This window comes from Camellia sinensis, chromosome 11 (genome assembly GCF_055761805.1).
Source record: "Camellia sinensis isolate YWXY chromosome 11, ASM5576180v1, whole genome shotgun sequence".
NCBI classification, from domain to species: Eukaryota; Viridiplantae; Streptophyta; class Magnoliopsida; order Ericales; family Theaceae; genus Camellia; species Camellia sinensis.
Genome location: NC_138971.1, coordinates 49,827,717 through 49,899,805, shown reverse-complemented (window position 1 = coordinate 49,899,805; position 72,089 = coordinate 49,827,717). Strand labels below are relative to the sequence as shown.

At 38.0% G+C, this 72,089-nt stretch overlaps 2 protein-coding genes, 1 long non-coding RNA gene and 1 pseudogene across 4 annotated transcripts; 1 reads left to right on the top strand and 3 right to left on the bottom strand.

The window, feature by feature from the left end:
- Positions 1–8,098: 8,098 nt before the first annotated feature.
- On the bottom strand, positions 8,099–8,485 carry LOC114264225 (receptor-like protein EIX2). The gene has a single exon (XM_028204820.2). The coding sequence runs from the start codon at positions 8,483–8,485 to the stop codon at positions 8,099–8,101; it is 387 nt and encodes a 128-aa protein (XP_028060621.2).
- Positions 8,486–9,361: 876 nt separating this feature from the next.
- Positions 9,362–10,954, bottom strand: LOC114264226 (uncharacterized). Its single transcript, XM_028204821.1, has one exon. The coding sequence runs from the start codon at positions 10,952–10,954 to the stop codon at positions 9,362–9,364; it is 1,593 nt and encodes a 530-aa protein (XP_028060622.1).
- Positions 10,955–50,869: 39,915 nt separating this feature from the next.
- On the bottom strand, positions 50,870–52,514 carry LOC145803121 (uncharacterized). Its single transcript, XR_014345230.1, has 4 exons — positions 52,162–52,514; positions 51,720–51,836; positions 51,165–51,259; positions 50,870–51,061 (listed from the first exon to the last, which is right to left on the bottom strand). It is a non-coding gene; the product is annotated as an uncharacterized LOC145803121 (long non-coding RNA).
- Positions 52,515–53,194: 680 nt separating this feature from the next.
- Positions 53,195–57,574, top strand: LOC145802318 (uncharacterized; annotated as a pseudogene). Its single transcript, XR_014344564.1, has 9 exons — positions 53,195–53,259; positions 55,270–55,323; positions 55,422–55,541; positions 55,649–55,768; positions 55,877–56,012; positions 56,251–56,421; positions 56,907–57,062; positions 57,144–57,250; positions 57,342–57,574. The product of XR_014344564.1 is annotated as an uncharacterized LOC145802318 (transcript).
- The last annotated feature ends 14,515 nt before the right edge of the window (positions 57,575–72,089 follow it).

Genomic DNA, 72,089 nt, shown 5'->3' with positions numbered 1-72,089 from the left:
TGGGATGGGGAAATCCACGCTCGAACGGATTGGTTTTCACGCTCGAGCGAATGTACTTTATTCTTGTGTCTTTGCGCTCGAGCGGGCCTTATTGCGCTCGAGCGTGTCCAGATTTTTGTGTTTTACGCTCGAGCGTTCTATTATCCGCTCGAGCAAGAGTGTCGTATATCTGAAGGCAGTTAGGCATTTTTGAATCACTTTTTACATTCTCTCTCTCTCTTACTTTCCCAAAACCGATTTTGAGAGCCTCTCTCTCTAGAAACTCCCTTCTCTCTAGGGTTTGATCTAGTTAGAGTGCTTCCCTTTCCTTCGGCCTTTGTAAAAGTTGTGTTGATCGCCGAGGGCTTCGTTTTGATCCGAAAAGATTGGAGTTTGGAACACTTTGGTTTTGGTCTCTTCTCCATTTGAGCTCTAACTTCGAGGTAGGGATATCTTACTCCATCTTATGAGCTTTGTCTTTAAATTTTAGTATTTCGATACGTTGGGAGTTGTTAGGTAATTTTGAAAAAGTTTGGGGTCATTGTGTAATTTTCAAAAGAGGGGTTTTCAAATTTGTAAACCCAAATGTGTGTAATACATTGAGAAAAGGAATTAATGTTAGATCATTGATGAAAATGGAACCTTAGGGTTGTTGTGAGAATTATGGGAAAATGCCCTAATTTGTTGGTAAATTAATTTGTATAATTAATTTCGGGATATGAGAAATTGAATTGAGAATGTTGGAATTGGGAAGGTATGGGATGAAAGGGTGTAGTTGGATTAATTTATCGCTCACCTAGACATAATGTTGATATTTTATCCATTTGATGCATTTATTTCCTGTTTAGAAATAACTGCTTTGGGCTATCAGTGGAGGATAGTCGTGATTGTTGTAGACAATGCATGATGATTAGGCAAACTAAAACTAATCAATGGAATGTGTCATCAAATACGACGGTTGAAAGAATACATTAACTTTATGTATTGATTGATGATGTATATGATAATTGTTTATATGCATTGTGTTGTGTGAGAGGAGATAGGGGACGTACTCCACGGTTTAGGGGAAGATAGGGAATGGGCCTCTAAACTGGTTAATGTTTGGGAGAAGATAGGGGATGGACTCCGGTGATACAGCTCATATACTTATCCGTTGAAATTTTGATACAGCTCATATGCTTATCTATGGAAGTGTTGATATAGCTCATATGCTTATCTATCGAAGTGTTGATATAGCTAGTATGCTTATCTATTGTGAAATGGAAAATGTTTAATATGAGTTACTATCTCATGTAAGTGTTTGGCCAGGTTCTGAGCCATAGTTATGAATTGAGAATTGGATAAGAAATGGAAAGTGAAATGTAATATGGACATGGATGTCATTAAACTGTAACACAGTATAAGTTGGAATATAAGTGTGGACCATCGATTGAATGCTATTATTTTAGTCATTGTTTATGGTTGGTTTAGTGTATTTCTACTGGGTTGTGGTTCACCCTATATGGGACATCATTTTCAGGTACAGGTAGCATGCCACCTACAAGGACATAGCTTGGGAGGCTTGAGACTGTTGAGCTGTTTTGTGTTTTTGGTTGTATTACATGTATATCAAGCCAAGGGCTTTCTTTGTGTAGCGCTAGCACTCTCTTTTTGTAACCAAGTGTTACTTGGAAAGTTGTAAGCCTTTAGGGCATTTACTTTTGATGTCAACATGTAATACACTTTTGTAAAGATTACTCTGATGGAATATATTTATGCTTTATTCTCTTATGTCTAAGCATGCTATTGTTGGATGAATTATGGGTTTATTTTGAGGGTGTTACATTAGTGATAATTTTCTTTAAAAAACACTAACAATATTATCAATTGGACTAAATTGACATAAAATTTAAAATGAATGGTCAAAATTGAGCCAATTGAAAGTATAGGGATCAAAATGATACAAGAAATAAAATATAGGGATTACTGGTGTAATTTGCCCTAAACAATAAACCAACCAACCAAGCATTACAACAAAACCAATAAATTAGTCTATGTAGGCCTATTGTAAAATAATTTAAGCTTATTTCAACTTAATTCAGGCCAGATTTTAAAAAGTTTGTTAGGCCATTTTCGGCCCTCAAATTTTTACTCAAATTTAAGAAAAATAATTCATTCACATAATTCCCTCCCCCCCCCCCCCCCCAAACCCTCCCAAATGATATGACAAGCAAAATTTGAAAAGTTGATCTACATTCAAATATTCCTTCAAAACTCTCTTTATATGCATTTTGTTTTGTCACCTCATTATGGGGATGATTGTGAGGGGAAGAAATTGTATGGATGTAGTACTGCTGATGTGACATTCCAATGGATAGACTTAGGTTTGAATGTAAATTTGGGTAAAACTTCAATAGTGACAGAGTGATAAATTTGAAAATTACAAAATGATCTTGAAAAATATTCAAAGTAAACATATTTAAGTCTTCTTTAAATTGGGTTAAAAAATGGGTAAAACTCAATTTCATATAAATTTGAGTCAATGAGTAGAGAGCTGTTTTGCAAGATTTATATCCAAATTTAAATTTGATAAACCTTGTTTGACATTAGACTAATATAGTTAAAAAGTTATTATAAATTATTATATTACTCTCTCTATTTTTCGTAAAAAATTAAAAAATTAATTAAAATAACACTTCTCAAACCATAGGGGTTGGAAATGTCCCTAGATGGTGGTTTTCAACTTTTGCTTGTGTGGGAAGATTTTTTAATTGGAAATTTACGTAATTATGGTTCCCATATGAACAGTTCCCCCCACATATTTCTCTCATGCTCTCGAATCTCTATGGCTAATAAGGACAAAAAAGGTAATTACAGAATGGGGGTGATGGAACAAACTTAACCAATGCAATCATGAAAGCTACATTGGACAGTAAATTTCGAATTTTAAAAAGAAAAATATTTAGGATTTCTAGAGGAAGAGTTTTAGAGAGAGCTCTAATAGTAGATTCCACTATATGATGTGAATTTTTTTTTTTTTTTTTTGCTTTGTCACATCATTAAAGCTCATATTAGAGCTCTAATTTTAGAGCTCTTAATCACTTTCCTTCTAAAAATTGCTTACAAATCACACGTATCAGCTAAGTCTGAGAAACAGTAGTAAGAGTCGAACTCGATATATTTGGTTTTACAGTTCATTCTTAGGGTTTATCCTTTTGCCACTAGGCAAAGTCATTCATTTGCATGATCACATTTTTACCATATCATTTATCACAATTGCCTTGAAATTGTCCCTAGTGATGGAACCAATTTAACCAATGCAATCATGACCATGAGATGGTAAATGTCATTAAAAAAATAAAAATAAATGTAGTATTATTGGCCATTCATTAATCATATAGATAAAAAAAATAATTATTGTATCTTTATATTGAAATGTATGTTCTATTATTAATTATTTTTATATTTACGTATTACACCCCTCCCCCCCCCCCAAAAAAAAAAAAAAACTAGATCATAATATTTGTGCCAAACGGAACTTGCCTTTTTTATTGGACAAATTACATCATTGGTCTCTAAAATTTTCACATTGAATCAATTCCATAATATTTTAGCAAAACACCATTAACAAAAAGACTTTTTTCAAAGTAATATAAGAAAATTTACAAACAATTCCATAAAGGACTTGGTTAAGTTTCTATATATTTTAAGGAGGAAAAACTTGGATCTGTTCTATTGCCCAAAATGGTAAATAGCATGCAATAGAGATGAGGAGGTGATGATGACAAAGATGAAATCTCACAATCTGCAGCGGTTGCAGCCGCAACAAAAAGTTATGGTCTCTGGTTGTGACCTTTTTAGCAACGGACACCAGTCGAATCTCACAGCCTTACCCCAACTGAGCCCCACCGTCGAACGAACCCCCTTTCTTTTTTCCCGTCGAACCATCTGTTAAACAAAAACCATCTCTTTCTACAATTGAGATCTACGTGTGTTTATTTGAGCGAGTTAACTCACTGAGTTGGTTGAATAATATGCAAAATATTAAATTTATAATTTTACCCTTTAAAATAAGCCATGTGACATGCACATGGCCAATTTCCGTCAAAAAACTTAACTACCATTTTCAATTGGGACAAAAAGAGACAAAATATAAAATTCAGGATTGAAATCGAGTGATTTGAAAATATAGAGACTAAAATAACACAAAAGTATACCATATGCATTATTTTAAGGGTGACCATCGTGGCATCTTCCCTTTCTCTATGCTGATTGTTGGTATGGTGTGTAGGATTGGCTGATGCCTGTTGAAATTGTGATAATTGATTTAGATCCCTTTTGGGTCATTATCTGGACTGCTGAAATCAATATGTAGTTAGGAGCTAATCATCGGCATTTGCATCTGCATATATGGAAACTTATGATATTTTGGTTACATTGACAGTTTTATTGCTTTGGCCTTTGTTAGTGTGTAGCATTCACCCAAAAAAGATATATATTTTAAATTTTTAGTGATTTTTTTCTTTCTGAATTATGTCCTTTTTTTTTTACGTTTTAGGTTTGTCTTGTGTAGACAAATCTAAAAAAAAAAATTTAAAAAAATCCTAAAGACAAAAAAAAGTTACAAAAAAAATAAAAAGTCAACTATTTTTGATTTTTTTTTTATAATCCTTTTCAGACTTTTTTTTCAAAATTTTCAAATTTTTTGATCTTTTCTAATTTCTCTAGTCGAGTAGAATTCAAGAGTGTAACACTTTTTAATTTAAAAAAAAAATCATTAAAGATGAAAAAAATCAACAAAAAATTATTAAAAAAGCCAACCACAAACACTTGTAAATTGGTTAAAACTCAATAGACACAAGTAGATAGAGAATAAAAAAAACACACACAAACACACACACACACACACGCAAAAATCTTTGGCAAGGATTAATCATTAACAAATTAAACAAAAAGTAGTGCAAGTTGAGAAACATACTTGTATATTACTGATGTTACGTACTTTTCCTAAATCATTAAAAGCTTTGACACAAGTAAAGATTACTACAATGTGAAGAAAAACATGAATAGTTGAACTTATATGTGAATTTGACTGTGACACATTAGCTCTCTGTTTTGATAAGGTTTTTGTTGGTGATACCATTACTATATGTATATCATTGTTGGAGCATTTTGCTCAATTCTCAAAATTAAAACTAGAATCCATGGCCTCAATTGGCAAAAATCATAGAATTCACCAATAAAAGGAGAATACATATATATGCAAAACACAGTCTATAACATATTCTGGACAATATGATAGTTCACAGGTCATTTATTTAAGGAAAAACTTACTTTAGAATATTTTACAAAAGACAAAATCATCAAACCCCATCAACATATATACTAGAACTATAGAATTATTCAAACTTATTTCTTTCCAACAACTCAAGAAAATCCATAACATGATCTCAATGCTGCTTCCTCTGAGAGTCCTTTCTCCAGCTGAATATAAGACCCTTCAATGACAGCAAAGCATATAACAAGCATATTAGTGGATGTTAACATGGTTTCTCTGAAATAATGCAACAATTGACTTTTGAAAAATTATTTGAGAAATGTATTTGCACTATTTGAACTATAAAACAACAAACCTGCATTTGTTCAATGTTTTTAAGCATGTGACAAAGAATTTTGGCGCTTTTGGTAAAGAAATTAGGTGGAAATTAATCTGTATACTTTACTATATGATCTTGAATGTAAGACATGTTTTGATGATAATCCGGAAATATCACTACTATAGCGATCCCGGGTTTACCCTTGTTGTACAGTGATCCGGACTTGTGTCCGTGGATGTTGGTAGTTGTTTATTATCTTGTTTGCATCCTCTTTACTTTGTATATTGAGTTATAGGATGTGTTGGGTAGGTTTGTTTCAGGTTGGTTGTGTTTGGGAGCCTAGTGTTGCTGCCCAGGTTTTTTTTTTGGACCTTCGCTCGAGCGAGGAGTTGGTCGCTCGATCGAGAGTTGAGTTCATGTCTGGTGGGTCGAGCCAGAGTGGCTTCGCTCGAGCGAGCGCTTGCACCTGGTTCTGGACCTGAGAGTTGCATTTCTTGGCTCGAGCGAGCTTTTCTTGGCTCGAGCGGTCTGGTTTGTTCTTCGCTCGAGCGAGAGGTCTGTCGCTCGAGCGTGCTTCTGGTTGCAGACCTAAAGGTTTGAGTTGTTGGCTCGAGTGAGCATTCTTTCGCTTGAGCGCACTTCTGAGTTTTAGGCTCGAGCGAGAGTTTTTTGTGTCTGGTCGCTCGAGCGACCAAGGCTTCGCTCGAGCGAGCGTGTTTTATATCAACGGACAGTAGCATTTTTGAACATCACTTTTTCACTCCCTTTTTCTTTCAAACCCTAGATCCGAGACTCTCTCTCTCTCTACACTTATATTCTCTCTAAGAATTGATCTCCCTAGAGTGTGAATCTAGCCTAGAGCCTTTGTTAAAAAGATAGAGGGCGTTGAGGGCTTTGATTTAATCTGAAAAAGTTGGGATTTGGAGCACGTTGATCTTCGAGTCTTCATCTCCTTTTTGGCTCAAACTTCGAGGTAGGGATATCCTACTCCTCTCTATGGATTTTGTCTTTAAATTTTAGTATTTTGAGATGTTGGGGTTGGTTTGGTAATTTTGTGAAAGTTGGGGCTTTTGTGTAATTTAACAAAAGTTAGGGTTTTATTCATAATAAACCTAGATGCATGTTTGGCACAGAGAAATGGAATAAATGTTGAATCATTGATGAAAATGGGACCTAAGGGTTGAAATGGTAATTATGGATAATGACCTAATTACATTGTTTGATTAATTGGGATAATTAATTGTGAGAAATGAGGGAATGAAATGTTGATTGAATATCCATTGTGCATTTATTTTCTGTTTAGAAATAACTGCTTTGGGCTATCGGAGGAGGATAGTCGTGATTGTTGTAGACAATGCATGATGATTAGGCAAACGGAAACTAATCAATGGAATGTGTCATGGAATTTGACGGTTGATAGAATACATTAACTGTATGTATTGAGTGATTGTATATAGAACCAATGGGTTTGTATACGTTATGTGTAGAGGAGGAGATGGGGGATGTACTCCGCGGTTTAGGGGAAGATAGGGGATGTACCTCTAAACCGGATAGTGTTGGGAGAAGATAGGGGATGAACTCCGTAGATACAGCTCATATGCTTGTCTAGAGAAGTGAAGATAGAACTCATATGCTTATCTTTGTGAAATGTGGATATAGCTTATATGCTTATCTGTGGATATTGTTGTTATACATATCTGTTGTAGAATGTGGATATAGCTTATATGCTTATCTGTGGATATTGTTGTTATATATATCTGTTGAGAATGTGGGTAGTGCTTATATGCCTATCTGTTGAAAAGGGGGAAAATGAAAAGTAATTTGGACTCATAAGTCGTATGACATAAATATGTGATTTATGTGATTGTATCAGTGTTGGCCATCTATCAATTGCTAATCTTTTAGTCATTGTTCATGGCTGGTTTAGTATATTTCTACTGGGCTGTGGCTCACCCTATATGGGAATATCATTTTCAGGTACAGGAAGCATGCCACCTCCAAGGACATAGCTTGGGAGGCTAGAGGCGGACATACTTTTGTCGTATTACTTTTGATGTATTACATGTAAATTCAAGCCAAGGGCTTAATGTGTATGAGTTAGTACTCTTTTTGTTGTAACCAAGTGTTAACTTGGAAAGCTGTAAGCCCGTAGGGCATTTTGCTTTTGGTGTTAACATGCAATACTTATGTAATGAAACTCTCATGAATGAAAGAATGTGGAACTTTTGTATATCAATGCATGTCTTATTTATTGGGTTTAACGTTATTATTTTGAGGGCGTTACAACTACCTCCACTTCAAAATATGAATGGTTATTCTACAAGTTATGATGATGTTCCAAAAATCATTTACATGATTAGCATTGTTATGTTAATGACGGTAAGGAATTGAAAAAAATTTGAAAGATTCATGCAAGATAAATCATGAGTTATGAAGATGTTGATTTGATGCACACATCGCAATCATGACAAGATACAGAGGTAATATAAGTACATGATGAGAGAGAGAGAGAGAGAGAGAGACGAACCAATTGGGTGATAAATTCATCCTCCAAATTTGCCATTGTTGAATTTCTGCCTTAGCTGAGCGAACTTGATGGCTATGTTTATTGATATCCAATTGTAGTTGTTTTCGATGAACTGGAAGTATGCATACCTCCAAGACTTCTTGAAATTCAAAGTGCCACAGACCCCCAACAACCCAACCAAGAAACCAGGTCCAATGCAAGTGTAGAACCACAAAAAATCTGTTTCATCTGCAACTTTACTCTCATCAGCATGTTTGTGATAACCATCAGATGATTTATCATCGAGGCAGCTGTTTAGTGGTGCACCACAAAGGCCATCGTTGCCTATATAAATGGAAGGATCGTTGAGAGTTCGAAGTTGATTTCCCGTTGGTATTCGCCCTGATAAATTATTGAATGACATGTTCAAATGGCTTAGGTAGCTTAAACTAGACAGACTTGGAGGAATGGAGCCAGAAAGTTTGTTTCGAGACAAATCAAGAGATTCCAATTGTGTCAAATTTCCAATATTATTAGGGATCCTTCCTTTTAGATGATTTCCAGATAAAATTCAAGTTCAACAACCCAAAAAGATCCATTAACTCTTCTGGAATCTCTCCAACAATACCATTGTTCGAAAGGTCCATGGAGACGAGAAATTCGAGTGTTTTCTGGGTGTATTCCAGTTCTCTTCCTTTCATTGAATCCAAAATGTTATCTTCATAACTTTGTCCATAATAATCATAGGAAGTTGGACTGAAAAAGAACCCACGCTCTGGTGCAACCATGGCAGTGAAGTTGCCAAAACAACGAGGTATATTTCCCGTTATGTTATTTTGTGCGAAGTTCAACAATTGCAAATTTTGGAGATGACAGAGTTGTGGAGGAATATCACCATAGAAATTATTTGATTGAAGATTGAGAAATTTAAGACCAGTTAGGTTATATCCAATCCATGGAGGGATATTATCAGTGAACACATTTTCACCTAGATCAATGGTGAAAAGATGTGTCAAATTCTGTAAGGACAAAGGAAGCTTCCCAAAAAACTTATTGTTACGCAAGTGCAAGGAATTGAGAGATTGTAGGGAACCCAAAGAACTTGGAATTTCACCATATAGACTATTATTCGTCAAATCTAGCACCGACAACTGATTCAACTGCCCCAAGCAAGGAGGAATTTTTCCTAATAACTGATTGTTTGAGAAATCAATAACAGCTATATTCTTTGCCTTGCACAAAGACACTGGAATGACACCGGTCAAATGGTTATTTGAGAGAACAAGAAATGTGAGGCTTGTCATCGGATGATAATAGGTCCTGAAAGCAAGTTGTTGGAGAGATCTAAGACATAAAAATCTGAAGTAAGGGTTAGTGGACCCTCAAATCTGTTAGAACTCAATAGTACCTCTTCATCACCAGCACTATATCTATATTTACATTTTTGAGATATTGGCACCTTTCCTTTTATCTGGTTGTTGGAAAGATCCAAGTATATAGTGCCACAATAAATACTCTCAAACCAATCAGGAATGACATCTGAGATGCTTGCATAAGACATGTCTAACTCTACAACATTTTTTTGTGTTTCGAGCCATTGAGGAAATTGGGGTCCTACTTTGATGAATGACAATTTTATGACTTGGAGCTGAAAGGGAGGAACCCATTGGGAGGTCACATTCAAAACTAATGAATTTGAATGCAAGCACAATTCATATAAACTTTTGAGTTTGGCAAAGTGAAGTTCACATACGGTGCCAACAAATGAATTATTTGACAAATCTAGATATTCTAGTTTTGAAAGTTGTCCAAGACTAATTGCAATGCTCCCATTCAATTGATTATATCCAGCATCTAACACTCTCAAATATGATAGTGTTCTGAGTGATGATGGCAGCGGACCATAAAATGAATTCCATCCAATAACAAGCCTCTCTAGATTCTTAAACTCTCCCAAATGATTTGGCAGACCACCACTCAACTCATTTGAAGAAAGAGACAAATCTTCCAAACTATTATGGATGCAACCAAATGGACTTCCAACAGAAGTTGAAAGCTTTCTAGTGAATTTGTTATCGGGCAAATCCAATACACACAAGTTACAGAGGTTCCTCATGGAGTTTGGTATTTCACCTTCAAACGCATTCAAAGAGAGGTCAAGCTCTGTAAGTTGTGTCATATTTCCCATCTCACTTAGAATTGGACCTTGAAGATAATTTGCACTCAACCTGAGGATGGAAAGAGAAGCAAGATTCCCAAGGCAATGGGGGATTGCACCTCTCAGGCTAGTATCACTAAGATCTATATGGACAAGACTGCTCAGGTTACACAAAGAATACAACATTGAATCATTGAAGTAGTTACTTGAAAGGTCAAGGACTGTGAGAGAGGTCAACCTTCCAAGTGTCACAGGAATTGGACTACTTAAACCACTATTGCTAAGGTTGAGATACTGCAACCTTGAAAGATTTCCCAGATTATGAGGAATCGTTGCATCGAAAATTGACCAAGAGAGGTCAAGGTATCTCAAGCTTTTCAAATATCCTAAGGAAATAGAAATTTGCATATTGTTCATGCTCAAGTCTAGGTAATGCAAATGATTTAAATTGAGTAAGGAAGGACTTAGCTGACCACTCAATAGTGTTCCAACCGCTGTAGGAATTGGATTACGCAGATCAAGCTTCACAATATGGTCTGTTTTGTGGCTACAACCAACTCCCTTCCATGTGCAACAGTTCTTTCCAACCCACGAGGATAAACGGTTTGCGTCATCTATGAGATTTCCTTTGATTTTCATAAGAGCTTCTCGCTCAGTCGCAATGCAAGTCACATTTGAATTTGTACTACTACAAATGAACTCAAGTCTTTCAATGAAAAAAAGAGCAAATAACATATAGCGATCCCGGGTTTACCCTTGTTGTATAGTGATCCGGGCATGTGTCCGTGGATGTTGGTAGTTGTTTATTATCTTGTTTGCATCCTTTTTACTTTGTATATTGAGTTATAGGATGTGTTGGGCAGGTTTGTTACATGTTGGTTGTGTTTGGGAGCCTAGTGTTGCTGCCCAGATTTTTGGTCCTTCGCTCGAGCGAGGAGTTGGTCGCTCGAGCGAGAGTTGAGTTCGTGTCTGGTGGGTCGAGCCAGAGTGGCTTCGCTCGAGCGAGCGCTTGCGTCTGGTTCTGGACCTGAGAGTTGTGTTTCTTGGCTCGAGCGAGCTTTTCTTGGCTCGAGCGGTCTGGTTTGTTCTTCGCTCGAGCGAGAGGTCTGTCGCTCGAGTGTGCTTCAGGTTGCGGACCTGAAGGTTTGAGTTGTTGGCTCGAGCGAGCATTCTTTTGCTCGAGCGCATTTTTGAGTTTTTGGCTCGAGCGAGGGCTTCTTGGCTCGAGCGAGAGTTTCCTGTGTCTGGTCGCTCGAGCGACCAAGTCTTCGCTCGAGCGAGAGTGTTTTATATCAGCGGACAGTAGCGATTTTAAACATCACTTTTTCACTCTTCTTTTTGATCAAACCTTAGATCCGAGACTCTCTCTCTCTACACTTATATTCTCTCTAAGAATTGATCTCCTTAGGATGTGAATCTAGCCTAGGGCCTTTGTTAAAAAGATAGAGGGCATTGAGAGCTTCGATTTAATCTGAAAAAGGTTGGTTTTGGAGCACGTTGATCTTCGAGCCTTCATCTCCTTTTTGGCTCAAACTTCGAGGTAGGGATATCCTACTCCTCTCTATGGATTTTGTCTTTAAATTTTGGTATTTTGAGAAGTTGGGGTTGGTTTGGTAATTTTGTGAAAGTTGGGGGCTTTTGTGTAATTTTACAAAAGTTAGGGTTTTATTCATAATAAACCTAGATGCATGTTTGGCATGGAGAAATGGCGTAAATGTTGAATCATTGATGAAAATGGGACCTAAGGGTTGAAATGTTAATTATGGGAATTGACCTAATTACACTGTTTAATTAATTGAGATAATTAATTGTGAGAAATGAGAAAATGAAATGTTGATTGAATATCCATTGTGCATTTATTTTCTGTATAGAAATAACTGCTTTGGGCTATCGGTGGAGGATAGTCGTGATTGTTGTAGACAATGCATGATGATTAGGCAAACTAAAACTAATCAATGGAATGTGTCATGGAACTTGACGGTTGTTAGAATACATTAACTGTATGTATTGTGTGATTGTATATAGAACCAATGTGTTTGTATACGTTATGTGTAGAGGAGGAGATGGGGGATGTACTCCGCGGTTTAGGGGAAGATGGGGGATGTACCTCTAAACCGGATAGTGTTGGGAGAAGATAGGGGATGAACTCCGTAGATACAGCTCATATGCTTGTCTAGAAAAGTGAAGATAGAGCTTATATGCTTATCTTTGTGAAGTGTGGATACAGCTTATATGCTTATCTGTGAATGTGGGATATAGTTGTTATACTTATCTGTTGGGAGTGTGGATATAGCTAATATGCTTATCTATTGAAAAAGAGAAAATGAAAGGTAACTTGGACTCTTAAGTCGTTGGGCATAAAAATGTGATTTATGCGAATGTGTTAGTGTTGGCCATCTATCAATTGCTAATCTTTTAGTCATTGTTCATGGTTGGTTTAGTATATTTCTACTGGGCTGTGGCTCACCCTATATGGGAACATCATTTTCAGGTACAGGAAGCATGCCACCTCCAAGGACATAGCTTGGGAGGCTAGAGGCGGACTTATTTTGTCGTATTACTTTTGATGTATTACATGTAACCTCAAGCCAAGGGCTTAACGTGTACGAGTTAGTACTCTTTTTGTTGTAACCAAGTGTTAACATGGAAAGCTATAAGCCCGTAGGGCATTTTGCTTTTGTTGTTAACATGTAATACTTATGTAATGAAACTCTCATGAAATGAAAGAATGTGGAACTTTTGTATAACAATGCATGTCTTATTTAATGGGTTTAACGTTATTATTTTGAGGGCGTTACAACTTGGTATCAGAGCGTACCGGGTTCGAATACTTTGGGTACGTGGGAAGTGATTAGGATCACAATGGGTTTGTCTCGCTTGATAGAGACTTTGATGTAGTATCATGCTATGTGCTTGCTTGATAACATGCTTATGTGATTATGTGGGTATGGGATTTAGTTTCTAGGATGTTGATTGGATCCTTGGATTCCTGGGAGTCCTGTTGGAAAAGCACTTGATCAATGCTGTTTCTAACTGGAACTCTAGTAATGCCTCGGGACTATCATTATCCGGAAATGAAATTTGTAAATGCTTATGTGTTTATGTGCTTACGTGGAGTGAATTACAGTTGTCCATGCATTAGGACGTGAGTGTTTAGTTTCGGCACATTTGTGAATGTGCTAATGTTCTGTGTTACCTTTATTAGGATGTCAGGACGAGGAAGAGGTGCTAGGCGTGGTAGACCTGCGAGGCAGGAAGTACCGTTACAGGGTGAGATTCCGGCAGTGCAGGAGGGAGTTGGCCAGGCCAATATGGCCGAGCCGGTGGGTCAGCAGGCCATGGGTGCTTTGGCCAGAGAGATAGCAGGGGCTTTGGGTATTCTCAGAGTAGGGAATCAGGTAGCTGAGGCAGGGCCTTCTTTCTTGAAGAGGGAGTTTTTCCGGTCTAATCCGGATGAGTTTGTCGGGGATCCGAAGGAGCCACTGAAGGCTGATGAGTGGCTAGAACAAATGAGTAAGACGTTCGAGATGCTTGGCATCGAGGACGGAGCACTGAAAGTGATCTTGGCATCTTTCCAACTGAAGGGAGACGCGGGTCAATGGTGGAAGTACGAGAAGGCTCGTGTTGGTGGTACTTGGGAGGCATTTGTGAATGCTTTTCAGGAGAGGTTTTTGTCCGCTGCAGCTAGGGAGAAGCTGAGGGATCAGTTCAGCCGGCTTAAACAGCAAGGCTTGTCAGTGACCGAGTTTGAGGCTACCTTTACCAGTCTGTCCAGCTTTGCACCGGAACTGGTGGCGTCCGAGGAACGCCGTTGCCATGAGTTTGAGCGGAAGTTGAAGCGAGGCCTCAAGTTGAGAGTTGGTGGGTCTTTTATCCGAGAGTATAGACACCTGGTAGATGCAGCTGCTCATATGGAAATTATGATGCAGGAAGAGGAGGAAGAGCAGAAAGGCTCCAAGAGGAGCCAAGATGGTCAGGGTGATGGCAGGAGGCAGAGGGGTTATAACCCTCAGCAGTCGCAGGGTGGTGTTGCTAGATCGACCTTCCCAGTGCCGAGTGCAGGCTCGGGGAGAGGCAATCAGGGAGAGTTTACTTGTTACAAGTGTGGCCAGCCGGGTCACAAGGCTTCAGTTTGCCCGCAGAAGGGTAGGGGTCAGAGAGCTGCTTCTTCTGCAGCTAGACCGCAGAGTCAGAGTTTGGGCAGGGGGCAGCCCTTGTCTTGTTATCAGTGTGGACAGCCCGGGCACCTGAAGAGGTTTTGCCCGCAGTTGAGTGCCACTTCGAGAGCGTCTGGTTCTAGGCAGACGCAGGGTTTTCAGCCAGCTCAGTCTGTGCAGGGCTCGAGGGCCAATCCGGGAGCTTCGTCATCCCAGTCTGTGCAGCAGTCTTTTGCTCAGAGAGGTGAGCAGGTAGACTAGGGGCCTACGGGGCGCGTGTATGCTGTTACCGCGCCGGATTTAGTACCGGCTCCATCGGTAGTGAGAGGTACTTTTCTGTTTTGCAACTTGGTTGCTAATGTGTTGATAGACACGGGTGCATCTCATTCTTTTGTATCTGCTGCATTTGCATCTGTTTTGGAATTGGAGTTAGCACAGTTGGCATCTCCTATTTGTGTGGTATCGCCTTTGGGTGGTGAGTTGATCCTGAAACAGGGTGTTAGAGGTTGTGATATTGAAGTCGCCGATTATAGGCTTGTTTTTCCGTTTGTTGTCATACCCATGAAGGGCTTTGACGTTATTTTGGGTATGGACTGGCTATCGTCATACCGAGCTGTTATTGATTGCTACCGCCAGAGGGTCACGTTATGTACCTTGAGCGGGGAGTGGTTCCATTTCTTGGGAGACCGGGTTGGTAGTGTTTTGGCACCGGGGTATGATTCGCGAAAGCGAAGTGAGCTTAGTAGTCTACTTGCCAGCTTTGAGAGTGGTGAGAGTGGTGAGACCCAGCTTGTGTTGTCGAGGGTGGTTTGTGAGTATTCGGATGTCTTTCCCGAAGATCTTGTTAGTTTGCCACCTCACCGAGAGATAGAGTTCTCGATTGATTTAGTGCCCGGCACGGCGCCGATTTCCATGGCACCTTACCGTTTTGCTCCAGCAGAGTTGGTTGAGTTGAAAGTTCAGCTCCAGGAATTGCTCGATAAGGGCTTTGTTCGCCCTAGTGTTTCGCCGTGGGGAGCACCGGCCCTCTTTGTTAAAAATAAAGATGGTGCCTTGAGATTGTGTATTGACTACCAGAAGTTGAATCGGGCTACGGTTAAGAATAAGTATCCTATGCCCCGTATTGATGATTTGTTTGACCAGTTGAAGGGTTCCCGTTGTTTCTCTAAGATAGACTTGAGATCGGGTTACCACCAGTTGAGGGTCAGAGAAGAGGATATTCCGAAAACGGCATTCCGTGCGCGGTATGGCCATTATGAGTTTCTGGTGATGCCATTTGGGCTTACCAATGCACCGGCAGTCTTTATGGACTTGATGAACCGGATTTTCCGGGAGTTCTTAGACCGATTTGTGGTCGTCTTCGTGGACGACATCCTTATCTATTCGCCTTCAGAGGAGGAGCACGAGGAACACTTGAGAGTGGTGCTTGAGTTACTTAGAGCCCATAGGCTGTATGCCAAGTTTGGGAAGTGTGAGTTATGGCTGAGGGAAGTCAAATTTTTAGGCCACGTGGTATCCGGGGAAGGGGTGTCTGTTCATACGTCCATGGTTGAGGCAGTGCAAGATTGGGCACAGCCTAAGAGTGTGTTTGAGATCCGCAGTTTTCTGGGATTAGCTGGGTATTACCGTCGGTTTGTGAAGGATTTCTCTAGGTTAGCGTCACCGTTGACTAGACTGACTCGGAAGGGAGTCAAGTTTGTGTGGAGTGAGACTTGTGAAAAGTCGTTCCAAGAGCTGAAAGTTAGATTGACCACCGCTCCGGTGTTGATTATTCCGGAGAGAGGGTTGGGTTATGCGGTTTACTGTTATGCCTCACGAGAGGGTTTGGGTTGTGTGTTGATGCAAGAAGGGAAAGTGGTAGCTTATGACTCACGTCAGTTGAAAATGCACGAGAAGAATTACCCCACACACGACCTAGAGTTAGCGGCTGTGATCTTTGCCTTGAAAATCTGGAGGCACTACCTTTATGGTGAGAAGTTCGAGGTGTTCTCGGACCACAAGAGTTTGAAGTATCTGTTTACACAGAGAGACCTGAATTTGAGGCAGAGGAGGTGGATGGAGTTCATCGAGGATTATGATTTTGAGTTGCACTATCACCCGGGAAAGGCCAATGTTATGGCCAATGCCCTTAGTAGGAAATCCATTAGTGATGTAGCTTGTATAGCCATCCGGGAATGGGAGATGTTGGGAGCACTTGGTGAGTTTGATTTGCTACTGGGCGAATCTGTTGAGGCTGCGGCCTTGTTTTCTGTTGTTGCGCAGCCTACACTTGTGACTAGAGTGTTAGAGGCACAGAGAGGTGACCTTGAGGTAGAGTCCCTCCGAGAGAAGATCTCCAGTGGGACAGTTGAGAAGGGTTTGACAGTGTATCCCGACCTGAGTGTGAGATACCGAGACCGTTTGCTTGTACCGGAGTCTTGCCGTGAGGAAGTACTCCGAGAGTTTCATCATTCGCGCCTTGCGGTGCATCTGGGGGGTACTAAGATGTATCAGGATTTGGGTTGCCAGTTTTGGTGGCGGGGTATGAAGAGAGATGTGGCGGTTTTCGTATCGAAGTGCCTTACTTGCCAGCAAGTGAAGGCCGAGCATCAGAGGCCCGCGGGTTTGTTGCAACCCTTGCCTATTGCCGAGTGGAAGTGGGAGCATGTCACTATGGACTTCGTTGTAGGTCTTCCGCGGACTCAGCGGGGTAGTGATGCTATTTGGGTGGTTGTAGACCGGTTGACTAAGTCGGCGCACTTTATTCCTATGCGCGTGAGAGATTCAGTAGATCATTTTGCCGACTTGTATATTCGGGACGTAGTGAGATTGCACGGGGTCCCAGTAACGATCGTCTCAGATAGAGATCCTCGTTTTACTGCTAGGTTGTGGCAGAGTTTGCAGAGTGCCTTGGGCACTAAGTTGACCTTTAGTACGGCCTATCATCCTCAGACTGACGGGCAGTCCGAGCGTACTATTCAGATCCTCGAGGATATGCTTCGGGGTTGTGTCCTGGACTTCAGTGGGACGTGGGAGAGGCACTTGCCATTGGTAGAGTTTGCCTACAACAACAGTTTTCAGTCTAACATCGGTATGGCACCGTTTGAGGCCTTGTATGGCCGACCGTGTAGGTCTCCAGTTTGTTGGGCCGAGGTGGGTGATACACCTTTGTTGGGTCCGGAGTTGGTTAGGGAGACGACGGAGAAAGTTGAGCTTATCCGTAGGAGGCTTGTTACAGCCCAGAGTCGGCAGAAATCTTATGCTGACCGTAGGAGGAGGCCTTTGGCGTTTGAGGTAGGTGATCATGTCTTTCTGAAGATATCACCTAGGCGAGGCCTGATGAGGTTTGGGAAGAGTGGGAAGTTATCCCCTCGGTTTATTGGTCCTTTTGAGATCCTTGAGAGGATTGGCGAGGTTGCTTATCGATTAGCCTTACCGCCGCAGTTGTCCGGAGTGCATGACGTGTTTCATGTGAGTATGCTTCGGAAGTATGAGCCAGATCCATCACATGTGTTGGATTGGACCGATTTAGAGGTAGATGAGGATGCCTCGTATGAGGAGAGACCGGTTCGGGTCTTGGATAGGCGGGATCAGGTCCTGCGTGGCAAGACCATTCCTTTGGTGAAAGTCTTGTGGAAACATCACGGAGTGGAGGAGGCCACTTGGGAACGTGAGTTGGGAGTCCGTGAAAAATATCCAGACTTGTTTGTTGATATGTAATCTTGTATTTACATTTTGAACTGTTGTTGAACTTAAGAGCTTTTATATATGTCTTAAGTTATGAAACATTGAAAATGTTTTGGTTTATTGGAAGTATGTTTTGGGAACTTGCCTCATATGGAAGTTGAATGTGACACTATAAGTGTTGATTGTATTGTTGAAATTGGAAAGATAATGCGTAATGTTAATGCATGTTGAAAGTAAATATGTTGTTTACATATTGTGAGATGCCTCTTGTTACATGGAGGGGATGACCGGTAATGGGTCGAATTGTTGAATGTTAAATTGTAACATTGTCTAAAATGGAGAAAACCTGTTTTTTGAAAACTTGTGTTTAATTTCGGGGACGCAATTCTTTAAGAGGGGGAGGTTATAGCGATCCCGGGTTTACCCTTGTTGTATAGTGATCCGGGCATGTGTCTGTGGATGTTGGTAGTTGTTTATTATCTTGTTTGCATCCTTTTTACTTTGTATATTGAGTTATAGGATGTGTTGGGCAGGTTTGTTACAGGTTGGTTGTGTTTGGGAGCCTAGTGTTGCTGCCCAGATTTTTGGTCCTTCGCTCGAGCGAGGAGTTGGTCGCTCGAGCGAGAGTTGAGTTCGTGTCTGGTGGGTCGAGCCAGAGTGGCTTCGCTCGAGCGAGCGCTTGCGTCTGGTTCTGGACCTGAGAGTTGTGTTTCTTGGCTCGAGCGAGCTTTTCTTGGCTCGAGCGGTCTGGTTTGTTCTTCGCTCGAGCGAGAGGTCTGTCGCTCGAGCGTGCTTCAGGTTGCGGACCTGAAGGTTTGAGTTGTTGGCTCGAGCGAGCATTCTTTCGCTCGAGCGCATTTTTGAGTTTTTGGCTCGAGCGAGGGCTTCTTGGCTCGAGCGAGAGTTTCCTGTGTCTGGTCGCTCGAGCGACCAAGTCTTCGCTCGAGCGAGAGTGTTTTATATCAGCGGACAGTAGCGATTTTAAACATCACTTTTTCACTCTTCTTTTTGATCAAACCTTAGATCCGAGACTCTCTCTCTCTACACTTATATTCTCTCTAAGAATTGATCTCTTTAGGATGTGAATCTAGCCTAGGGCCTTTGTTAAAAAGATAGAGGGCATTGAGAGCTTCGATTTAATCTGAAAAAGGTTGGTTTTGGAGCACGTTGATCTTCGAGCCTTCATCTCCTTTTTGGCTCAAACTTCGAGGTAGGGATATCCTACTCCTCTCTATGGATTTTGTCTTTAAATTTTGGTATTTTGAGAAGTTGGGGTTGGTTTGGTAATTTTGTGAAAGTTGGGGGCTTTTGTGTAATTTTACAAAAGTTAGGGTTTTATTCATAATAAACCTAGATGCATGTTTGGCATGGAGAAATGGAGTAAATGTTAAATCATTGATGAAAATGGGACCTAAGGGTTGAAATGTTAATTATGGGAATTGACCTAATTACACTGTTTAATTAATTGAGATAATTAATTGTGAGAAATGAGAAAATGAAATGTTGATTGAATATCCATTGTGCATTTATTTTCTGTATAGAAATAACTGCTTTGGGCTATCGGTGGAGGATAGTCGTGATTGTTGTAGACAATGCATGATGATTAGGCAAACTAAAACTAATCAATGGAATGTGTCATGGAACTTGACGGTTGTTAGAATACATTAACTGTATGTATTGTGTGATTGTATATAGAACCAATGTGTTTGTATACGTTATGTGTAGAGGAGGAGATGGGGGATGTACTCCGCGGTTTAGGGGAAGATGGGGGATGTACCTCTAAACCGGATAGTGTTGGGAGAAGATAGGGGATGAACTCCGTAGATACAGCTCATATGCTTGTCTAGAAAAGTGAAGATAGAGCTTATATGCTTATCTTTGTGAAGTGTGGATACAGCTTATATGCTTATCTGTGAATGTGGGATATAGTTGTTATACTTATCTGTTGAGAGTGTGGATATAGCTAATATGCTTATCTATTGAAAAAGAGAAAATGAAAGGTAACTTGGACTCTTAAGTCGTTGGGTATAAAAATGTGATTTATGTGAATGTGTTAGTGTTGGCCATCTATCAATTGCTAATCTTTTAGTCATTGTTCATGATTGGTTTAGTATATTTCTACTGGGTTGTGGCTCACCCTAGATGGGAACATCATTTTCAGGTACAGGGAGCATGCCACCTCCAAGGACATAGCTTGGGAGGCTAGAGGCGGACTTATTTTGTCGTATTACTTTTGATGTATTACATGTAACCTCAAGCCAAGGGCTTAACGTGTACGAGTTAGTACTCTTTTTGTTGTAACCAAGTGTTAACTTGGAAAGCTGTAAGCCCGTAGGGCATTTTGCTTTTGTTGTTAACATGTAATACTTATGTAATGAAACTCTCATGAAATGAAAGAATGTGGAACTTTTGTATAACAATGCATGTCTTATTTAATGGGTTTAACGTTATTATTTTGAGGGCATTACATAACATCACAAGAGCACTAGAGGTTGTGCCCATAGCTTCTGAGTGTGGAATGTAATTTGATGCTAGTGTTGAAAGATTAGGGTTTTATAAACTGTATAAGAAGGCTTGATTGTTTTGAAAAGTCTCAAGTCATGAGCACCTAGTTTTAATTATTATTATTATTATAATATAATGTATATAATTAAAAATTATTAAAATATATAAATAAGAATACATTTGTCCACGTCAAGTCATCAGTGGATTGCCATTCCGTCAGCCATTACCTCTTTTTGGGGGGTAGAAACTCGTCTCTAGTCTTTGGGGTGTCAGGTTCATATTGGAGAAACACACTTAAAAAAAATTAAATTTTGGGAGTCAAAATTTAGAGATAAAATTATTTAGCGACTATCCTCACGATAATAAAAATTGATTTCTAAATATTTTTTGTAATAAAATTTTCATTTTTAGAAACCAAAATATTTGGTCTCTAAAACTTTTAATGATAGAATTATCAAATAATTCATCAAAAAAATTATCGAATACTCAGATAAAGTGTGAGATAGTGATACCAAAAAAATACATTTATATCAGTTACATATTGTACAAGTTTGTACAAGTGTTTTTTGCAAGTAAATTTAATGGTGTTAGTGTTACAAATTAATCTAAAATCATGTGAGAAGTATATAGTTATTTTTAAAAGAGACAATTAAAGGGAGTCAAACAAGAATGAGATAAAATATTACATATAAAGGGCCTCTATTTTAGTGGGGTTTAAGGAGGTCTTGACCTGTTAAGTTGGTGGGATTGTTAAAATATGAGTATAATATTTTGTATATTTTGTAGAATCATTATGAGTTTTTATAGTGTTAATACAAATTATTATAATTATGTTACGAACGATACCCCATAAAAGAAGTTTTAGTTACAAATTATTATGGTTATATAAAAAACTAATATGATAATTTTATGAATATTAAAATATTACATACTATTATAGTGAAAAAGTTACTTATATCGTGATTTTGTTACGAATCATTGTAGTGTAGTTCTAAAAAGGCATACTGTATGCATTTTTAAGAGTGTACCATAATTATGCTCGTTTTATTTTATAAAAAACAAAAACCATCAAAGTATTTTCATCTTCATTTATTAGTATATGATAATTTCAAAATTTTGTGTACATATCTATAATTCATTATCATTTATTTACTGGATGAATCGTGTGATATTATTTCTCATTTGCATTTTTCTAATGGTAAATTATTAAAATTTAAGTTCATGTAATACATTTTTGTAATGATTTTTAGCTTTCTTTTAATAGTGATTTGTTCATTTTAATAGTCTAAATTAGACTTGATCTAACTTCTTAGACTTGTTTAATACTTTACTTTTCGACTCCTCTAATAATGTGATCCTCACTCCGCTCCTAATTATTAAAAAGAGCAAATACCATCACAAGAGCACTAGAGGTTGTGCCCATAGCTTGAGTGTGGAATGTAATTTGATGCTAGTGTTAAAAGATTAGAGTTTTATAAAGGGTCCAACTTGTCTTATGTTTGAGATTAAGTTGGATCGATCAGTCCAGTCCATGGGCTTATTTTTGGACCCCGTTAATTTAGCAGTTCAATATGTAGAACTTGTCGAGTACTATATCCCTAAAAAAAATCATGTTGATTGGATATCAATAGCTATTTGATCGGATCAGATTTGTATAAATAAAAATAGACAGTGAAAAAATAAACAGTTAACAGAAATCTGATCCGATCAAATAGTTATCAATATGCGATCGACGTGATTTTTTGCAAGGATATAGTATTCGACGAGTTCTACACATTGAACTGTTTGGATTATTGAAACGAGGCCCAAAAATGGGCCCATGGGCCGGACTAGACGGTCCAGTCTTGATATCAAATATGAGGCATGCTAGACTCTAAAAACACACAAAAACATGTAAAATTATAAAATAACAAAATAAATGGACTAATAAAATATATTTCAGCCGACCAAATATGTAACATAATTTTGTCAAATCGGGTTTAAAATACAAACAAACAAAATAACAAATGGTGAAGATGGATTGATTTTCAAACGGGGGATAATAACTTTATAATCTAATAAATATTTAATATATATGTATATATAAAAGCATGGTGCGTGGGTGAAACCACGACACCGAATAAATAAAATAGTATATATAATAATATAATATAATATTACATATAATAAAAAAATAAAAGAAAGTGGATAATGGATCTAAAATAATTTGGCAAAAGCGGGGTGTAAGGTTGGAATTAAAATTTACATTCGATTTTTCATTGAGAATTTTGTGAGATAGCACATTCTTATTTTCATCATCGGGTAATCAGAAGAAAGTGCCCAAGTCTTAGGGCCGATCAAAATGGGGTGTTTACAAAGGTCTAGCTTGTCTCATGTTTGAGATAAAGACTGGATTGTCCAGTTCGGCCCATTGGCCCATTTTGGGTCTCGTTTTGATAATTTGAACAGTTCAATGTGTAAAACTTGTCGAGTACTATATCCTTGTAAAAAATCACGTTGATCGGATATCGATAGCTATTTGATCGGATTAGATTTGTATAAAAAAAATGTATGCTGAAAAAATAAACAGTTGATAGAAATGTGATCCAATCAAATAGCTATCGATATTCGATCAACGTGATTTTTTACAGGGATATAGTACTTGACAAATTCTACACATTGAACTATTTATATTATCAAAACGGGGCCCAAAAATAAACCCATAGACTGAACTAGACGATTCAATCTTGATCTCAAACACGTCACAAGCTGGATCTTTTATAAACCGCATAGGAAGACTTGATGGTTTTGAAAAGTCTCAAGTCATGAGCACCTAGTTATAGTTATAATTATTATTAGGGAGATTTATTAGAAATTTTTTTTTTAAGTGTTTGTATTTTAATTAGTCCATAAGATATTCTTGTATTTCAATAAGTCTTATTATTTGAACATTTGATATATCAAATCCTAATTCTTATATTTAAAGTATTTTATGGACATTTCTATCCTTACAAATATTTTTTGAAAAGTTAGCAATTGGGTGATATGAACATTCATATTTTACAATGTGAATATTCACATTGACGTGTGAATGTTCACATTGACAGTGTGAACATTCACATTGACATGTTAATATTTACATTGACGGTGTGAACATTCACATCACAGAATATTCACACTGTAAATGTGAATATTATGAGGGGTATTTTGATAACTATATCACTCATAGGACATATTGGAATATAAAAAAATAATATAGACTAAATAGAACATAAGTAGGTAAAAAAATATTTATGAAAAATATCCCTTATTATTATTATTATATAATATAATGTATATAACCAAAAATTATTAAAATATATAAATAAGAATACATTTATGTCCAAGTAAAGTCATCAGTGGAGGGCCATTCCGTCTTGTTGGGGGTAGAAACTCTTGTCTCTAGTCTTTGGTGTGTCAGGTTCATATTGGGGAAAGAGTAATGATAGAATTATCAAATAATTTATCAAAAAAAAATAAAAATTCAAATATTCACATAAGGTGTGAGATAGTGATACTAAAAAAATACATTTATATCAGTTACATATTGTACAAGTTTGTACAAGTGTTTTTTGCAAGTAAATTTAATGGTGTTAGTGTTATAAATGAATCTAAAATCATGTGAGCAGTATATGATTATTTTCAAAAGAGACAGTTAGAGTGAGTCAAATGATAATGAGGTAAAATATTATATATAAAGAGCCTCTATTTTAGTGGAGTTTTAGGGGGTCCTAACCTGTTAAGTTGGTGAGATTGCTACTATATGAATATAATATTTTGTATATTTTGTAGAATCGTCATGAGTTTTTATAGTGTTAATACAAATTATTATAATTATGTTATGAAGGAATGCACCATAAAAGAAGTTTTAGTTACAAATTATTATGGTTATATAACAAACTAATATGAAAAAGTTATTTAACTATTGTGATTTTGTTACCAATCATTGTAGTGTAGTTTTGAAAAGGCATATTGTATGCAATTTTAAGAGTGTACCATAGTTATGCTTGTTTTATTTCCTATAAAAAAACCACCAACGCATTTTCACCTTTCATTTATTAGTAGAATCAAAATTTTGTGTACATATCTATAATTCATTACCATTCATTTACTAGATGAATTGTGTGATATTATTTCTCATTTGCATTTTTCTTTTGGTAAATTACTGAAATTTAAGTTCATGAAATACATTTTTGTAATTATTTTTAGCTTTCTTTTAATAGTGATTTTTTCATTTTAGTCATCTAAATTAGACTTGATCCAACTTCTTAGGCTTATTTAATACTTTATTTTTGACTCCTCTAATAGTATAATCCTGACTCCATCCCTAATTTTAATGGTTCATCCTGGGCATCAAAAAACTCAAAAATGGCTTAACTTTTTTTTTTCTTTTTTTTTTTGATAAAAAAATGGCTTAACTTGTGCACTGCAATTTTAAACATCAACTTCATGAACGGTATAAAATGACTTGATGGCTTCAAAAAGTTTAAGTCATGAACACCAAGTTAATTAATGGGTTAGGTTTGTGTCCTGTGGATGTTTTACTAATATAAATCGGTCATTTTGTTAGATTTTATATGTATATTATTAATAAAAAAAATAGATTGATTCAATAATTATAATTATATAATTTTTTTTTTATATTTCTCTGAAAAAATGAACAATAAAATAATTGAATCAATTTGTTTTTAAGACAAAACAATAAAATTATATTGTTATAATTATCAAATTAATTTAAATTCTTTTTTTTTTGTTTTGTTTTGTGAATGATCTACGTATAAAATCTGACAAAATAAATTATTTAAATCATCAAAATGGATTCCATTTGAAATTTCATATAACTCAACAACACCCTCCAGTCTACACAGTAGAATGTCTCTCCCTTCATTATAATGTAATGCATATAAATTTTAAAATTAATAAAATATTTAAATAATAAATACATTTATATGGTCGGCCATTCTGTCTTCTTTACACTGTGTTTGGTTGGGAGATTTGAAAAGGGATTTGAAAAGGGAAAGGAAAAAGATATGTGAAACTAAGTGAAATGTAAGTATATTTTATTCATATTTCACGTACATTTTCTATTTACCTTTTCAAATCCCTCCTCAAATCCCCCAACCAAACACAACATTAAAGTCTTCTCTAAATTATTGTAAAAAAAAAAAAAAAAATCTTCTCTAAAGCTTTTATAGCGATCCCGAGTTTTCCCCTTTATGTACAGTATTCTGGACTTAGGTTCCGCGGTTGAGTATTGTTGCATTTGTTTCATTTCCGTCCTTTAATTCCTTATATTTGAATTTTAGGATGTGTTGGGCAGGTTTGTATCAGGTTGGGAGTGTTTTGAAACAAATGGTTGCTGCCTAGATTTTGGTGTCTTCGCTCGAGCGAGACTTTTGTCGCTCGAGCGAGCTCTGTGTTTTAGATCCTTCGTATAGCGATTCCAATTTTTCCTTTTTGTATTTGTTGTACTCCAGACTTTGGTTCCGTGGAGTTGGTGGTTGTATACCTTGTTATCATCCTTTAATTCCATATGTTTGAGTTTTAAGATGTGTTGGGCGTGCTTTGAACAGGTAGGTTGAGTTTTGGTCTCAAGTATAGTTGCCCAGGTTTTTGGTGTTACGCTAGAGCGGGTCATTCTACGCTCGAGCGGATTTTGGTTTTTGGTTGTCTACTCGAGCGGGCCTTCTTGCGCTCGAGCAGGGTTTACACACTCCCAGTATTTCGTGTCCCTGCAAAACATCTGCAGGTGTGTTTTCTACGCTCGAACGGATTTCCTTACTCTCGAGCGGGCCTTTTGGGGCTCGAGCGGGTAGTACTTTGTCTGTGAAAGTTCTGGGAGGGGGAAATCTACGCTCGAGCGGATTGGTTTTCGCGCTCGAGCGGATGTACTTTATTCATGTGTCTTGGCGCTCGAGCGGGACTTCATGCGCTCAAGCGTGTCCAGATTTTTGTGCTTGATGCTCGAGCGTTCTATTCCCCGCTCGAGCGGGTCATACGTATATCAGTTGGCAGCTGGGCATTTTTAAATCACTTTTTACATTCATTCTCTCTCTCTTACTTTCTAAAAACACTTTTTGAGAGCCTCTCTCTCTAGGATCTCCCTTCTCTCTAGGGTTTGATCTAGTTAGAGTGTCCCCCTATCCTTCGGCCTTTGTAAAAGGTGTGTTGATCGTCGAGGGCTTCGTTTTGATCCAAAAAGTTGGGAGTTTGGAGCACTTTGGTTTTGGTCTTCTTCTCCGTTTGAGCTCTAACTTCGAGGTAGGGATATCCTACTCCATCTTATGAGCTTTGTCTTTGGATTTTAGCATTTCAATATGTTGGGGGTTGTTGGGTAATTTTGAGAAAGTTTGGGGCTTTTGTGTAATTTTCAAAAGATGGGTTTTCAAATATATAAACTCTTATGTATGTAATACATTGGAAAATGGACTTGGTGTTGGATTGTTGATAAAAAAGGAACCTTAGGGTTGGTATTGTGAATTTGGGGAAAAGCCCTAATTGCATGATAAATTAATTGGTATAATTAATTTTGGGAAATGAGAAATTGAATAGGAAATATTCAAATTGGAATGGTATGTGATCGAAAGGTGTAGTTAGATTAATTTATCGCTCACCTAGGCAAATGTTGATAATTTATCCATTTGGTGCATTTATTTTCTGTTTAGAAATAACTGCTTTGGGCTATCGGTGGAGGATAGTCTTGATTGTTGTAGACAATGCATGATGATTAGGCAAACTAAAACTAATCAATTGAGTAGGCTATCGAGTATAGCGGTTGGTATAATACATCGAAATTGTGTATTGAATGATTGAACATGTATATGATAATTGTTTATATACATTGTGTTGTGTGGGAGGAGATAGGGGATGTACTCCACGGTTTAGGGGAAGATAGGGGATGGACCTCTAAACCGGAGATTGTTTTACATTGATACATCACTACAATGTGTATCAGCTGTGAAGTATGGAAGTGTTTTGTTTTATTGATACAGGACTACAATGTGTATCAATTGTGAAGTATGGAAGTGTTTTGTTATATTGATACAGCACTACAATGTGTATCGTTTGTGAAGTATGAAAGTGGTTTTATGCGTTATTGGTACAATACCAAAATGTGTATCTGTCATAAACTTTGAAAGTAATTGAGTGATGAGTTTTACTCTCATTAAGTTATTTGGGCCAGGTTCAGAGCCTTGTTTTCAAATTGAAGGTTGAATAAGAAATGGAAACTGAAATGTAACTTGGGCATGATTGTCATGAAACTGTAATATGACATGAGTTGGAATATAAGTATGGACCATCTGTTGAATGCTATTATTTTAGTCATTGTTTATAGTTGGTTTAGTATATTTCTACTGGACTGTCACTACTACAAAAATAGTTAAAGATCACACTTTGACAAAAAAAAAAAGATCTCACTTTTATTGGAAGTGTGATAAAAAAAATTAGATTGATATTTTAATCACACTTAATTTGATTGAGTGTGATAATATTTATTTTTTATGTCACTTTTCAATTAAGTGTGATTATATATATATATATATATTTTAATTACACTTTCTAATTAAAGTGTGATTATATATACAGTACTACTTTTTAATCACACTTTTTAAACAAGTGTGATTATATATATATATTTTTTAATCACACATTCTAATTAAAGTGTGATTATTTATATATTTTGTAATCACACCTTCTAATTAAAGTGTGATTATATATACACTACTACTTTTTAATCACACTTTTTAAACAAGTGTGATTATATATATATTTTTTAATCACACATTCTAATTAAAGTGTGATTATTTATATATTTTTTAATCACACCTTCTAATTAAAGTGTGATTACATATATACTACTACTTTTTAATCACACTTTTTAAGCAAGTGTGATTATATATATATTTTTTAATCACACATTCTAATTAAAGTGTGATTATTTATATATTTTTTAATCACATCTTCTAATTAAAGTGTGATTATATATACACTACTACTTTTTAATCACACTTTTTAAACAAGTGTGATTATATATATATTTTTTAATCACACATTCTAATTAAAGTGTGATTATTTATATATTTTTTAATCACAACTTCTAATTAAAGTGTGATTATATATACACTACTACTTTTTAATCACACTTTTAAATAGGTGTGATTATATATATATTTTTTAACCACACATTCTAATTAAAGTGTGATTATTTATATATTTTTTAATCACACCTTCTAATTAAAGTGTGATTACATATACACTACTACTTTTTAATCACACTTTTTAAATAAGTTTGATTATATATATATTTTTTTAATCACACATTTTAATTAAAGTGTGATTATATATACATTACTACTTTTTAATCACACTTTTTAAATAAGTGTAATTATATATATATATATATATATATTTAATCACACTCCCTAAATAGGTGTGATTGTATAAAATATTTCAATTTGATTTTTATATAAAATATACAATTCCCAAATCCGCGCCTCTATTCTACCCACGAATGATAGAGACGACTCACTACTAGAAAATGAGGCGTTAGACATGGAACTTTTTCACCCATTTTTTCATCTTCCTATCTCTCTGTCTCTGTCTCTCTTATCTTTCTCTTTCTCTCTCACTCATCACTCTTCTCTATCTGTCTGTCTGTCTCTCTCTCTCTTTCTCTCTGTGTCTTCCGTTCATCTCTCTTCTGTCTATCTCTCTCATCTCTCTTCTCTCTCTGTCTCTCTTCTCTTTATCTCTCTCGCTTATCTCTCTTTGTCTCTCTCTCGTTTATCTATTTTCGCTCTTTTTTTTTCTCTCTCTCTCTTTGTCTATATCTTTTTATCCATTTTTTCATCTTCCTCTCTCTCTTCTCTTTCTCTCTCTCACTCATCACTCTTTTCTTTCTGTCTATCTGTCTCTCTCTTTCTCTCTGTGTCTCTCACTCATCTATCACTTCTCTCATCTCTTTTCTCTCCCTATCTCTTCGCTCATCTCTCTCCTCTCTATCTCTCTCTCTGTCTCTCTCGTTCATCTCTCTTCTCTCTATGTCTCTTGTAACGCCCTCAAAATAATAACGTTAAACCCATTAAATAAGACATGCATTGTTATACAAAAGTTCCATATTCTTTCATTTCATGAGAGTTTCATTACATAAGTATTACATATTAACAACAAAAGCAAAATGCCCTACGGGCTTACAGCTTTCCAAGTTAACACTTGGTTACAACAAAAAGAGTACTAACTCGTACACGTTAAGCCCTTGGCTTGAAGTTACATGTAATACATCAAAAGTAATACGACAAAAATAAGTCCGCCTCTAGCCTCCCAAGCTATGTCCTTGGAGGTGGTATGCTTCCTGTACCTGAAAATGATATTCCCATATAGGGTGAGCCACAGCCCAGTAGAAATATACTAAACCAACCATGAACAATGACTAAAAGATTAGCAATTGATAGATGGCCAACACTATCACATTCACATAAATCACATTTTTATGCCCAACGACTTAAGAGTCCAAGTTACCTTTCATTTTCCCTTTTTCAGTAGATAAGCATATTAGCTCTATCATCATTTCAACAGATAAGTATAAAAACTATATCCCACTTTCAACAGATAAGTATAACAACTATATCCCACATTCACAGATAAGCATATAAGCTGTATCCACACTTCACAAAGATAAGCATATAAGCTCTATCTTCACCTTTCTAGACAAGCATATGAGCTGTATCTACGGAGTTCATCCCCTATCTTCTCCCAACACTATCCGGTTTAGAGGTACATCCCCCATCTTCCTCTAAACCGCAGAGTACATCCCCCATCTCCTCCTCTACACATAACGTATACAAACACATTGGTTCTATATACAATCACACAATACATACAGTTAATGTATTCTAACAACCGTCAAGTTCCATGACACATTCCATTGATTAGTTTTAGTTTGCCTAATCATCATGCATTGTCTACAACAATCACGACTATCCTCCACCGATAGCCCAAAGCAGTTATTTCTAAACAAAAAATAAATGCACAATGGATATTCAATCAACATTTCATTTCCTCAATTCTCACAATTAATTATCCCAATTAATCAAACAATGTAATTAGGTTATTATCCATAATTACCATTCCAACCCTTAGGTCCCATTTTCATCAATGATTCAACATTTATTCCATTTCTCTATGCCAAACATACATCTAGGTTTATTATGAATAAAACCCCAACTTTTGTAAAATTACACAAAAGCCCCTAACTTTCACAAAATTACCAACCCAATCCCAACATCTCAAAATACCAAAATTTAAAGACAAAATCCATAGAGAGGAGTAGGATATCCCTACCTCGAAGTTTGAGCCAAAAAGGAGATGAAGGCTCGAAGATCAACGTGCCCCAAAACCAAACTTTTTCAGATTAAATCAAAGCCCTCAATGCCCTCTATCTTTTTAACAAAGGTCCTAGGCTAGATTCACACTCTAGGGAGATCAATTCTTAGAGAGAATATAAGTGTAGAGAGAGAGGGTTTCGGATCTAGGGTTTGATCAAAAAGAAGAGTGAAAAAGTGATGTTCAAAAACGCTACTGTCCGCTGATATAAAACACTCTCGCTCGAGCGAAGACTTGGTCGCTCGAGCGACCAGACACAGAAAACTCTCGCTCGAGCCAAGAAGCTCTCGCTCGAGCCAAAAACTCAAAAGTGCGCTCGAGCGAAAGAATGCTCGCTCGAGCCAAAAACTCAAACCTTCAGGTCTGCAACCAGAAGCACGCTCGAGCGACAGACCTCTCGCTCGAGCGAAGAACAAACCAGACCGCTCGAGCCAAGAAAAGCTCGCTCGAGCCAAGAAATACAACTCTCAGGTCCAGAACCAAATGCAAGCGCTTGCTCGAGCGAAGCCACTCTGGCTCGACCCACCAGACACGAACTCAGCTCTCGCTCGAGCGACCAACTCCTCGCTCGAGCGAAGGTCCAAAAATCTAGGCAGCAACACTAGGCTCCCAAACACAACCAACCTGTAACAAACCTGCCTAACACATCCTATAACTCAATATACAAAGTAAAAAGGATGCAAACAAGATAATAAACAACTACCAACATCCACGGACACATGTCCGGATCACTATACAACAAGGGTAAACCCGGGATCGCTATATCTCTCTTGCTCATCTCTCTTCTCTCTATCTCTCTCTCTGTCTCTTTCGTTCATCTCTTTTCTCTCTCTGTCTCCTTTTCTGTCTCCCACTTTCTATCTCTTTATCTTTTTGTCCCTCTCTCTCTCTCTCTCTCCCCCTGTGTTCGCGTTGCTCACTCTCTCTCTTCCGTCTTCTCTATTTACAAAGCTCTCTCTTGATTTATCTATCCACTACAAGAAAATGCACTTTTAGCGACCACTTTGTCTCTCTCTCGCTCATCACTCTGTCTTTGTCTCTCTCTCTCTCTCTCTCTCTCTCTCTCTCTCTCTCTCTCCTCTATCTGTCTCTCACTCATCTCTCTTTCTCTCACCACCCATCTCCTTCACCATCTTCACCACTATTGCAAACGCCATTCCACTACCACCATTATTACCACTGTCACCACTTCACCTCTACGGCTACCATTACTACTACCATTGCCACCACTACCATTACTGCCACTACTACTACCATTACCTCTCCTTCATTCTTGCCACTTCATCTACTCTACCACTACCACAACTTCACCACTAATCTCCTTCGCTACCACCACCACCACCACCACCACCACCACCACCACCACCATCATCTCTTATCCACCACCTTCACCATTACTGCCACTACTACTATCATTACCTCTCCTTCACCCTTGCCACTTCATCTACTCTACCACTACTACAACTTCACCACTAATCTCCTTCGCCGCCGCCGCCGCCACCACCACCACCACCATCTCTTATCCACCACCTTCACCACTACTACTACTCCCTCTCCTCTACCACAAAAAATTAGTTCATGATTTTTAATAACAAAAAAAAATAGGCCGTAGAAAAATATTTTTCATTGACCACAGAAAATTAACTTTAATTTTAGTGGAAAATATTTTTTATTAAAATATTACCCCTATTTCTACCAAATAGAAAATAATAATATTTTTTTCATTAAAATAAAAGTGAAACAAATAAATTTCAATCTTAGTAACTAAAAAAAAAAGATTTTTTTTTAAAAAAATTCATTAACTACAAAAAAATATATATTTTAACAAAAAATAAATTTTTTTAATGACGACAACCCCATCGCAAAAAAAAAAAAATTAAACGATATTATTTTATTATTTAAATTTTATTTCTGACAAAAAAAATATATATTATTTTTATTCCCGCCCCTTTTTGTTTTCCATTCCCGCTCCCTTCCCCACCTTTTTTTTTTTTTTTTTCTATTCCCGCTCGGCGGAGCAGCCGAAAGGGCAAACGAGCCCTAGCAGTCACTTGACCAGTCCAAACCCAAACCATGGATCAAACTCTCCTCCTTCTCCGCCCATAATACGCCCTCCCTCCCTCCCTCAAACCCCAAATCTAGGGCTATACACAATCACCACAATTCTGTACATACATATTGACGATGATGGTGTTTGCTCGTAGCATGTGGTTACTGGGGTTAATTTACTTTCTGGGGTTAGGTTTAGTGTTTGGTTTGAATTTTGGGGAATCTCTGAAGGTACCCTTCAGAGTCAACGATGTCCTTCCAGCTCTTCCTCGGCAGATTTCGTGGCCTGTGCTCAACAATCTCCACAGCGCCGTTGACTTGTTGCCGTCGTTCGTCGGATCGGTCTCCCCTACCAATGGGTCGATTGAGTGGAAAGGGGCTTGCTTTTTCGATAACGAAGCTCGGCTTGAGTTCACCGGCGGTGATCGGGGTTTGGGCGGCGGTGTTCTTCACCTCAAGGTTCGCTCTTTTTATCACTTGTATACATGTGTATGATTGATTTGATTTGAATTGTGAGAATTGTTGAACTAGAGTAACTAGTTATGATTATGTTTACAATTGCTCCATAGGCAATGTCATTTTGGGTTTGGATTGTATTGGAGAGCTTTTGAAGAGTATAAATGGTAGAACAGAATTTTGGCTACTGTTATCAGATTAATTTTTTTTTTTTAATAAATAATCTATAAACATAATTGAACAAAAATCAATTAGTCAGATAATCCGAGTGGAACTGTGGTGAGCCCCGCAAGACCCAACAACACCTGCACCTCCAACTCACAAAGAAACCTTTCCCTAGATCTTTGCACACTGTTTACAAATTCTTACTTATTGGGAGGTCCTAAAAATGAAAAGATTATTAGATAAATAAGATATAATCTGACCAATATCCTAAATCCTAAATTATAAAAATATTAATTTGAATACGATAAGCTTTCCATATAAACTAATTAGTATATTGAATCAAAATATAGATTGTGATTCTCTTCATTACATATTTGTAGTAGAGAAATTCTATTACATTGTCTAGTGATGAGTGCGATGATCTTCTTTTTGTTTTTTTAATTTAAAACAATTATAAATTTACATTCATACTTCATAGCGATTAAATTTGTGATGAAAATTCTCCCTCGCACATAAAATGGATAAGATCAAAGTCTGCAAAATACAGTAAGGTACCATGAATTAATTAGGAGTATATGAATATAATATATGTTTTACTTTACAATAGGAGGCATAGCATAATGTTAGCCATGCGCACCCAGGTGGATTTTCTTTTCTCCGTAATTCATGTGTCATACCAGTCACTAGGCTAACATTCTTCTTTTTGACAATGGCCAAAATTGATTTGGCAATTAAAAAAAATAGCCTACAATCATGGGAGTATGAAGATAAAAGAAATCTTAGTTACCTAGATTTATGTAGTTTATCAGATTTTTTCCCAGAAAATAATTGTGTGGTGTAGATTGAAATAGCATTGTGTGGAGTCATATATGAAACAAATTTAGATCATAGACCGATAATTCTAAATGGAGATGGAGTTGAATTATTAATCCAACCATGAGTTGTATTGAAATTTAATTCTCAAATGGAAGTTATTTTCCACGTAGTTTTTAAATTCAATTTGTTTATGAAGTCAGGTGGAGGTGGCTGGAGTTGGAGTAAGGTAGGATTAAAGTTTGAGAAGTATGGAATAAAATTAAAATTTTATAATGAAATAAAATTATAATAAAAAAATTAAAAGGATACGAATTCATTAATTAATTATTGTCTCCCACTTGGAGGTAGCTTGAAATTTTCAATGGTTTGCTAACCATTAATTATTGTCTCCCACTTATCCCTACTTACATAATCACCATTATATATGTATAAATGCACTATGTTATTCTAATAGCTCAATACTCAATACTCAATACTCAATAATTCTAAAAGGTAAAAGAATTTGCATTTTCATAATCTCAAAATATTCAAAACACCTTCATGAAAAGGTTCATTACATAAGTTTGCCATATCAAAATATATCAAATGTTTCTAGCAAACTAATAGCTATACCATAATCCAAAAGGTACATATAATGTTGTCACATGACAATAGTACTTAAAAGTATTACTCATAATGCCATTTTATAAAGACTTCCAAGAAAAATGTTCAAATCGAGAAACGACGTCCATTTTGATGCTTTCATATTGTTCTATTTCCTACAATGAAAAACGACTTCCATTTTAATGCTTTCATATTGTCTTGTTTCTTGCAATAAAAATGATTGAATGAGCATAAGTATCATTTTCAATTTGAAAATCTATAAACCATGTAATACAACATAGATGAGTGATTATATGTTGGTCTTGGAGCATTACTCCATATCTCTTTCACTTGACACTCATGAAGTTCTCCAAACTCTCACCAATTACTTTATATTTATTTACTTCAGTCATGCAGAGCCAACAATTTAGAAATTACTCAGTTAGATCACATAGACAAGCTAGTTACATCAATGGACCATTTTGAAAATCCTAATACCGATTGCATGAGAAGAATACAGACTTCAGCACAACTCTATACACAATATTGCACAGAAAAAAAAATGCAGAATACTATAACAGAAGAAATCAATTCTGTACCTTAATTCCACTCTAATTTAAGTACTAAACTAAGATTGATCTTCTAGGGATTAATTAGTTTACAGTAAATTTAGAGTTATGGTCTTAAAGGCATGACTAAATAGATGCAGAAACATAAGCATCCACAATAGATTCACATTTTGTGTTCAATCTAAGAACTAGAACATATAGATGATTCTGATTATTCAAACATTTAAACAAGCAATATCAATAATAGAACTAACCAAAAAAATTAAGATTACCCTTCATAACTACATAATAATTGATTCAACACTACCAAGAACCAAACTTTATATAGTAACAGATAGCATTAACAAGCTATAATCACTACTAAAAAAAGTACTTTTTGCGACCGCTACAAGCCGTCGCAAATAATAAAAAAACAGTCGCAAAAGACTTTTTGCGACGGCCCATGCGACGGCAAATGAGGGTCGCGAATGTGGGGGTGGCAAATACTTTTTGCGACCGCAAAATAACAGTCGCAAATTATTTGCGACCGTCTAACCTACTTATAGCGACTGATATTTTGCCGTCGCAAAAGAGTTTAAAAAAGGCCTACAATGTATTAGTGACCATCTTCTTACCGTCGCAAAAAAAAACAAAAAAAACAAAAAAAATAAAAAACAAAACAAAACAAAACCTGCAATCATATATATATTCAAATATTATATACAATAAACGTAAAGACATATTTGCAAAAATCTCAACATTCATGCATTATTTTTCATTTCTTCCCTCAATAAAATTCCCTTTAAAAAAAAAAAAACCTATCCACAAATCATACAGATATGTCCAAAAAGATAAACAAATATCCCTAAAAGAAGAGGTACAAACACATTATTTTCCATTTCTTCCCTCAATAAGACCATATGTAATCATGGATTTGGAGCAGCTCACTAAACCAGAACCTGTTTAGGGGCCTTATAATTGGATTATGCAGACCATGAACACAGTCAACGGCAGCGATAGAGCCGTAGCAAAAATATATGTATTCCCTTGCACAACCTGCAAGGGTAGGCTCAAAAAAACTAGCTCTGTAGTGGACACCATAACAAACAAAATATTTATAGATTGCTATCAAGGCATTCAGCACCTGAGACCAGCTGCAATCCACCCAGAAAAATAGTCCCTGCAGCCATTCTTCATGTCAATGATCTGCCAACAGTGCTTCAGGTTACTACCAACATTCTTTACAATTGTACCACCCATCTTCAATCTTGGAGAATTAGTAGAACCTGTCCAAAATTGTAAATGGAGTGAGTACAACCAAGCAGAAACCCAGCCTATGTATAGGATGCAAGAAACTAACTAAAACATAATGAACGGGCTAACTTCACTCAACCCACAATATATTGGCTCACAACACTCGAACAATAATTTACAACACACAATATTAGAACTAATATCCTCAACCCACAATACAGATCACATGAGCAATATATCCATAACATGACCTGGTAAAAATACAAGACTATCAAAGTTGCCGAGTAATTTCATAATCACAACGTGTGCAGAAAATTTACAAGACTATTATAGAGGAATACACAATAAAAGGAAATTCAAGGACAAATTTTGTATTTATGACTGCACATGAGAAGCCAGCTTTGAAGAGCAAAGGCACCATTTCAAATTTCAAATATAAATGGAAATTCAATCAGGAGCTGGAAAAAATAAAGAAAAAGAGTAGCAGCCTTGAATCATAAATTTCTACTGCCGAAGCCAGAGGTCCTTAATAATAGATCTAGGAGGCAGATACATAAAAAAAAAAACCAAATTTATGACATGAACTCAAACTCCAGAAGTGATTCTTTTGGTTGCTACAAGATTCAAGTATAGACAGAAATTAGGTACCCATGTATTTTTTTGATCAGCAAATAGTATCCGTATATGACCTTGGATATTTGTTTTCCATTTTTCCTTCTTTTTTTTTTTTCTTTTTCTTTTCCATGTAAATATCCCTGAAAAATCTATATATAGCTCTCACATAAGTAAGAAAGTGGTGAGTAGGGAAGAGTTATTTTACTGTACTAACAATAGCAACAACTAATGCAGTTGTAATTTGTCTAGGAATATATTCAAGGAAAATGATACATGTCACCAAATGAACATTGTGTTGTGTGGATTCAAGTGGGCGTTGAAAAAACAAATGAAATTCATTAGTGATACATTGATGTAGAGAAGTGTATTAAATGAATGAAAATACAAAGAAAAATAAGAATGATACTGAAGAGAGAACTAAATGAGAGTATCTATTCTCAAGAAATGGGTAGAAAGGAAGAAGACATAAAGATAAATAGTTTGACACAGGTATATAGAGAAAGAGAGGAGAATGACACAAAGAACCATCATTTGAATGGGTGTTATCTGAGAAGAAAGGAGACAAAGAGTACAAGAATGAGGACCTTTCGCCTCCTTTTGTTCACGCAGAAAATGGTCTAGAAAAGAATTGGACTTGTGCTAACATGCAAAATTGCTGAATAGAGCTGCTTTATTTAACCTTTCTCCAGTAAAATGACATTCCAATAACATAAATAAAATGCCTTTCCAACCAACTACACAAGTTTGGAAATGTTGACAACAAAGTTAATTTACTTTTCCACACAAGGAAGATATAAGTCGAAGTTTTCCAAAATGATTTCTAGGATCCACCTAATACCAAACAGAAACACAATTTTTTAAACAAAGTTTTTAAAATTCAAGTCAATTCACTATAGGCTACAGTTGCATGAACAATACCGGCTACAGTAACACGATTACATGACATAATCGCGCTGTAAAATTGCCACAAAACCATTTCATTAACTCAAATTATCCTACCTTTTTTAGAAAAAAAACATAAACGAATAGAGTTGATACACATAGAACTTAGGTCTCATATTAACTAATAGACCTTACAATGGGCACATTTTCTCTTTTAGTGGGACTCAAACAAAAATGGAGTCTTCTCTTAACGGCAAGCAGTAGAGCATAATGATAAAAAAAGATTCATGAAGCCGATCCACTTGACTAGGACACAAAGTTCAGTTTGGTTTGGTTTGGTTTGGTCTAATCAAGCAGTAACCATTTTTTAAATTATTGCATTACCAAACTTTGTGAGTTTTAAAATAGTAGCCACCAAAATTGAGCATCACCCTGTCAAATAGAAGGATTCAAACTAAAGCTACATAATTAAGGGCTTCTAGAGCAGAAAAATGTTAAAACCTAAGATTGAGGAAGAGCACAAACAAGACACTTGCAAATTCACAATGTCCAAGCCCATTGCAAAACCCAAGAAACTAATCCTTTTCTGTTGGGAGTCAATATAGTTGAAAATTTGAAATCTTCATTGGAAAATCCCATGATCTTGTAGCAAGCTTCGAATAATGTTCTCTACATTACAAGTGGACCAAAGGTTATAATAACTGATTGATTTATAAAGGTGGAAGTATGATGGTTTACTTGGTACCTTAGGCTAAATAGGATATGAGGTAGCCTTCCATGAACTGATTGAGGATATCAGAGAAAGTTCACTCAAAACATGGAACAAATAACATAATAAACTTGTAATCAGTTAACTAAAACCTCAGCTAATCCACTGCAAAAAGGTAGCCTTCCATGAACTGATTGAGGAATCAGATAAGGCTATATACAAAGAACCTGTTTGCATAGTGTCTTTTACAATTTACACTAGTTACTTCAGAAGTTGAGATTAAGTTGATGTCTAATGCTAATTTGCTTCGGAATTTTCTTTGTCAAGAAGTTTCTTCAAAACTCAAACAAAGGCAACCCCACACATTCTATTTGTAAGAACCCACATTTTTCATCTTGATCATGTTCATGAGCATTTGTATGATTATGACTTGTTTAGCTTGCATGTGTGTGTTGCGATTTGTTTCGTTGAGTTAATGTGATCCATGTCTTGATTTGATACCTTTGTGATTTGTCTAAGTGTTATGTGCTTGTCTGAGTTATGTTTAGCCGACGTTATTTCGATGCCGAGGTCACCCTTAGTCTAGTAGTAGTACCTTGGAACCCCTTGTTGATCTCCGTCCTTGCCTCGACCACGTTAGCCGAGATGTTACCTTGCACCCCAGTGACCTCGTCCTGGAGCGGTACGACCTAGGCCGAGGTGTGGCGCATCTAGGCCAAGATGTGGCACAGCTTAGTCAAGTGTTGTCCTTCCTAGCAGAGGTCATTGTCACCTTAGTTGCCGAAGTCTTTTGTTAGCCGATGTCACCCCTTGCCGGAGTGCCACTCCGTGTAGCTTGTTAGATACGCCTCGTTGTTAGCCGATGTCATAGCCTGTCAGAGAGCCCATACCGCTTTGCTTGTTGAACACCCTTCCACCATGCTTTGTCTGGCCTGTCAGCCACCTTTTCAGGATGAACCCAACCAGTCGCCGCCACGTGTCTCAGTAGAGGGTTAACCCCAGAACCGGGTATAGAAAACTATCATTTGGTGTCATAACCTTGTCTTGTAGAGAGAGAAGCTCTAGGAGGAAGAAAGAGTTTTAGAGTGAGGAAGTAGATCTTCAAGCTCGATTTCTAGAGATCCAACCGTTAGATCCGCGTTCTAAGGTTAGATTCTTGATCTACTTGTGATGTTCTTTATGTTTATGTTATTGCATTGCATGATTGAAAATGATTTGTAAGCCATGCATCGTTTTGAAGCTCGATTTTAGAAAGAGAAAATGACCTTCATGTGTTCTTCAAGAAAGTCTTGTTTTGATCCGAAAGCTTTTCGCCTAGACTCATGTTTTGTGTTTGTTCTTGCATGATTTTCAACTACGGGTACCCAGGTCCATGTTTTCAAACTCATAGCACGAAAATCCCAGATTTGTGATGGCAGATTATGATCAAACATTCGTATTTTTCATGTTTTCACACCCATGTTCTTCGTGTTCATCAACAGAGGGAAACCCAGAGTTTCCCGACCTCTTTCCTTGCATGTGGCCCTCGGGAACACACCTCGGCAAGGAGGTGTGGAACCTCGGCCTAGACCTGGTTGGTGCCCAGCATGTTTTCCGAAAACATTTGTGTATATGAGAGACTCGTTTGAAAGCGCATTCAATAGGCTTTGCCATGTGTTGTAGGACTTGGGCTTGTCTCGACCCCGACGTGTGAAGAAACGATGTGAGTGGTATTTTTAATAAAGCTATGTTACACTTGCTTTCATAAATCTCGTCTTGCCTTGTTTTGAAAAGTACTTGATCTAGCATGAATGACCATCCCTATTTTGTATATCAAATGCTATCTTGTTTTGATGACTTGTCTTGACAGTCCTTAGTGCTAGAGGACTCTAAACTTTCGCAGCACAGCTTGTCTTGACAGTCCTTAGTGCTAGAGGACTCTAAACTTTCGCAGCACAGCTTGTCTTGACAGTCCTTAGTGCTAGAGGACTCTAAACTTTCGCAGCACAGCTTGTCTTGACAGTCCTTAGTGCTAGAGGACTCTAAACTTTCGCAGCACAGCTTGTCTTGACAGTCCTTAGTGCTAGAGGACTCTAAACTTTCGCAGCACAGCTTGTCTTGAAATTCTTGTCTTGATATGTCATCACCCCTTGAAATAAGTAGATGTTATTAACATCCAAGGAACATGAAAGCCGGCAAATGAACTTGATTTCCCTCTTGATCGAAAAGTATGCTATGTATAGTTTTGAAAGAAACCTTGGATATCAATCATGCAAAACCTTTATTTCTAGTATCATTCACTGAGTATCCAAGCTCACCCTCTCTATATATATGTAGGTGATGAACAAGAAGGCATTGAGGCCTAGACGTGATTGCCGATGTGTTTTGGGTGCTTTGCCGACATGTTTTGGATTTGCGTTTTGCATCGTCTTGAAGATTATGCTTCTCGGCTTATGTTTTCTTTGTTTGTTTTGGCATATGTCGGCTTGAGAAGCCTTTTGGTCAGGATGTATTTTGTGTTCCATTTTGTTGTATCTAAAATTGTAAGACTTGTAAAGATGTTTGATGTATGGCATTCCATTGGACTTATGCACGGCTCTCATGGACAACTCGGTTTATATGCATATCTTGCTTCCGCTCTTGTAAGCCCCATATTTCATACTCTGATTGTGTGTGATTTTTGTAAGACGGCCTTCGGTAACCTCGGGTTACTGGCCATCACGGCACCAAACTACTAGGGGCGGTTTGGGGGCGTGACAGATTGGTATCAGAGCACAAGATCCTTGTAGTACGTTAATCACACACCTTGAGTTCTAGAGAGCCTAGGATTTCCCTTAGAAGAAAGTTAAGATTGCATCATATTGCTTGCTACTTGACTATGTGTGCATCGTTTTGGCTTAGACGCTCGTTACTTGCATATGTGTTAATCTGTTTAGTTGTTTTAAAGTCTCATCTTGCATTCCCCCTAGCATCATGAGGAGAGGTAGACCCCCAGTTGGCCGAGATCGTTCAGAAGACAGGTTGGAGAGATTGGAAAGGTTAGTCGAAGGCTTGGTTCGTGAGCAGAGACAACCTAGGCCGCAGGATACTGGTACCACTTCTACGCATGCCGAACAGACGAATGGCCGATATGCAGCTCCACCCCCTCCAGTGCCACAAGTGCCTCCACAGCAAGCTTTGTATGGGAACGACATGATAACTCTAATCAGAGAGTTCAAGAAGATGAAACCGCCGAGATTTCAGGGAGGTATAGAACCAATGAAAGCCGAGGCATGGGTTTTAGAGATGGAGAAGTTGTTTGAAGTTTTCCCCAGTACAGACGCTCAGAAGGTATCTCTGGCAGCATTCACGCTAGACGACGATGCTCGTAGGTGGTGGATGATGGTCCGAGAAAGCAATCCGGGTTTGACTTGGGCAAAATTTTTGGAGTTGTTCTACAACAAGCATTTCCCCCTCAGCGTCCGAGACCGAAAGACCACGGAATTTCAGAATCTGGTCCAAGGGAACAAGACGGTCGCAGAATACGATCGTGCCTTTACTGAACTGGCGAGATATGCGCCTCATATGGTTGATGACGAGTATCGAAAGGCGAGGAAGTTCGAAAGTGGGTTGCGTGGGCCGATACAAGATCGGGTCAATATGCTCAATATGCCGACGTACGCCGGAGTACTGGACAAGGCCATCCTGGCTGAAGCTAATTTAAACCGATACCAGAGTTCAAGTGAGGGTCAGAGGAAGAGACAGAATTATGATAGTCGCCGAGTTCCGTTCAATGCCAAGAAGAGAATGAGCACAGACAGTTCCAGCAACTCAAATCAGGAAGGTAACGCCAAGCCGATGTGCGCGAGTTGTGGAAAGCAACATTTCGGGGTTTGTCGCTGGGCAACGGGAGCTTGTTATGAGTGTGGCGAGATAGGCCATCGCGTGAAGGACTGCCCGAAAGCAAGGACCGCTGATGGGAAGAGGAATGGAAGCACCTCGGGCTCTACACAGAAGAATAACATCGGGGGAATACAGGCGAGGCAGGGCAGAGTTTTTGCATTAGTACAAGGAGACGCCCAGAATGCCGAGGCGGTAGTGTCAGGTACCCTCTCAATTTGTTCTCAAGATGCATACGTACTGATTGATTCGGGTTCTACGCATTCATTTGTGTCCACTATATTCGCCGAGAAGTTGGATAGAGAATTAGAACCCCTTGATTATGTATTATCTGTGTCTACCCCATCTGGGAGAAATATGATTGTTACATCCATTTATAGGGCGTGTATTGCTATGATTGAGAGTGTAGAATTGTTAGTTGATTTGATGCCATTAAACATGACTCACTTCGATGTTATATTGGGAATGGACTGGTTAGCGGCGAATCATGCATCCATTAATTGTGTTACTAAGAACGTCACATTGAAGACCCCAAGTCAAGCCGAGGTCATTTTCCAGGGTAAAGGAGTTGTACCCCCACCTTACTTAATCTCATCCATGAAGGCCTACAAGTTGATCCAAAAAGGATGTAAGGGTTACTTATGCAGTATACTAAGTGATCTGAATGGAAATGTTGAGTTAGCCGACATACCCGTTGTGGAGGAATTCTCCGACGTCTTTCCGACTGAGTTGCCTGGCCACCTTGTCGATAGAGAAATAGAGTTTACTGTGGACGTCTTGCCAGGAACACAACCTATCTCCAAAACACCCTACAGAATGGCTCCAGCTGAACTTGGAGAACTGAAATCGCAATTACAAGAATTGTTGGATAAGGGATTCGTCAGGCCGAGCACTTCACCGTGGGGAGCACCCGTTTTATTTGTTAAGAAAAAGGACGGCACCCTTCGTCTTTGCATTGACTACAGAGAACTTAATAAGGTGACCATTAAGAACAAATACCCATTGCCAAGAATCGATGATTTGCTTGATCAGCTACGAGGAGCACGAGTCTTTTCCAAGATTGACCTTAGGTCGGGCTACCACCAGTTGAAGGTTAAAGCCGAGGATATCGAGAAGACTGCTTTTCGGACAAGATATGGCCACTACGAATTTTTGGTGATGCCCTTCGGAGTAACCAATGCCCCAGCAGCATTCATGGACCTGATGAACAGAGTCTTTAAGCCGTACCTAGATGAATTTGTCATTATTTTTATCGACGACATATTGATCTATTCTGGGAGTGCGAGCGAGCACGAGAATCATCTGAGACTTGCCCTGCAGACCTTGAGAGATAAGAAGTTGTACGCTAAGTTAAGTAAATGCGAGTTTTGGCTTTCCAGCATTTCGTTTCTAGGGCATGTGATTAATGAAGACGGTATATCAGTTGACCCCAGTAAGATTGAAGCCATTGTGAATTGGCCGACGCCGACCAACGTGTCCGAGATTCGTAGTTTTCTGGGTTTGGCAGGTTATTACAGAAAGTTTGTGAAGGATTTCTCGAGGATTGCAGTGCCATTGACACAACTAACGAAGAAGGGAGCAGCTTATGAATGGACCGACGAAAGAGAATCAGCTTTCCAGGAGCTGAAGGCGAGGTTGGTTACAGCACCAGTTTTGGTACTACCATCAGCTAATGAAGAATTTCAGATTTACAGCGATGCTTCACACAAAGGTTTGGGTTGCGTTTTAATGCAAAAAGGTAAAGTCATAGCGTACGCGTCTCGTCAATTGAAGCCCAATGAAAAGAATTATCCTACCCATGACCTGGAGTTAGCTGCCGTGGTTTTTGCTCTGAAGATCTGGCGTCATTACCTGTACGGAACATCTTGCCAAGTTTTCACCGACCACAAGAGTCTGAAATACTTGTTCACCCAGAAAGAGTTAAATATGAGGCAGAGAAGATGGCTCGAGCTACTGAAGGATTATGACATGCAGATTCAGTACCACCCAGGTAAGGCAAATTCCGTAGCTGACGCATTAAGCAGGAAGTTAGTTGGAAGTTTGGCGTGCCTGACAGCGGTTTCGGTGGAACCAACTATTATTGAGGAAGTGAAGACTAGTCAGAGGGAGGATAAATTCCTCAAGAAGGTAACTGATGAATTCGTCACCAAGCCGAGGCCAGGATACACCATTGAGAACCAAGTGCTTAAGTTTGAAGGGAGGTTGTGCGTGGCCGACGTGCCAGAGTTGAAAAGAAAGATTTTGCAAGAAGCCCATAACTCCAAGTTTGCCGTTCACCCAGGGAGCACCAAGATGTATCAGGACGTAAAGCGGACCTTTTGGTGGCCAAACATGAAAAGAGAGATAGCCGAGTTTGTATTTCAGTGTCTGAGTTGTCAGCAAGTGAAGGCGGAACACCAGAGACCGGCAGGACTTCTTCAACCCTTGCCAATTCCTGAGTGGAAATGGGAGCACATCTCCATGGATTTCGTAGTGGGCTTGCCGAGGACGCAAAGAGGTATGGATTCCATTTGGGTTATAGTCGACAGGTTTACTAAGTCAGCTCACTTCTTGCCTGTCAAGACTACATTCAATGCCGACCGACTTGCCGAATTGTACGTAAATGAGATCGTTAGGCTTCATGGAGTACCGATGTCCATTGTGTCAGACCGAGATCCGAAGTTCGTTTCTAGATTTTGGCAGAGTCTACAAGGAGCCTTGGGAACAGAGTTGAGATTTAGCACAGCCTTTCACCCCCAGACCGACGGGCAGACAGAAAGAATGATTCAGACACTCGAAGACATGCTCAGGTTGTGCGTGTTGGATTTTCAGGGGAGTTGGGAATCGCATTTGCCATTAGTAGAGTTCGCGTACAACAACAGTTATCAAGCCAGCATAGGCATGGCGCCGTATGAAGCTCTGTATGGAAGAGAGTGCAGATCGCCGTTATGTTGGACTGAAGTAGGAGACAAAGCTCTAATTGGCCCCGAATTGGTTCGAATGACAACTGAAAAGATCAAACTCATTCAGCAAAGGATTAAGACTGCACAGAGTCGACAGAAGTGTTATGCCGATCAAAGAAGGAGGGAGTTAGAATTTGAAATTGGGGACCATGTATTTTTGAAGGTCTCGCCGATGACAGGAGTTTCGAGATTTGGGAAGAAGGGTAAACTTGCACCCCGATACGTTGGGCCATTTGAAATTCTTGAGAGGATTAACACCGTTGCTTACAGGCTTGCTTTGCCACCAGATTTGAGTCGAGTCCACAGTGTGTTCCATGTTTCGATGCTGAGAAAATATATCCGAGACCCACTGCATGTAATAGATTATTCCGGAGTTGTGGTTAATGAAGACTTGGGCTACGAAGAGAGGCCGATGAGAATTATAGACAGACAAGTGAGACAGTTGAGAAACAAGTCGATATCGATGGTGAAAATCGAATGGGAGAAGCATTATGGCGGGGAGGCCACATGGGAAAAGGAAGAGGAGATGAAAATCTGTTACCCGGAGTTATTCGTAGGTCAAGGTAACTTAAGTTTGGGGACCAAACTTCCTTAAGGAGGGTAGACTGTAAGAACCCACATTTTTCATCTTGATCATGTTCATGAGCATTTGTATGATTATGACTTGTTTAGCTTGCATGTGTGTGTTGCGATTTGTTTCGTTGAGTTAATGTGATCCATGTCTTGATTTGATACCTTTGTGATTTGTCTAAGTGTTATGTGCTTGTCTGAGTTATGTTTAGCCGACGTTATTTCGATGCCGAGGTCACCCTTAGTCTAGTAGTAGTACCTTGGAACCCCTTGTTGATCTCCGTCCTTGCCTCGACCACGTTAGCCGAGATGTTACCTTGCACCCCAGTGACCTCGTCCTGGAGCGGTACGACCTAGGCCGAGGTGTGGCGCATCTAGGCCAAGATGTGGCACAGCTTAGTCAAGTGTTGTCCTTCCTAGCAGAGGTCATTGTCACCTTAGTTGCCGAAGTCTTTTGTTAGCCGATGTCACCCCTTGCCGGAGTGCCACTCCGTGTAGCTTGTTAGATACGCCTCGTTGTTAGCCGATGTCATAGCCTGTCAGAGAGCCCATACCGCTTTGCTTGTTGAACACCCTTCCACCATGCTTTGTCTGGCCTGTCAGCCACCTTTTCAGGATGAACCCAACCAGTCGCCGCCACGTGTCTCAGTAGAGGGTTAACCCCAGAACCGGGTATAGAAAACTATCATTTGGTGTCATAACCTTGTCTTGTAGAGAGAGAAGCTCTAGGAGGAAGAAAGAGTTTTAGAGTGAGGAAGTAGATCTTCAAGCTCGATTTCTAGAGATCCAACCGTTAGATCCGCGTTCTAAGGTTAGATTCTTGATCTACTTGTGATGTTCTTTATGTTTATGTTATTGCATTGCATGATTGAAAATGATTTGTAAGCCATGCATCGTTTTGAAGCTCGATTTTAGAAAGAGAAAATGACCTTCATGTGTTCTTCAAGAAAGTCTTGTTTTGATCCGAAAGCTTTTCGCCTAGACTCATGTTTTGTGTTTGTTCTTGCATGATTTTCAACTACGGGTACCCAGGTCCATGTTTTCAAACTCATAGCATGAAAATCCCAGATTTGTGATGGCAGATTATGATCAAACATTCGTATTTTTCATGTTTTCACACCCATGTTCTTCGTGTTCATCAACAGAGGGAAACCCAGAGTTTCCCGACCTCTTTCCTTGCATGTGGCCCTCGGGAACACACCTCGGCAAGGAGGTGTGGAACCTCGGCCTAGACCTGGTTGGTGCCCAGCATGTTTTCCGAAAACATTTGTGTATATGAGAGACTCGTTTGAAAGCGCATTCAATAGGCTTTGCCATGTGTTGTAGGACTTGGGCTTGTCTCGACCCCGACGTGTGAAGAAACGATGTGAGTGGTATTTTTAATAAAGCTATGTTACACTTGCTTTCATAAATCTCGTCTTGCCTTGTTTTGAAAAGTACTTGATCTAGCATGAATGACCATCCCTATTTTGTATATCAAATGCTATCTTGTTTTGATGACTTGTCTTGACAGTCCTTAGTGCTAGAGGACTCTAAACTTTCGCAGCACAGCTTGTCTTGACAGTCCTTAGTGCTAGAGGACTCTAAACTTTCGCAGCACAGCTTGTCTTGACAGTCCTTAGTGCTAGAGGACTCTAAACTTTCGCAGCACAGCTTGTCTTGACAGTCCTTAGTGCTAGAGGACTCTAAACTTTCGCAGCACAGCTTGTCTTGAAATTCTTGTCTTGATATGTCATCACCCCTTGAAATAAGTAGATGTTATTAACATCCAAGGAACATGAAAGCCGGCAAATGAACTTGATTTCCCTCTTGATCGAAAAGTATGCTATGTATAGTTTTGAAAGAAACCTTGGATATCAATCATGCAAAACCTTTATTTCTAGTATCATTCACTGAGTATCCAAGCTCACCCTCTCTATATATATGTAGGTGATGAACAAGAAGGCATTGAGGCCTAGACGTGATTGCCGATGTGTTTTGGGTGCTTTGCCGACATGTTTTGGATTTGCGTTTTGCATCGTCTTGAAGATTATGCTTCTCGGCTTATGTTTTCTTTGTTTGTTTTGGCATATGTCGGCTTGAGAAGCCTTTTGGTCAGGATGTATTTTGTGTTCCATTTTGTTGTATCTAAAATTGTAAGACTTGTAAAGATGTTTGATGTATGGCATTCCATTGGACTTATGCACGGCTCTCATGGACAACTCGGTTTATATGCATATCTTGCTTCCGCTCTTGTAAGCCCCATATTTCATACTCTGATTGTGTGTGATTTTTGTAAGACGGCCTTCGGTAACCTCGGGTTACTGGCCATCACGGCACCAAACTACTAGGGGCGGTTTGGGGGCGTGACACTATTTCTATATACATGTGCTTATTATGTATGTGGCATGAATTCTATATTGACTCTTCAATTTTGCATGATTAAAGTTCTCTCACAACATTTGATAAGACAAAAGCACATCCTAGGACGAAACTAAAAATTTCCAACAACACATAGCGTGGTTGGGCTAGTTCCATGAATTTACATATGCAAACATTATATATATATGAGAAATATACTTCATCCAAGCAAATAACATGAATACAACAAAATCATAGAAATTCTGAAACCACTACAGAGTTTTAGATTACAAACATATCATCTGTAAATGAAAATCAAAAGCTGAACTGTACCAGTAGAAGTGAGTCTTGCTCGGTTATCTCCGATTCCTTCACTTTCTGTACAACAACCTGATCGATCAAGAAGATTGCAGTGAGATTAGTGGATAAGCAACAAGTTAACGAAAAAGGCGTGAAGATGAATTACTGCACAGCCAATATTTTAAGTTTGATTTCAGCTTTTGATCCATAAGACTTGTTACTTTTTATGCCAATATTTTAAGTTTGATTTCAGAAAAAATAAGTAGAAACATGCTGTATGGCATAGTTTAACAAAATAAATGATGGTTTAGACTTCTAGTCTGTGATGAAGGATGGATACTGATAAGGAAACAGATGAAGGATACAACACAATCCAAATACTAAAATAAGACAAAACCTAAAATAAAAATAAAAAATAATAATATATATATAAGTACAGCCAATTAATGTTAAAGAGAAAAAAAAAATAGACGCAAAAAGTCATATTTCTAGTAGTGTAATCAATAGACAAATCTTACAGAAAAAGATGTGAGGTTCCACTTGAGATACCCATATTCATCAATGAATAAAAAGATCAATGGCGAGGAACAAACACACAAAGATTTAGATTTTCAGATAAGTTCGGATTAAAGATTGTAACCGTTACAATGGTTAGTTCAATCCCCATCCCCAGTTTTTATCTTGGAAATAATGACCATTCATAGTATTGGGCCAAACCATCAATGTAGGGGACCTCAAAGCATGGACAATTGTATAGTAAAATTTTCATGATTTGTTTGATGAGAGAGGCCTCCAAAATATTGTGGGACCGGTGATGGGTGTGTGTGTGTGTGTGTGTGTGTGTAGGAGGAATGGGGTAGAGAGGATTAGGACCTGTACTTCCTACCTGCCATCTAAGAGTTTTTAAACTTAAGATTGGATTTAAGAGGTTCAATGCCTACAATCAATACTCATATCCTAGCCATGTAACATAGGACTAAACCATATATATCTATTTGCCAAAAGCATATCCTTCTCAACAGCTTCACTACTAGCAGTCACTAAGACTGAGATGAGTAAATCACGTTCAAAAGAAAACAGAGACGAAAATTATTGGTTCCTCATGATATCCTAATATTACAATTCTTGGACCACATTTCCTTATATGAAACAAATTTATAACCATAACGATTGGACAGCGATGTGTGATTCGTAACTTTGTTTCTTTTCTTGGGAGATTTCTTGCTCTCATGTGCAATCTCTTGTTATTTTTTGATTACTATAAATTCATGCTATGGCTGAGAAAAAAAAGTAAGTATTTTCCCCACATATTTGTATCAACAGCACCATTATCAATATGGAGCAGGCCTACAACAATGTAAACTATCATGCAGCATATCATCCAGCTTACAAATCTTCTGAACTGCCAATTATTTTTCTCAAAAAATTTAAATACAAACTCAATATTGGATATATCTGAGTTGGGAGAACTAGTTTTAAACAATCAGAATCTCCTTAATCGTAGCATAAATAAGCAAAACACAGTTTTTCTCAAAATACCCAAATAGTGCTAATTCTACAAAAGAATATGTACACCATACCCAAGAATTACCTAGAAAATATAAATTATCAGATAATATCCATAGAAATTTTTTTCTCCTAAAGGTGAAAGGTGCATTGAAGAAAAAAAGTTTGATAAGTTTTTTTTAATAAAAATCACTTTCGAAAAGTGGCTGTGTTTTTTCCATCTCATAATGACAACGATCTACTATTGACAGTAAACACTAGAGTGAAAGGCTCCCCATAATTCACAACTTTAATCATGAATAAGTTTTGTTCCCTTACCTAGGCTCCCCAGCATGCCCTCGACTGTCTCGGGATTAGCACTTATTGTAGATCCATGAGACAGTTGGCGGCTGTAAAAATGATATGTCCCCAAGGTCAGCCTTTTGGGGTCTAACAAAGATATGCATACAGACAATGAGTTAACCAAAACAGATTTTGGCCGTGAATCCTCCAGAGCATGACAAAAGAGTCTTCCTATAAAACTGTGAACATAAAACAAATAATTACTTCTCTAAATAATAGGAAACAAGTAGATGATATAATATTGTGAACTTCCCACAAGATCAGAATGAAAACTAGTGCTACCTTGGGCTGGTGATTTTAGCAGCTAGGCCTGGAGGAGCATATCAAGTTATAGCACACAGTGTTTCTGCTGTGTTGGCATGCACTTCTGGACAATCCTGCGATAAGTGTTTAATAAACATTTAAGTGAAATATATACACAGTTGCAAAACAACCTGGAAGACAACTTCATTAAATCCAAGTTCAAGCATTTAGAAGCATGGATAGTCAGCCACAAAGACAATTCACATTGTAGTCGAAGAATTTACAAAACATGATGATTGAATCGTGGAAGAATGGACGATAACAAGTAAAATCACAAAACTAATGTTAATCACGTGATTCAAAAAATTCACAATCATCGAGATTGCTTAGTCAAGCATACAAAGAGAGATTTCTCGCAGTTAAAAAAAGCTTGCTCGATACCGATTGTACAGTAGATAATACTGTACTCGTCGTCTCAGAGTAATCTGATTCGTTTGATGGACATAGAAATGGAATGTATGTATGTATATAGTTCTACATTACATGGATATATATATATATATAGAGAGAGAGAGAGAGAGAAAGAGAGAGTACCGAAGAGCAGAGAAGAGAGCTGGATTACAGAGACATCAGATGGATTATAGATATCAGTGAGTCTAAAAGTTTGATAACATCAAATGGATTTAATAGTGAGATTGAATTTGCAATCACCTGCAAGAAAAACCATAGATAACTTCATTTGACTAACGCTAGATAAAATTACAAAGAACTGCAATCGTAAGATTGCCATATCAATTTGATGAGCAAATACTGAATCTAAAGATAACTAAATTAATCACAATAAACCAAAGAACTCTGATCTACAAAACCAGATCAAACACAATTTCAAACTCAAACGAGAACAAACCAACAAAAAAATGTATTATTATAGTGCAAAAAATAAAAACAAAGGAACTCTCAGATACAAAACCAGATCAAGTACAAATATGAAACAAATCAAAACAAAAAATAGAGGAAATTTGAAGAGAGTTGGTACCTAATTTGTACACAATGCGTGATAGGTGAGCTTACTCTGCTGCATTTGAGAACTCCAAGAGACCTTTTCAATGCGGTCTACTAGTAGAGTTAGGGTTTCTCTGCGATGAATCAAGCAAATTGCAACGAGATATGTACACAGATACAGAGAGAGCAAGATTGTGCGAAAGAGAGATTGAGCGTTCAAGAGAGAAAGAGAGATCGAGACAGAAACAGAGAGATTGAGAGATCGAGGGAGAGATTCATACTGATGGAGTCCTTCAGACAACGATGGGTACGTGAGCGAGAGAGAGAGCGAAAGCAAGAGCGAGATAGAAAGCAAGAACGAGAGAGAGAGTCGAGTGAGCCTGCTAGGGCAAAACCAAAGGGCGCAAATAAATGAAAGAAAATAGGGACCTTTTACTACCTACTTGCGTTTCATCATGCTGTCGCGTTTTTTTTTTTTTTTTTGCCACGGCTAATCAAACAGTCGCAAAAAACTAGACGCAAAAAGTCAATTTTCTAGTAGTGAATGCATATATAGACAGATAAGTTAGTACCAGCTGTGCATGCTCCATTGACTGTTGCAGCTCTGTTTTATTTTCCTATTTCTTGGTGGCTGCTGTTGTTGTCTTACAAACATTGAGGGGTGCTAACAAATGATTGGGTAAGCCTCGTGGTGTCAAACTAGTTAGGATAATGTTGGATTACATTGATGCTCTTTACACTCCTCCCCTTTTAGTGATGTACTAACATATGTTATATATGATTTTCTTGTCAATAAAGTTAGTTTTTACCTCAATATTGAGGTATGAATGATTGGAGATATGCTCTATTCGTTTTATTTGGGTAAAATTCAATGCTTTGAATTTCTTTCCTCTTTCTTTTCCTTTTCCCTCCTCTCTAGAAAGAGCCTTGGAAGTTTACTTATTCTATTTCCTTTACTTAATTTGCAACACAGCATTGAAAATTATTTGAAGTTTTAAAGTGATTTATTGTGATACAAGGGAATTAAACTTGATACGATAACGGCAAGTATACCCTTAATATATGGGATGTTGGGGGCCAAAGAACAATCAGGTCTTACTAGAGGAACTACTTTGAGCAAACTGATGGCTTGGTATGGGTTATTGATAGTTTTGATCTGAGAAGACTAGATGATTGCAAATTCGAACTTCACAATCTCTTGAAGGAAGAGGTATCTCTAATTTTTCTCATTCATGCATCTAAGCTTTATACTCTATCTCCTTCTTTGTTGATTATAAAAGATGCATATGTTGATTGAGATATAGGATTAAAGCAAACACTCGGAATACTATAGCAGGTTTGGATTAGGGTGTTTGTTGTCTAATTCTAAGTTCTCTTTTGTTTGCCCACGACTTGTTCTAGTTGCAATTAACATTTTGTTTTGTCTAATAGTATGATTCTTATACCATGAGTCAATCTAAATAAGAGCTAATTATTTACTTTGATTTTATATTATATTTTTATCATGCTAGCGAATGGAATGGTTCTGTATCCTTTTAAGAATCTTAATTGTTTAAGTACTGGACTGCATTCTTACTCTTATCACTGAATTTTCTGCTAGTTCATGTGTCTTTAACATTGTAATACTTGAAACAATTTTTTGTAAATTACAACATTTTTTCTTTTATTATTTAGTTTATAGACCCCTTACATGAAGACAATCTCCGCCTTGTCCTTCATTTGACAATTACAGTATATCAAAGAAGTTTAGCATAGTGATAAATGTCTTTTTAACATCCATCACTTTTGTTTATTGTAATTAATCTTTAATTTCTAAGTTCTTTACAAAACTTCCTGAATTTTGTTGGCAACTCTTACCTTCCCAACTTTTCCTAGTACTCTTGGGATTGGTTGGAAAATATGATATTTTTTTCACTTGTTGAGTCCAGCTTTTGTCACTGTGTTAGGACTGTCTCTGTCTCCCTGTTGTGACATCTTTGATAAAAATATTTGAAGTAAATGGATGGAAGGCCTTTATCTCGGAAAGCAATCTTTTTCTTGGTTTTTCCTTCTTGAGGGTTGAAGATGGTTGTGGATAATAATAGCCAAAGCCAAGTCACCATTACCTGGCTGTTGGCTTGGAAAAAAAAAAAAGGATTACTGCAACATTTAAGTCTCTGTATTACATTGTAAATAAAGGTCAGTAACTTTCCTTTTAGGAAAAGGTAATCATATTCTTATTAAAGGATCTTGGATTCTAAAATGTTTTGACTCGTAATGTTTGTATGGAGGTCCTAGACAGTAGAAAAAAGATGTCATAATTTGATTTTTGAATGCTATATTATGAAAATGTCCTTCCTTTTTGTTGTTTCAGTTTGGCTATTAAAGCTTAAGAAGGTAGACGTATGCATGTTCATGTTAGTTTCAAGTAAATACTGATACCCTTTTTGTGTAATGCAGAGAATCCATATATTGGAAGCACTAGAGGCCTTTAGTGATATGTGAATGGCTGGTAACTTCCTTCACGAATTGTGTTCTTAGATTCAACAAAAAAATGGTGTACATATATGTTGAATTTCCTCTAATCACATTATTAAGCCAATAAAACATTACAAACTGCATTAAATTCATGGATAACAATTTTCTCAACAAAAACAAAAATAGAAAAACAGAACAAACCTATAAAGAAAAGGGTAGGCACTATTACTCCATTGTGGCATTTTGTCAAATACCTAGCATACATAATGATTCCTCATTGCTATTCACAATTAGAGGCATGAGATTTCACTTCACTAATTATATTGGTTAAAATATGAATGTCATAGATGATCAAATATATTTGTGTTTGTGTGTGTGTGTGTGAATATCATAATCAAAATACAAAACAGGTTAATCAATCTATTTTCTAAATTATTTTCCCAAATCAAAATCGTTCAAGATGTTCATGAAATCCTTCAAAATAGAGAAATTTTGGAGATATTAGAAGCAATATGAATGGAATGGCAAGTACCCAAACTTGTCCGAAGACAGTGAAAGCAGAAAAAGAGAAACTGAGAGACTAGAAGAAGGAGAGAGGGGCAAAGAGAGAAACCGAGAGACCAGAAGAACAATTAACTCAAAATCTCCATTTGCACTTTGTTTGATTGGATTAAACCGAGTTTAGGTATTGGGATGTCGTTTGGGACGATCCAGTACATCTTGGTGGCAAATATGACTGGTAATTTTTTTTTTCCTTACGTAGATTAGACCTGTTATGTAAAACAATATAACCATACACTAAAGATGAATTAAACCACTTGAATTGCTTTCATGCAGGCCAGAAGGGACACGTTATAGTGTTGTAATGGAAGATGAAAATCAAATAGAGATTTCTTTTACAAGAACATGGAATTCATCCCTAAATGACACAGGAATGCCCCTGAATGTAGACAAATGGTTCATTGAAAGCATTTAGCATCAGCTTAATTTGCAGCCAAACAGATCTTAACAAGTTCTGCTTATTTTTAATCTGTCAACGTTGATTTTGTAAACATTATTTGCAGGTTTATAATGCTACGTGGATACCCCAGTTTCTGCTCGTATGCAATACTTGAACACTCCGAGGGATGGCCTGACATTAACATCTACCAAGGGAGGATTGTATTCAAGCTTGAAGAAAGCCTGTAAGACATATATGATTGTTATGGTCCTGCTATTCTAAATTGTTGACTAGGTTTGACATGAACAGAGTAATTTAAGGAAAATTTAATCTTGATATGATACATGACTAGGTTTCAGTACATGGCTATATCGGATGAAAGGCAAAGGATCATGCCAACGCCACAAGACCGTGAAGTTGGCCTAGTCCTTGACTACCCTTAAGCTGTTATGTTGACAAATCCAAGCAATCCAGAGCTCACTAGGGAGGTAAGCTTGACCATTTTTCATTCACCTACTAGTTATTGCTAAGACAGTCCTATTTCCTAAGTTTTGTGGGAATGATTTTGTGAATTGACAAAAATGCCCTTTTGTGATTCATCAAGAGTGTTAACTTCTTGATATTTTTGTTACTTCATGAAGACTTGACAATCACAAGAGGAAAGATTGCATTTGTGTAGTTAGATATGCTAGTTTTTTTTTTCTTTTTTGATGTTGTGTTATGTAGGTGGATGATAAGTACCAATATTCATGTGATGACAAAGACAATCGGGTTCATGGGTGGATATGCTCCAACCCGGCTGTTGGATTCTGGATGATCACACCCAGCGATGAGTTCCGTACAGGTGGCCCTGTCAAGCAAGATCTCACCTCGCATGTTGGCCTAACCACCTTATCTGTAAGTATCCGATATTGTTCCCTTTGCACAATCCTTTGCTATTAATCACTTCAGATATCATGCTTTGCAAGAGAGCACACTTTCAAATGGCATCAATTTTACTCACTGGCCCAACACAGTGGCCCATTTACAAAATGAATTTCATGACAAAAAAAAAAAAAAAAACGAAAAAAGTAATATATGTAGATGCAAATTCTTGACCAATTCCCACTTCCCAAATGAAGCCTAAAAGAACAAATATTGTTTTGTATTATGATGATGACATCTATAGGAAAAACTACTTCACAACAATTGGACTGAAAAAGGAATTGATGGAGAACAGAGCATAACTTTCCAGTTAAGCACATGACCTACTACTTAAATCTATCCTATTGAGGCACAACCTTGCACTTTCAATAAGTGGAAAATGTTATATATAAATAAATTTTTACAAATTTCCTTACTACTTGATGTTAATGTTAAAGGATTGTGTTATTTATCTTCAGATGTTTTTCAGCACCCATTATGCTGGGGACAATCTGACAATAAAATTGCGAGATGGCGAGCCATGGAAGAAGGCGTTTGGCCCTGTTTTGATCTATCTAAACTCAGTTTCAGTCGAACAGGATGCCCTAACACTTTGGGAAGATGCCAAAGAACAGGTACTACTTTGGGCATGAAATTTTTGACAACATAAAATCTAATCAGTACAAACAAAATTAACAATCTATGCATATATTCAGATGTTGATAGAAACCCAAAGCTGGCCATATGATTTCCCTCTTTCAGAAGACTTCCCTCATGTTGATCAACGGGGTACAGTTAGTGGCCGATTACTAGTCCGTGACAAGTAACTACCTCTACTAGCTCAACTACACTATCTTCTTCATCATTATCAAGTGTATAATGATATTGAATCTGATATAAAATTTTTGTTTTAGGTACATTAATGAACAACTTATGACCGCGAACTTTGCTTTTGTGGGGCTGGTTGCACCAGGAAATGTTGGATCATGGCAAAGAGAAAACAAGGTTTTTTTTTGTTTTTGTTTTGTTGCTTTCATATATTTTTAGTCAACAAACTACGGAATATTGTTGCTTTCATATATAACTTTCCTAATTTGGCAATTATCAATTAGACACACTCTCTCTCTTCGTTTCTCTTACTGCTGCTTGTAGGCACTTTTTCGTGGAGATTTTAGCATTGAGCTGTGATTGAGGCCTCGAAATTGAGGCTCGAAATTGCCTCGAATGCTCTTTTTTTTTTCTGGGCTAATACATTGCAGAAAAAAATAAATAATAATAATAATAATAATAATAACAAGCAAAGCATCAACCCAGCAAAAAAAAAAAAAAAAGAAAATTCGAGCCAAATTTGAGCCAAAAAATTTGAGGCCTCAATCATTAATGTTTAGCATTTATGCTGAATTAAGATCAAGCAGAAATGATTAATGTTCCTATTTTGGTTTCCTGAATTAACTTTTTAGTTTATTCATACGCATCAGCGGTTTTTGGATTAATTTGTGTTTTCATTTTTCAGGTCAAAATTTTTTTGGAGAGATGCAAAATATGGTCCAAGAATTAAAGAACTTAGTTTTTTTAAGTTTTTTCATTTTTTAATATATGTAAACACAGTTAATTTTTTTTTATTTAATTCTTTTGTATATACTTTTGAATATTTAATTTCCATTTATGAAATATATGACGTTATTCTATTCAATATGTGGTTATGATTCAAAATATAGTATATAGTGTGTATTACATTCTTCAAATGTGCATACAAAAATAATATTGATTATTTTTCAAATATGTCGAATCCTTTTTTATCACAGATTTTATTAGTTATTAATCACACTTAAAAGAGGTGATCTAAATGTTATTAATCACACTTAAAAGATGTGATGTAAATATTTTTAATCACACTTAAAAAGTGTGATCTAAATGTTATTAATCACACTTAAAAAGTGTGATTAAAAATGATCCTTTTTAATCACACTTCCAAAGATCACACTTAAAAGGTGTGATGTAAATATTTTTAATCATACTTGAAAGGTGTGATCTAAATATTTTTAATCATACTTAAAAGATGTGATCAAAATATTTTTAATCACACTTAAAAGGTGTGATCTAAATATTTTTAATCACACTTAAAAGATGTGATCAAAATATTTTTAATCACACTTAAAATGTGTGATCTAAATGTTATTAAGCACACTTAAAAAGTGTGATTAAAAATGACCCCTTTTAATCACACTCCCAAAGATCACACTTTAATAAAACTTAAAAGGTGTGATTAAATAACATCATCACACAAAAAAAATGTGATCTTTATCTGTTTTTGTAGTAGTGTGTGGCTGACCCTATATGGGACATCATTTTCAGGTACAGGTAGCATGCCACCTCCAAGGACGTAGCTTGGGAGGCTTAGTGACTGGGATTCCTGTTGTTGTTTTGTTGTATTACATGTATATCAAGCCAAGGGCTTTCTTTGTATAGAGTTAGCACTCTCTTTTTGTAACCAAGTGTTGACTTGGAAAGTTGTAAGCCCATAGGGCATTTACTTTTGTTGTCAATATGTAATACATTTTGTAATGATTACTCTGATGGAATATATTTATGCTTTATTCTCTTATGTCTAAACATGCTATTGTTGGATGATTTATGGGTTTATTTTGAGGGCGTTACACTTCGCTCGAGCTAGGGTTCCTTCGCTCGAGTGAGAGTTGGGTGTTGTGTCTGGTGGCTCGAGTGAGAAGTCTTGCGCTTGAGCTTGCGTCTGCGTCTTTTTTTGACCTGAAGGTTGCATTTCTTGGCTCGAGCGAGCTCTATGTTTTGGGTTTCTTCGCTCGAGAGAGCTTTTCTTCGCTCGAGCGTGCTTCTGGGTTGCAGACCTGAAGCTTCGAATTGTTGGCTTGAGCAAGGCTTTCTATGCTCCAGCGAGGTTTCTTTGTGTCTGGGCACTCGAGCGACCAATCCTTCGCTCGAGCGAGCCTCGAATATATCAGTTGGCAGCAGCGGGTTTTTTACACACTTTTTTATCTCCTTTTTCTCTCAAACCCTAGAACGACTGCCTCTCTCTCTAAACCACCACTTCCCTCTACAAATCCATCTAGTTCTAGTGTGTTCCTACCCTAGTCCCTTTGTTAATAGTGTGGAGCTTGGTGTGGGCTACATTTCAATCCGAAAATTTGTGGATTTGGAGCATCTTGGGTTTTCTTCATCTTCTCCATTTGGTCCCTTCTTTTGAGGTATGGATAGCCTACTACTTCTTATGGGTTTTAACATAAATTTTTAGTCATTTTGATTAATTGGTGTTGCTGGGTGATTTTGGGAAAAGTTAGGGTTTGATGTGTAATTTATAAAAGAGGGGTTTTGTGTTGTGAAGCTCCATGTGCATGTAAGGCTTTGGGAATATGAGTTTGTGAGTCAAATTGGTGGAATTTGGCCGTTGGATCAATATTTGAGAAAAGAGGGAAAATGCCCTAATTGTGTTGAATAATTAATTTGAATAATTAATTTGGGGAAATGTGAAATTGAATTGAAATTCATGAAATTGGAAAATTGTGGGAGTAAATGGTGTAGTTGGATAATTTAATCACTCACCTATGAAAGTGTTGATATTTAATCTGTTGATAAATTTATTATCTGTTTAGAGATAACTGCTTTGGGCTATCGGTGGAGGATAGTCTTGATTGTTGTAGACATTGTATGATGATTAGGAAAAAACTGAAACTAATCACATTGAATATGTCATTGAATATGACGGTTGGAATAATATAGTAAATGTGTGTATTGATTGATCAATGTATATGATAAGCGTTTAAATACATTGAATATGTATATTGTTTGGGAGGAGATAGGGGATGTACTCCATGGTTTGAGAGGAGATATGGGATAGACTCCACTGATACAGCAAATCTGTGTATCACTTGAAATATGGAAGTATTGAAGTATGGTAGTGTTTTAATATGAGTTATATTCTCATGTGAATTGTGAAGTATGGAAGTGTTTTAATATGTGTTATAGTCTCATTGAATTGTTTGGCCAGGTTCTGAGCCATAATTATGAATTGAAACTGTATAAGTGAAGGAAACTGAAATGAAAAATAGATGTACTTGATGTTGAATTGAAAAGTGTTGTAAGTTGGTTTATAAGTGTTAGCCATTTATCATATGCTAATGTTTTAGTTATTGCTCATATCTGGTTTAGTATATCTCTTCTGGGCTTTGGCTCACCCTATATGGGACATCATTTTCAGGTTCAGGTGATATGTCACCTCCAAGGACGTAGCTTGGGAGGCTTAGAGGCGAAAGAACTTTTTTTGATTATATTTTTGTGTATTACATGTAGATTCAAGCCAAGGGTTTATTTGTATAAAGAGTTAGAACTCTTATTGTGCTGAACCCAAGTGTTGACTTGGAAAGTTGTAAGCCCGTAGGGCATTTACTTTTGTTGTCAACATGTAATACTTTTGTACTAACTCTGATAAATGGAAATATGCTTTATTCTCTTATGTCTATGCAAGTCAAGAATATGGGTTTATTTTGAGGGCGTTACAGCTTTCTAGTGGTTCGTAATTTACATGTTAGTATTAATTTTAATCATTTATAATTAATCACTAGTAGTTAGACCCGTGCATGCCACGGGTTATTTATTTTATTATTTTATTATCAAAATAATGTTTTGTAAAATTTAATTAAATTATGTGCGTTTCTTATATAAATTATTTTTAATAATAGGGTAAATTACATTGACTTCTATTGAGATTTGACAAAATTGCAAAAACATTCCTTGAGGTTTTTGACATGACTTAAACATTTTTTAAGGTTCAGTTTTCAATTGCACTGACCTCTCCTAAGGTTTAATGAAATTGCAAAAATCATTCCTAAAGTTTCTAAAGTGACATAAACCTTCTTTGAGGTTTATTTTTTTTTATTATAGATTATTTTTTCTATTACTTTATCGTAAAAAAACAAAAAATGCTGATATCATTAAATAATTTAATTATATTTTTTAATTTATCCTTAAAATTGTGTCCGATTACAAATAAATAAAATTTTATATTTTTCTTAATTTTTTTCTTTATTTATTATTCCTGCAATTAATGTTGATTGTGTGTGCCTCCTTTATATATATATATATATATATAAAAGACTCCTTAGCATCAAAAAAAAAAAAAAAAAACCGTTAACATCATTAAATAATTTAATTACATTTCTAATTTTACCCTTTAAAATTGTGTTCAATTACATAAACAAAATACAATTCATATTTTCTTCTTGTTATGCTTGCAGTTACTGTTGATAATATATGTCTCCTTTATCCACAATTCCAAAAGGAATTATATATACATTTTTTTCCTTTGTAATCGAACACAATTTTAAAAGGTAAACTAAAAATATAAATTAAATTATTTAATAATGTCAGCATTTGCTGTTATTTTTTACGATAAAGTAACAGAAAAAAGAATTTATAATAAAAAAACTAATTATAAAGCACAAATAAATAATTAAATAAATAAAACAAAAATGGAGAAATCCAGGACATCTTCAAGTGGAGTCCAGATCCTCTCCAGCACTCCACTCCGGCTCTTCCTCCGGTCATTGGAAGAGCGCCTTGTATCGCTAATTGCATCATTATTTGGTAAGGACAATTGGTTATTGACCATTTCTGTAGCTAGCTTGTTGGATTATATAATTTTACAAGGAATTTCAGCTTGAATAGCATTTTTTAAAACCTAAAAGTACAGATGGGTTTGCCAAATTTGTCTCAAATAAATGGTTTGGTTCTATTGTTTTCAACAGGATTTTATTTGATAGATTTATTTCAAAATATTCGTCGCTTGAAGCTATTATTGTACTATTTATAAAATATCATTGAAAATTATTTGCAACGGTAACAAGATGGTCGCTAATACATTGTTGGTATTTTTTTTTTTACTTTTTTGCGACGGCAAAACATCAGTCGCCACAAGTAAGTTAGGCGGTCGCAAATAGTTTGCAAGTACTGTTTTGCAATTGCAAAAAGTATTTGCCACCCTCACATTCACGACCCCCATTTGCTGTCCCATGGTGTAACGCCCTCAAATTAAACCCATAATATACATAACACTAACATGCAATAATAAAAGAAAACGAATCATTTGAGTTATTCATCAGAGTACTTTTATTGAGAGACATAACATGTAACATCAAAATAAATGCCCTAAGGGCTTACATCTTTCCAAGCTAACACTTGGACACAAAAGAATGAGTACTAACTCATTTACAAGTTAAGCCCTTGGCTTGAATGTTTACATGTAATCTCAAATAAAACAAATAACTAAAGACAAGTCTTCAAAATCCAAAAGCCAAATCCTCCCAAGCTAAGTCCTTGGAGGTAGCTTATCACCTGAACCTGAAAATGATGTTCCCATAAAGGGTGAGCCACAGCCCAGTAGAAAAATACTAAACCATATATAAGCATTGAATAAAGCTATAGCATTCAATAGATGGTTAACCAAGATAATTAATTGTAACTTAATACCGTCTCATGACACTAATGTCTATGACATGTTTCAATTCCCATTATTATCAATATGGTTCAGAACCTGGCCAAACTTACAACAGTGAACTATAAATCATATTCACATTACTTCCAATATCAACAACACAAATGAGACTCAGGCTCATATCAAAACACTTCATACTTCCCGTTTGATACACATTTTAGTGCTGTATCAATAACATGTAAAAACACTTCAATATAATAAGCACACATAATAGTGATGCTAATGGAGTCCATCCCCTATCTCCTCCCAAATAAAAATCCGGTTTAGAGGTCCATCCCCTATCTTCCCCTAAACCGTGGAGTACATCCCCTATCTCCTCCCAAACAATATGCATATGCAATGCTCAATCAATACATGTAATTTCTGTATTAATTCAATAGTCTAATTTATGACTTAAACAAATTGATTAGTTTCAATTTTCCCTAATCCACATGCAATGTCTATAACAAACACGACTATCCTCCACCGATAGCCCAAAACAGTTATTTCTAGACTGGAAATAAATATATCAACAATTCAATAGGCGAGTGATTTTAATTATCCAACTTCACTATTTAATCAATGAATTCCTCAATTTCATGCATTTAACCAATTTTCCCAATTTCCTTAAATTAATTATACAAATTAATTATTTAATACAACTAGGGTTTTTCCCCAAATCATCAAAGTATCCCCAACATATCAAAATACCAAAACTTAGAACAAAACTTATAGAATGGAGTAGGAAATCCCTACCTCGAAGAAAATAACCCGAATGGAGAAGACGAAGATGAAGACCTAAATTCCAAAGTGCTCCAAACCACAAAACGTTCAGATTAAATCGAAGCCCTTGACTCACACTATCTTTTTAATAAAGGACTAAGGTTAGATACTCACCCTAGGTAGATCAATTCTTAGAGAGAAGGCAGGTTTAGAGAGAGAGAGACTCTCAAGGGGCGGTTTTTAAAAGTTAAGAAAGAAAAGTAGGTCAAAAAGTGATCCAAAAAGTGAAATCATGGACTGATGTAGTCGACTCCCCGCTCGAGCGTGAAACACCCCGCTCGAGCGTCAGACACAGACTCACGCTCGAGCGTGAAAAGAGGCGCTCGAGTGTCGATTGGACACATCCAGAAGTTTTGCAGGCAATGGTACCCGCTCGAGCGTCAAACTCTCCGCTCGAGCGGAGGGACAAAATCAAGGGATCACGCTCGAGCGTAAAAACTACCGCTCGAGCGGACGAACTGCAGAGTAAAGTACTGGGAGATGGAAAATCACGCTCGAGCGTCAAAACTCCCGCTCGAGCGGATAAGCAACAACGAAGAGCCCGCTCGAGCGTGAAGGCCAAAATCTGGGCATCACCTTTTGGTTTCAAAGTGCAACCAACCTGTTTCAAACCTGCCCATTACAACCCAAGACTCAAATACAAATAGTAAAGGCTAGAAGTGATAATGATACAAAAACAAGTCCACGGAACCAAGTCCAGAATACAGTATACAAAGGAAGGAAAACCGAGATCGCTATAACCTCCCCCCCTTAAAGAATTTCGTCCCCGAAATTAAGTACAAGTTTTTTTTTTTTTTTTTTAAAAGAGTTTTCTCTATTTCCCACAATATGCCAACATTCTATTAAACAACCTGACCCATTACCGGTCAATCCGATCTCTTTTCAAGAGGCATTTCACATTATACATAACAACTTGCATTATCAACATGCATTTTCCTTTCAAATTCAACAGTTTTCAATATATATAATTTCCATTTCCATATCATATTCAATCTCATGATATAACTCCAATTCTACAACACATTCAACATATGCAATGTTGCACTAAACTTCCATTATGAGGCAAGTTTCAAAATACTTCCATTAACCAAAACATAAACTATGTTTCACAACTTAAGTTATATTCAATACACTTAAGGTACAATATTACAACAAAATAAGCAACATATGCTCAAGCATCTACAAATAGATCCGGATATTTCTCTCGGACCTCCAACTCGCGTTCCCAAGTGGCTTCATCCACCCCGTGATGTTTCCACAAAACCTTTACCAACGGGATGGTCTTGCCTCGCAAAACTTGATCCCGTCTATCCAAGACCCGAACCGGTCTCTCCTCATACGAGACATCCTCATCTACCCCTAAGTCGGTCCAATCCAATATATGCAATGGATCCGGCTCATACTTCCGGAGCATACTCACATGAAACACGTTATGTACTCCGGATAACTGCGGCGGTAAAGCTAAACGATAAGCAGCCTCGCCAATCCTCTCAAGGATCTCAAAAGGCCCAATAAATCGAGGGGACAACTTCCCGCTTTTTTCGAACCTCATCAATCCCCGCCTAGGTGATATCTTCAGAAAGACATGATCACCCACCTCAGACACCAAAGGTCTCCTCCTATGGTCGGCATAAGATTTCTGACGACTCTGGGCTGTAACAAGCCTCCTATGGATAAGCTCAACTTTCTCCGTCGTTTCCCTTACCGATTCCGGACCCAGCAAAGGTGCGTCGCCCACCTCGGCCCAGCAAATTGGAGACCTACACGGTCGGCCGTACAAGGCCTCAAACGGTGCCATACCGATACTACAGTGGAAACTATTGTTGTAGGCAAACTCCACCAAAGGCAAGTGCCTCTCCCACGACCCACTAAAGTCAAGAACACAACCCCGAAGCATATCTTCAAGGATCTGAATAGTACGCTCGGACTGCCCGTCAGTCTGAGGATGATAAGCCGTGCTAAAGGTCAACTTTGTGCCTAAGGCACTCTGCAAACTCTGCCACAACCTGGCAGTAAAACGAGGATCTCTATCTGAGACGATCGTCACTGGGACCCCGTGCAACCTCACTATGTCCCGAATATATAAACCGGCCAGATGGTCTACCAAATCTCTCACGCGCATAGGAATGAAGTGCGCCGACTTAGTCAACCGGTCTACAACCACCCAAATAGCATCACTACCCCGCCGAGTCCTCGGAAGACCTACAACGAAGTCCATAGTGACATGTTCCCACTTCCACTCGGCAATAGGCAAGGGTTGTAACAAACCCGCTGGCCTTTGATGCTCGGCCTTCACTTGTTGACAAGTAAGGCACTTAGACACGAAAGCTGCCACATCTCTCTTCATACCCCGCCACCAAAACTGGCGACCCAAATCCCGATACATCTTATTGCCTCCCGGATGCACTGCAAGGCGTGAATGATGAAACTCTCGGAGTACCTCCTCTCGGCAAGACTCCGGCACAAACAGACGGTCTCGATATCTCACACTCAGATCGGAATACACCGTCAAACCCTTCTCAACCTTCCCACTGGAGATCTTCTCTCGGAGAGATTCTACCTCAAGGTCACCCCTCTGAGCCTCTAACACTCGAGTCACAAGTGTAGGCTGCGCAACAATAGAAAACAAGGCCGCAGCCTCAACGGATTCGCCCAGAAGCAAATTAAATTCCCCAAGTGCACCCAACATCTTCCACTTCCGAATGGCTATACTAGCTATGTCACCAACAGGTTTCCTGCTAAGGGCGTCGGCCACCACATTGGCCTTTCCCGGATGATAATGCAACTCGAAGTCATAATCCTCAATAAACTCCATCCACCTCCTCTGCCTCAAGTTCAAGTCTCTCTGTGTAAACAGATATTTCAAACTCTTATGATCCGAGAATACCTCGAACCTCTCACCATAAAGATAGTGCCTCCAAATCTCCAAGGCAAATATCACAGCTGCTAACTCTAAATCATGCGTAGGGTAATTCTTCTCGTGAATTTTCAACTGACGTGAGCCATAGGCAACTACTTTCCCTTCTTGCATCAACACACAACCCAGACCCTCTCGTGAGGCGTCACAATAAACTGCATAACCCAACCCCCTCTCCGGAATAATCAAGACTGGAGCAGTGGTCAGTCTAACTTTCAACTCCTGGAACGACTTTTCACAAGTCTCACTCCATACAAACTTAACTCCCTTCCGAGTCAATCTAGTCAAAGGTGAAGCTAACCTGGAGAAATCCTTCACAAACCGGCGATAATACCCAGCTAACCCCAGAAAACTGCGGATCTCAAACACACTCTTAGGCTGTGCCCAATCTTGCACTGCCTCAGTCTTGGATGTATCAACCGACACTCCTTCCCCAGAAACTACATGGCCTAAGAACTTGACCTCCTCTAGCCAGAACTCACACTTCCCAAACTTAGCATAAAGCTTATGGTCTCTAAGTAACTCAAGCACCACTCTCAAATGTTCCTTGTACTTCTCCTCAGACGATGAATAGATAAGGATGTCGTCCACGAAGATGACTGCAAAACGATCTAAAAATTCCCGGAATATCCGGTTCATCAAATCCATAAATACTGCCGGTGCATTGGTGAGCCCAAATGGCATCACCAAAAATTCATAGTGGCCATACCGCGTACGGAATGCCGTCTTCGGAATATCCTCCTCCCTGACTCTCAACTGATGATAACCCGATCTCAAGTCTATCTTCGAGAAACAACGGGAACCCTTCAACTGATCGAACAGATCATCTATACGAGGCATAGGGTACTTATTCTTAACCGTAGCCCGATTCAATTTCCGGTAATCTATACAAAGTCTCAAAGCACCACTTTTCTTTTTAACAAAGAGGGCCGGTGCTCCCCACGGTGAAACACTAGGACGGATATAGCCCTTATCTAACAACTCCTGGAGCTGAATCTTCAACTCAACTAACTCGGCTGGGGCAAAACGGTAAGGTGCCATAGAAATCGGCGCCGTGCCAGGCACTAGGTCAATAGAGAACTCAATCTCTCTGTGGGGTGGCAAACCAACAAGATCCTCGGGAAAGACGTCCGAGTACTCGCAAACCACCCGTGGCAACACAATCTGGGTCTCATCACACTCACTACTCAAAAAGCTAGCAAGTAGACCACTAAGCTCACTCCGCCCTCGCGAATCATACCCCGGTGGCAGAACACTACCAACCCGGTCCCCCAGAAAGTGAAAACATTCCCCGCTCACGGTACAACAAGTGACCCTCTGGAGGTAGCAATCAATTACTGCCCGATATGACGATAACCAGTCCATACCCAAAATAACATCGAAGCCCTTCATGGGCATAACTACAAAAGGAAACGGAAGTCTATGATAGTCGACCTCTATATTGCAACCCCTAACACCTTGTTTCAAGATCAATTCACCCCCAAGAGGTGACACTACACAAATAGAAGATGCTAACTGTGCTAACTCCAACTCCAAAACAGATGCAAATGCAACAGACACAAAGGAATGAGATGCACCCGTATCAATCAAAACATTAGCAACCGAGTTGCAAAACAAGAAAGTACCTCTCACAACAGATGGAGCCGGTACCAGATCCTGCGTGGTAACAGCGTATACGCACCCAGACGACCTCTGATCAACCTGTTCACCCCTAGGAGCATAAGACTGCTGCACTGACTGGGACGATGAAGCCCCCTGATTGGCCTTTGAGGCCTGACCCGACTGAGCTGGCTGCTGACCCTGAATCTGCCTCAAACCAGATGCACCAGGTGTGCCACCCAACTGCGGGCAATACCTCTTCATATGCCCTGCCTGACCACACTGATAACACGAGAGCAGTTGGCCTCTACCCTGACTCTGGCTCTAAGATCGAGCCGAAGATGATACTGCTCTCTGCACTCCTCCCCTCTGAGGACAAACTGGAGACTTGTGGCCCAGCTGGCCACACTTGAAACAGGTAATGTCTCCTTGACTGCCTTTCCCCGAACTAGCACTTGGCACAGGAAAAGTCGATCTAGAAAAGCTACCCTGAGACTGCTGAGGGTTAAAACCCTTCTGTCTCCTACCATCACTCTGACCATCCTGACTCCTCTTGGAGCCCTTCTGTCCTTCCTCCTCCTCCTGCATCATGATTTCCATGTGAGCTGCAGCATCAACCATACGCCCATAATCCCGAATCATAGTTCCCCCAACTCGCAGTTTGAGTCCACGCCTCAACTTCTTCTCAAACTCGATACAACGGCGTTCCTCAGACGCCACCAACACAGGTGCAAACCTGGACAAGCTAGTAAATGCAGCCTCAAACTCGGCCACTGAAGAACTCGACTGCTTAAGCTGGCAGAACTGGTCTCTCAGCTTCTCCCTAACTGCTGGAGATAAGAACCTCTCCTGGAAAGCATTCACAAAAGCCTCCCATGTACCTCCTATACGACCCTTAGTGAACTTCCACCACTGACCCGCATCCCCCTTCAGCTGGAAAGATGCCAAGGTCACTTTCAACCCCTCGTCTTCGATGCCAAGCATCTCAAACGTCTTCGTTGTCTGTTCAAGCCATTCATCTGCCTTAAGTGGCTCTTTAGGATCACCCACAAATTCATCCAAGTTAGACCGGAAGAACTCCCTCTTCCGAAAGGAAGGTCCTGCATCTGCACAACAACCCAAGCTTGATTCTCCGCTCTAAGAATGTCCACTGACTCCCTAAATGCCCCTGCTATCTCTCGGGCTAGAGCGCCCATAGCCTGCTGGTCTACTGGCTCGGCCACATTGGCCTGGCCAACTCCCTCCTGTACTGCCGGAATCTCCTCTGGCACAGGCACCTCCTGCCTACCAGGCCTACCACGCCTACCGCGTCCTCGTCCTCGTCCTGACATCCTAATAAAGGAAACAAAGACGTTAGCACATTAATAAATGTGCCGAAACTAAACACTCGTGTCCTAATGCATTGGACAACAATAATTCATTCCCCGTAAGCACATAATCACATAAGCACCTACGAATTTCATTCCTGGATGATAATAGTCCCAAGACGTTACTATAGTTCCGGTTGGAAGCAGCATTGATCAAGTGCCTTTCCAACAAGACTACTAGAAACTCAAGGGTCCAATCAACATCCTAGGAACTACATTCCATACCCACATAGTCACATAAACATGTTATCATGTAAGCATATAACATTACACTAAGTCTCTATCAAACGAGACGAACCCATTGTGATACTAATCACTTCCCACGTACCCAAAGTATTCAAACCCGGTACGCTCTGATACCAAGTTGTAACACCCTCAAATTAAACCCATAATATACATAACATTAACATGCAATAATAAAAGAAAACGAATCATTTGAGTTATTCATCAGAGTACTTTTATTGAGAGACATAACGTGTAACATCAAAATAAATGCCCTAAGGGCTTACATCTTTCCAAGCTAACACTTGGACACAAAAGAATGAGTACTAACTCATTTACAAGTTAAGCCCTTGGCTTGAATGTTTACATGTAATCTTAAATAAAACAAATAACTAAAGACAAGTCTTCAAAATCCAAAAGCCAAATCCTCCCAAGCTAAGTCCTTGGAGGTAGCTTATCACCTGAACCTGAAAATGATGTTCCCATAAAGGGTGAGCCACAGCCCAGTAGAAAAATACTAAACCATATATAAGCATTGAATAAAGCTATAGCATTCAATAGATGGTTAACCAAGATAATTAATTGTAACTTAATACCGTCTCATGACACTAATGTCTATGACATGTTTCAATTCCCATTATTATCAATATGGTTCAGAACCTGGCCAAACCTACAACAGTGAACTATAAATCATATTCACATTACTTCCAATATCAACAACACAAATGAGACTCAGGCTCATATCAAAACACTTCATACTTCCCGTTTGATACACATTTTAGTGCTGTATCAATAACATGTAAAAACACTTCAATATAATAAGCACACATAATAGTGATGCTAATGGAGTCCATCCCCTATCTCCTCCCAAATAAAAATCCGGTTTAGAGGTCCATCCCCTATCTTCCCCTAAACCGTGGAGTACATCCCCTATCTCCTCCCAAACAATATGCATATGCAATGCTCAATCAATACATGTAATTTCTGTATTAATTCAATAGTCTAATTTATGACTTAAACAAATTGATTAGTTTCAATTTTCCCTAATCCACATGCAATGTCTATAACAAACACGACTATCCTCCACCGATAGCCCAAAACAGTTATTTCTAGACTGGAAATAAATATATCAACAATTCAATAGGCGAGTGATTTTAATTATCCAACTTCACCATTTAATCAATGAATTCCTCAATTTCATGCATTTAACCAATTTTCCCAATTTCCCTAAATTAATTATACAAATTAATTATTTAATACAACTAGGGTTTTTCCCAAAATCATCAAAGTATCCCCAACATATCAAAATACCAAAACTTAGAACAAAACTTATAGAATGGAGTAGGAAATCCCTACCTCGAAGAAAATAACCCGAATGGAGAAGACGAAGATGAAGACCTAAATTCCAAAGTGCTCCAAACCACAAAACGTTCAGATTAAATCGAAGCCCTTGACTCACACTATCTTTTTAATAAAGGACTAAGGTTAGATACTCACCCTAGGTAGATCAATTCTTAGAGAGAAGGCAGGTTTAGAGAGAGAGAGACTCTCAAGGGGCGGTTTTTAAAAGTTAAGAAAGAAAAGTAGGTCAAAAAGTGATCCAAAAAGTGAAATCACGGACTGATGTAGTCGACTCCCCGCTCGAGCGTCAGACACAGACTCACGCTCGAGCGTGAAAAGAGGCGCTCGAGCGTCGATTGGACACATCCAGAAGTTTTGCAGGCGATGGTACCCGCTCGAGCGTCAAACTCTCCGCTCGAGCGGAGGGACAAAATCAAGGGATCACGCTCGAGCGTAAAAACTACCGCTCGAGCGGACGAACTGCAGAGTAAAGTACTGGGAGATGGAAAATCACGCTCGAGCGTCAAAACTCCCGCTCGAGCGGATAAGCAACAACGAAGAGCCCGCTCGAGCGTTAAAACTTCCGCTCGAGCGTGAAGGCCAAAATCTGGGCATCACCTTTTGGTTTCAAAGTGCAACCAACCTGTTTCAAACCTGCCCATTACAACCCAAGACTCAAATACAAAGAGTAAAGGCTAGAAGTGATAATGATACAAAAACAAGTCCACGAAACCAAGTCCAGAATACAGTTTACAAAGGAAGGAAAACCGAGATCGCTATACATGGGCCGTCGCAAAAGGTCTTTTGTGACTGTATTTCTGTTATTTGTGATGGCATGCAGCGGTTGCAAAAAATGCTTTTTATAGTAGTGGTAGAAAAACTTATAATACAATATGTAGTTATGCAAAGAACCATATAGCATCATCACAGC

Excerpts from the sequence above, each read along its gene's own strand:
- LOC114264225 (XM_028204820.2), bottom strand. The coding sequence starts at position 8,485 with ATGTCATTCAATAATTTATCAGGGCGAATACCAACGGGAAATCAACTT.
- LOC114264226 (XM_028204821.1), bottom strand. The coding sequence starts at position 10,954 with ATGTTATTTGCTCTTTTTTTCATTGAAAGACTTGAGTTCATTTGTAGT.